The sequence below is a fragment of the Copadichromis virginalis genome, linkage group LG22 (genome assembly GCF_057382275.1).
Source record: "Copadichromis virginalis isolate Kocher_CV1m ecotype Utaka linkage group LG22, C_Virginalis_male_GT1.1, whole genome shotgun sequence".
In the NCBI taxonomy this organism is placed as follows: Eukaryota; Metazoa; Chordata; class Actinopteri; order Cichliformes; family Cichlidae; genus Copadichromis; species Copadichromis virginalis.
Genome location: NC_140638.1, coordinates 29,485,514 through 29,557,602, shown reverse-complemented (window position 1 = coordinate 29,557,602; position 72,089 = coordinate 29,485,514). Strand labels below are relative to the sequence as shown.

The following is a 72,089-nucleotide window of genomic DNA, read 5'->3' as shown; positions in this document are numbered from 1 at the left end:
TAGCCATTCATTTTACTTGAATCCTTGAATCTCTCCCTTCTTAATCTATTTTTAACCATGTTTACTTCATCTTCCTCCGCCTCATCCTTATATCGCCACAGGTGGTGGTGGCAGAAGCAGCCTTTTGTCACTGTGAGGCCTGTTCCCCTATCTTTTTTTTAAAGACTACTTGAAAATGCGTCCCACCTCAGCAGCGATGGTATGCTGTGAGAGACACTGCTTATGCAGTTCAACAGCCCAACCACATTTAAAAAGAGAATGTTTTTTGCCTTTGCCATCAGAACATCATGACAGTGTGACTACCTGACAGAAAATGGCAATGAATCCACATTTTTGCACAGATTTGGTCTTTTAAAGGCATGTGGTCCTAAACTTTTGATCAGCCGGTTTCAGTTGAAGCGTTGTTTTCAATAAATTGCATGCTCAAAGAAATGTTTTGTCTCACTCTCATTTCTTCTGGTTGCATCTTGAGACTCTACTTGGAACCTTGTAAAGATCCAACCATGCAAGATGTGATTTTTTTTTTTGCCATTTTTCAAGTGGTCTTAAACTTTTGATTGAGACTGTGGGAGCTCTTTGTAACATCTGTCGCCAAAAGAAGAGCTTTTTTTTTTTTTTTCTTTGTACTTGTTTTCATCTTGGGTTTGTGTGTATAACTGTAGTCATTAGCTTCATATTCTTAAATAGTAATTAAGAGACAGTGCATTTCAGGTCAAGTGAAAGTAGTATAACATGTCACTTAGTGGAGCAAACCCAATGAGAATCAATAAGAGAACTGATAAGGAATCAAATCATTAAGTGATTTGGATTATAGAATCTGAATGACTAAATATTTAGCAAATGTCATTTCTACTCAAAAGTTGAAAGTTCTAGCTATTAAGTCTAAACCTTGCAATAATAACCAATTTTCTTTTATTCATTTATACACGAAAACTTTCTTTAGTTGTTAAATGCACATGTTTTTTCAGTGACGTAAATAAACTTCTATTAAAAAAAAAAAAAAAAAAAAACCCTCTTGGACCTTATGGGAATGCATTTTGGAAATACTTGCACAAAGGCTGCTATATGACAAAAATGAATGAAAAGCAGGATAAAATGAAAGGTATATCACACTGCCTTCGATTTGAATGCTATTGCCTGAACTAGCGACTGATTTTGAACATTACAATTAAACCAATTGTTACGTTCTAAGTCTAGGCGTGTCTTGAACGCAACAAAACATTGGCCCACCACACTCCACCCAAAACAAGAACCCAAACAATAGTATCTTTTAAAATGCTAAGCAGCCATTTATTTGCTTCAGCAGTGAGCAGTGCCAAAAATAACAAACAAAACTCCCTAATGGTCCCTATGCTTTCCTACCTAAACTGAAAACCAAACAAAAGACAATTCCCTTACCTAACTCGCTACATGAAAAACAGGAGAAAACTTAATCAACAAAAATGACTTCTCACGCCTACTAGGCTGCTGCAGTGAACAATATATACAAGGTGAACAGAACGCGCAATATACTTTACAAATCTATTTACAGCTATTTACAAACACCACAATGATCACAACCCCTGACAAACTGAAACACAGGGCTTAAATACATAGAGGGAGCAATCAGGGAATGGACAACAGGAGGGAAACCCAGCTGGGGCAAATCGGAACTGACGAGACAAGGAAGCGTAAACTGAACACACTGAGATAAGACAGACCTTCAAAGTAAAACAGGAAACACATAACAGTCACGCCTAACACAAAATTGGATCGTAACACAATGTAAACTGAACCAACGAACAATTGTCTGAATTGTTTCTGTTTGGCAGGATGAACGGTGCCATTGCCAAAGTTGGTGCACATTCGCTGTAAAAATAAAAAAAAGCACACATGATAAGAAGTTGCAACACGTGTTTGCATACAAAAGATTTTCTGGAGGAGGACAGACATTTGTTTAGAACTCTTAAAGATGTCGAAGAAGCAAGCTCCTTTAAGCAATTGCTTTGGTTTTCCTCCACCTCCAAAGAAATGTCAGAAGGAGTCCGAACCACAAAAGAAGCGCGTATTCTCGGATGGTTGCAGGAGGTGAGCTGGCTTCAAACAAATGATGAACACACAGAGACTTGGTGCAGAATGTGTCGTGAAAATCCCACTCTAGCGGACAAAAACAGAGCCTTTTATATGGACGCAAACGCGCGTTGCAACTTCTTATCTGGTGCGCGTCTTTTATTTTGACAGCGAATGCGCACATGCGGACCACTTATGTGCACCCGTGTAAATAACATAATGTTCTGCCGGGTGTGTTGTTGGTTTTCCCTCGATTTCTGAGTCGACAAGCGCCTTTGTTACTGGGGCCAGTAATTTTAAGGAAGGCCCCCATTAGAACCCATGAGAAATGCAAGAAATGCATTATTGCTCAGTCTGCAATATCTTTCCCGGAACAAACACCAATTGCAAATAACATACTAAAAATAAACCTGAAAAATCTGTTTAGAACAGCGTACTATGTTGCAAAGAGTGAACTACCACTGGCAAAATTTAGCAGTCTTTGCAAACTTCAAAAAGCAAATGGCCTAGATCTTGGTTCCACTTGCCTCTTACCCATGACTAGGGATGGGTATCGTTTAGATTTTATCCGATACCGGTGCCAAATCGGTACTTTTGAAACGGTGGCGGTGTTCCAGATCTACTGGCGTTTAGATCTACTGGCGTTTAGATCAACTGGTGTTATTCGAACAGATGTGTGGCAGTCTTGCGTTTCAGGAGCTGCTACCGACAAACCAGCAAAAAAACGCCAAATGTGTCACCTGTGACACTTATGAGGTTATGTCAAACACACTCCGTCATTCTTGATGCTGTTGAACAACAAAATGTATAAAAATGTGGCGAGTTTACCTAGCGATATCCTCATGCGCGACGCAATCGCGAAAACAGCAAACAATTAACACCACGCCGATGTTGTTCACAGGACAGCAAGAGTAAACGATCGGGAAACTGTTGTCGTCGTTATCGTTCCCCTCACACGGTTTATTTCTCCGGTTTCAGCGTTTTTGCTTTACAACTAAAGCGAGCAGTTTACTTTGTGCACTAACATGGACTCGAGTCAACCAGCGCCACCTCTGGCCAAGTGCCACAGCCTACAGCCAGATCAACCTGTGACACACATCTGCAGCACGTTTGAATTCGTGTCATGCACATTTGTACCTTTCAATTGTGTCTGTTTGTGCGTCATGCAAATAAACCTTTGAAATGAATGAAATTACACTAATATTTCACTAGTGTTGTAACATCACATGTCATTAGCGTAGTCTGTCTGTGTCTTTTCTCTGCGAACAAACATTTTAGAGTTGGTTGTTATATACAGTCTGTATAAGTGTGGTTAATCTAATAAACTGACGGAGTGTGTTTGACATAACCTCACAAGTGTCACAGATGACACATTTGGCGTTTTTTTGCTGGTTTGTCGGTAGCAGCTCCTGAAACGCAAGACTGCCACACATCTGTTCGACCAACGCCAGTAGATCTAAACGCCAGTAGATCTGGAACAGCGGTGCTCAAACGGTGCTCAAAGAATGGAGAAGACAAAATTGGTCCAAAAACCTCTCATGTTCAGCTGTTTTTTTGTAAAAAGATAACAATGTTAGCCTTTTCTGCAGCTATGGGGCATATATGGTATCACTCTTGGCTGGAAGCAGTGCTTAAACAATGGAAAAAACACAAACTTTGTCCAAAAACCTCTCATGTTCAGCTGTTTCCCTCTTTTTCTTTGGTCAGTTTAGCCTTTCTGGCCAGGGTGAAGGGAGTATCTGCCATCAAACAGACAGCCGCATGTACCTATGATGATGTTTGCTAGTTCACCTTACCTGCATTAATGTAATAACGTGGTTAGCCTACTCAACGTAAATTACACGCGAACAACATTTAGCTACTCACGCAGAGAAGAACGGCTGCTGCTGCCATCATCATCCGTCATCATTTCTGCTACACTGGCAGGGCTAGGGGCCAGGACTGTATTCTTCGAGTTTCTGGGGGATGTTGCTCTGGGTCCGATAACTGGCAACCCACCCGCAGTAGATGTGCACGGTGTGAGGTCTCGCAGCAAGCTATCAAATACGGCGCATTTCTCGGCTTTTAAAAAAAAAAACGCTATGCGTCGCCAGGTGTTTCATTGGATTTGAGGTGTTACCTCCTTTGACAGTATCACAGTATCAGCTTAAAGCACTTGTTGCAGGCTGCGGAGTTTGCATACTTTGCTGTGAAGTACAGCCAGACTTTTGACCGCTTCGCATTGGGCATTTTTAATCTGTAGCTCTGCTCTAAAGGAACGTACGTGCCTGGACCCGCCTACTATCCTCGGAAACGTAAAATGATTGGCTAGAAGTGTATCACAGCTCAGAAAAAAAAAGCACCGAAATAAAGCACCGAAATAAAGCACCGAAATGTGCGCTGCTTTTCGGTCTGGTTACTACCGTTTATGTCAGAACCGGTGCCATCATGGCACCGGACACCGGTACCCATCCCTACCCGTGACTTCAGTGGAAATTTCAAATTCAGGATCTGACACAGACTGATTCATGTTCTACACAGTTCTTACAAGTTCATAGAAATTTCTGTTCAATTAGAACCAAGTATTTGAGTTGATGATTGTAATTTTTATACAATGTTGAAATTTGTGTTTCAACAATTTTTTGATTAATGTTTTGTTTCCGTTACAATATTATACTTTAATGTATAATATTGTAACGGAAACAAAACAGGAAACAAAACATCAATCAAAAAATTGCTCTCTTTTTTATTCGGGCTACTTAAATTTATTTTGGGCTACCAAAAACTGAAGAGTTCCTGCCCGAAGGGCTACCAGGGATTTTGAAATTTTGCGAGCCCTGCATGGTCATATGCTGTTGTTAAGAGATATATTCTAAAACACTTTACTTGTTGCATAGCAAGGGCAGCTCTGAGCTCTCGCACAAGAGTGACGGCTCAGGGACTCGCAGCTCTGAGACTGCCCTGGTCTTTATTTATACATCAGTGGGTGTTTGTTCCTTACATTGGAATGTGGAGGTGTATATGTATGTGTGTGTGTGTGCATGTGTGTGTCAGAGTGTGACCCCATAAACGACTTCCCTAAACCTGCTGGTCTGGAAAATCCAACAGTTCATCTATATGTAAAAAAGGCACTTAGACTAAAACTGACATAGCTACGTTTATCCTACCATAAAGAAAATAAAAGAAGGTACAACATTTCCCATGCTCCCAGGATGTGGTTGTGAATGCTAGAGCACTCTGGAATGCACACAAAGCCTTTGCAGACTATTAAGGATCGCACATCCTATCACTACCATATGTAAACTTATATTATTAAAAGATTATACTGACTACTAAGTACAATTTTCTATTGACAACTGTGTTCCCAGATCTTTTAACAGCAGACATAGTCTTTTTTCTTTATTTATTGTAAATTGACCAGGTTTGTTACCATGTTCAAAAGTCTGCGTACTAAAAACTGTTTGGTTTTTGGTTTTTATTAATAATTAATCATTTAATTCTAATTATCTTTTACAAATTTTGTTCAGAATTTTCTGTTCCTGACAGGACACGTAGGCTGCTTCTAAGGATTTGATGGGGTTTTTTTCTAATAAATATACTGTATATGGATATTTTTGTTTTCTATTTTCTTTTTTATGTGATGAGAATTTATTTTACCTCTCATCACAGCTTTCCCTGCTTCCCAGAGAAAAGATGCTGATGTTCCAGGAGTGTCATTATAGTCTAAATACTCTTTCTTAAAATATTTCATAAATTCTTCATCTTTAAGCGATGATTTATTATTCTTATGTTTTAGTATTAAAGATACAGGAGCATGGGTGTATCTCAGTGTCTGAAATGTTAATCAGCAGTGAACTGCTGACTAGGAAATAATCCAGAGGAGAGTAGGAGTGATGGACATGTGAGAAGAAAGTATATTCATTATGGTTGGGATAAGGAAGCGTCACAAAGACCAAAGTCATTTATGAACTGTTTAATTATATTTGTGGACCGCCAACTGCGCTTAGTTCCTGCTATATTGAGCCTGTCCATTTCTTCATTTAGTCCAGACCTTCCCAATGTGTGGGGCCTAGGGCGGGCGCAGAGCCATTGCAGGGGGAGCAAGGTATGAAAAGGGGAAAAAAAAAAAAACAATAAACCAATGCTTGGACACTGTTAGCACAGGGCGCCAACACAAATGCAAAGCAGGAGATGAAGCATAGCTGAATATGTTTCCAAACCAACTTCATTCTAAGACAAAGACTAGAAAACATGGTGAATGGTAAATGGCCTGTATTTGTATAGCGCTTTTACTAGTCCCCCCTAGGGACCCCAAAGCGCTTTACACACCCAGTCATCCACCCATTCACACACTGGTGGAGGCAAGCTACAGTTGTAGCCACAGCTGCCATGGGGCAGACTGACAGAAGCGAGGCTGCCATATCGCGCCATCGGCCCTTTTAGGCGGTAGGTGAAGTGTCTTGCCCAAGGACACAACGACCGAGACTGTCCGAGCTGGGGCTCGAACTGGCAACCTTCCAATTACGAACTCCCAACTCATGGCTCAAGAGTTGAGCCACGATCGCCCCACATGAAGCATGTCTTCCATTTGGCTTCACCTGCACAAGTGCCAAGGTAGGTCTCCCCTGCAGAATTGGTTTTCCCTTTGTCAGGAGCACGGGCTGGGCTCTTCAAATCACGGACAAACAGTATCCCACATTCTTGATTTTTAGTTCACAAACACTTGTTGTAATGACTAACTACTCCTGACATTTTGCAGATGTTAACTCTTTATGCAGTAAAGTTACAGTGGGATACAAATAATATCAGGCTGATCCTGCCACAATTTGTTCCCCCTGTTCAAATCACGGACAAACAGTATCCCACAGCTGTTTATGTTTTTAAACCCATTTTGCACAGAGAGGCATTTTAAAAAAAAATGTATTGGTAGCAATGTTGAATATTATTACACAGGAAAAAAACCACTATATGTAAAACAATGACACCGTGACGCCTCTGCTTTTCTAAATAGAGGGACAGTAACTGCATGTGTATATGTAAGCATGTAAAACCTGAAGATAGAGACAAAATACTGTTTATCTGCCATTCTGCAATTCATCTCATGTAAACAATAACATGGCACACAGTGTGATTTGAAAAAAGGCACATACCTTTGACGTTGGGTGACGAAGTCTGTATTCCTCGTCCACACGTAAACGCAAAAAAGGAGTTTTAAAAAATCTCAGTTTTCGGTGATTCGAAATGCCGTTTATGTGTGGACGGAACAGCGGCGTTTTCAAAAATACCCATGTATGTGCGGACGTTGCGTAAAAGAGTTAGTAGTTTATTTTCTTACTACTTGTAATTTATTGCAGATTACTTGTATTTGCTTAATTGTTTACTAAATGTTTGAGGTGTGAAATAAACCGCAACGGAGCAAAATATGGGTGTGTGTGGTTGGAGGATGTGTGCGCGTGCGCGCAGAGGGGGGGGGGGGGGGGTGAACATTTTTTCTTGTAAAACAAAGGGTGGCCCAGCAGAAAAAGTTTGGGAACCATTGATTTAGTCCAAGGCTGTCGCCCCCAAGAACAAGTGCGCAATCTCGGTGTTCAGAGAGTGCACTAAAAAATGTGAAAGAACGAGGGGTCATCAACATTTGGGCTATATATACTTACAATACATAGCTTTTGTATTAAGTATAGCTAATTTAATGATTAGAAATCTACCCTCTGGATCTATAACTGTGTTGAGTACTGTGCAATTAATATTTTTATGTATTAAAATTGCTACTTCCCATTGGCAAGAGTTATAGGAGGCAGTGAACACATTAGGAAACTCAGATGTTTTAAGTTCATATGTAGCAAACAACATCTGCCTGTAGTTTCTTAAGCTGGTTAAATGTCTTTAACATCTGATCTCTGGAGCCAGCGTCATGCACATTCCATGTAACCTTAGTGTTCCCATAGTTGTGTGTGTACAGCTAATGTTGCACGCTATGGGTGACTCTTGAATGGGTGAGGAAAATGGAACTCCATCACCCGTTTGTAAATAGAAGAAAAATGTGGCTGGATTCATTAGTTTAACATTTTGTAACTAAAAACATTCTTAACCAAATGTTTTTTCATCTGTTTTCATGCAGCACTTCCTCATTTCCACTTGTATGTTTGGCCTTTTGATAAACCTCCTCCCTCTAGTGTTACCTACACTGCCTCATGTGTGGTTGTGTCTTTAGACTGACACCGACAGACATTAGCTGATGGATGAATGACATGCAACTTAAAAATACACTTTTTTGGCATTGCTGGGTCCCTTTCTGGCCATTGCATGAACACTACTTCAAAGATGTAATTGTGAAGCATTGATTACCTGATCACACTCTTCCTCCTCCTGCCACCCCTTTTTTCCACATTAGACATGTGATCCTCAGGTGTCACAGGTGTTCGTAGGCTGTATCCCAATTCAGGGTCTGCAGCCTTGGAGGACGCGGCCTTCGTGGTCTACGTGGGACTAGTCCTTGAAGACCGAGAAGTGTGAGGCTTGTATAGGCTTGTGAAATGGGACGGTCTAGCCTCCGCCCGCCCTGGTTGCCTAGTGTCACGGGGTGGAAAGGGACAAGTCATCTAAGTTTTTCTACTATGCATGTTTTGCTGCGTTTTGCCTTTTTAATATTTTAATATTGTACACTGGTTTATTTTTATGAGTTTTACTGCATGTTTTAATGGTATTTATTTGGTGACTTGTCCTGGAAAGACTCCGCCCCTACCTGATAATAAACTGATCACACCTGCGAGAGATCCCAGGGAGGCCAATAAGAGGGCCTGACAGACCACAGGAAGAGTTTTTTAGTCGACCGAGAGGCTTGAGAGACGGCCAGGAGTAAGTGGTGCCAGGTGGCGACGCCTGCGAGCCGAAGGGGCTGGTGGAGCTGGGCGTTAGAGGAGATGACCAGCGACTGGGGACGCGCCACCACCAGCGACTAGGGACGCGCAGCGGGCAGTCAGACGGCAATAACGACAAGAGCCAGCTTGTGCACTGCGGGAGAGCAGAAGCAGTGAGACAGCTGGTGCCGATTGCAGTTTTAAAGAAGCGGCGGGCGGAGTTGAGAGCTCTGCCCACCCGGGGTAAGTCTTTGACTTATCCCTTTTTATAAAGTAAAACTGTCGAAAGGAATAGTGACTGCCGCTCCCTCCCTTTCTTCAGTGCACCAGGACGTGGAATGCGGGGAGGAAGGCGAGGACTCCGCTGGGTTTCCCTCTTTTACTACTACGCTGGATTTCTTAGTTTTTTGTGACTTTTATGCCGTGGTGGATCCCACTGGACTTTTAATGTTGTGTTTTATTGATTTTTATTGTGTTATTCCTTGGCCAAGGTTGTTTTAATTCATTTTACATTTTTAACTATTTAAGTATAATAAATTATATTTTTAATCTTACAGTTTAAATTGTGTGCTTTCCCTTGGCGGCTCCACTGCTCTGCCCGTTTTGAGGAAGGTTTCCTTCCTTTTAAAAATACAAAACATCTTGGAAATAAAATCAGCCTTTCCGCTCCGTTACACTAGCAACCATGACATCGACTGCTGGAAACGTTTCATACAGCATTGACAGAAATAAAAGAGAAAATCTTTTGCTCATTTTTTTTTTAATTTTTACATCAGCTTTATTTGATTTGATAACTATCTGTGGCTGAGACCACGGGACTGTAAAAACATTGTTGGGCTTCATTTCTGTGCTAAACAGTCATTTTAAGATTAGTTAGTAAATAATAATTAGCTTATGTTGTTCATGAGACTAAAGTCATCTCACTTTGGTAATGTAATATTACCAATATTAAATATTAAAGTTATTATTATATTAATCATTATTAGTTATTACAGGAGTGAACTTGAACCCTGTATCAAATACTGAGCTTCAGTAAAAATTCAAGTTCCAGTTATTTATATTATCACCTTAAATCTTCACTCAAAGACAAACATCTTTTAAAGTGTATATATAGATGTATTATATATAAGAGACAAATATTGTTTTTTTATTATGTTTGTATTACTATGTTTGGGCTGAAGAAGGAGTCCTATCGGGCTTGGTTAGCCTGTGGGACTCCGGAGGCAGCCGACAGGTATCGACAGGCCAAGCGGAATGCGGCTCGGGCAGTGGCTGAAGCAAAAACTCGGGTGTGGGAGGAGTTCGGAGAGGCCATGGAAAAAGACTTTTGGAATGCCTCGAAGAGATTCTGGCAAACCGTCAGGCGTCTCAGGAGGGGAAAGCAGTGCTCTACCTGCACTGTGTATAGTGCTGGCGGAGCGCTGCTGACATCGACTGAGAAAATTGTCAGGCGGTGGAAGGAATACTTCGAGGACCTCCTTAATCCCACTGACACGTCTTCCGAGGAGGAAGCAGAGTCTGGGGATGAGGGGAATGACCCGCCAATTTCCGGGGGCGAGGTCACTGAGGCAGTTAAACAACTCCTTGGTGGCAGAGCCCCTGGTGTTGATGAGGTCCGCCCCGAGTTCCTGAAGGCTCTGGACGTTGTAGGGCTGTCCTGGTTGAGACGCCTCTGCAATGTTGCGTGGAGATCAGGGGCAGTACCTGTGGACTGGCAGACCGGGGTGGTGGTCCCCATCTTTAAGAAGGGGGACCGGAGGGTGTGTTCCAACTACAGGGGGATCACACTCCTCAGCCTCCCTGGGAAAGTCTATGCCAGGGTGCTGGAAAGGAGAGTTCGTCCGCTAGTCGAACCTCGGATACAGGAGGAACAATGCGGTTTTCGTCCTGGTCGCGGAACACTGGACCAGCTCTTTATCCTCTCGAGGATACTTGAGGGTGCATGGGAGTTTGCCCAACCAGTCTACATGTGTTTTGTGGACTTGGAGAAGGCATTCGACCGTGTCCCTCGGGGTGTCCTGTGGGAGGTGTTGCGGGAGTATGGGGTGTCTGGCCCATTGCTACGGGCCATTCGATCCCTATACAACCGTTGCAAGAGCTTGGTTTGCATTGCCGGCAATAAGTCGGACTCGTTCCCGGTGGGTGATGGGCTCCGCCAGGGCTGCCCTTTGTCTCCGGTTCTGTTCGTAATTTTTATGGACAGGATTTCTAGGCGCAGCCAAGTGGCGGAGGGCTTTCGCTTTGGTGGCCTCAGAATCTCATCTCTGATTTTTGCGGATGATGTGGTTCTGTTGGCTTCATCAGGTGAGGGCCTCCAGCTCGCACTGGAACGGTTCGCAGCCGAGTGTGAAGCAGCGGGAATGAGGATCAGCACCACTGAGGCCATGGTTCTCAGCCGGAAAAGGGTGGAGTGCCCACTCGGGGTTTTGTTCGCGAGTGATGGGAGAAGGGAGCCGGAGATCGACAGACGGATTGGGGCTGCAGCTGCAGTAATACGGACGCTGCACCGGTCCGTCGTGGTGAAGAGGGAGCTGAGTGTAAAAGCGAAGCGGTCGATCTACGTCCCTACCCTCACCTATGGCCACGAGCTGTGGGTAGTGACCGAAAGAACGAGATCGCTGATACAAGCGGCAGAAATGAGCTTCCTCCGAAGGGTGGCTGGCCTCTCCCTTAGAGATAGGGTGAGAAGTTCGGCCATCCGGGAGGGGCTCAGAGTAGAGCAGCTGCTGCTCCACATCGAAAGGAGCCAGCTGAGGTGGTTCAGGCATCTGACAAGGATGCCCCCTGGGCGCCTCCTGGGTGAGGTGTTCCAGGCATGTCCCACCGGGAGGAGGCCCCGGGGCAGACCCAGGACACGCTGGAGAGATTATATCTCTCGGCTGGCCTGGGAACGCCTTTGTATTCCCCCAGATAAGCTGGAGGAGGTGGCTGGGGAGAGGGAGGTCTGGGCCTCTTTGCTTAGGCTGCTGCCCCCGCGACCCGGCCTCGGATAAAGCGGATGAGGATGGATGGAGAAAGAAAACAAAACAAAACCCTAGGAGTTGGTCACTAAACTGAAAAATAAGTCAAAAGGTAAAATCAACAAACAAACAAAAAAGAGCAAGCAGTCATCACACACACAGCTCACTAGCTGCAAACCAGCAAGGCTCTTTGCCCTTAGGTATTCCATGTTAATTGCTGAGTAGAGTCAGGTGAACAAAAAGTGTGATAATTGAGGCAGGAAAGATGCTGGGACACACCCTCACAAGGTCAAATTCACAGGAGGCCCTGCTACAGCCATAAACAAATGAAATGAATTTTTTTTGCAGTACTCAAAGTGGCTGTCGAGTGCTCTCCCAGTGTTATGTTTGAATGTGTTTTGTTGATTTGTTTTTGTTATTCTGACCACCTGTTATCCACATGAAGGATAAACCAAACTAGACCGGACCAGTTCTTACGCTGGCTCAGGGGGTTGGGAAGCGCATCTGTAACCGGAAGGTTGCTAGTTCAAGCCCTGGACTCTCTTTCCTGGGGCCTGTTCTTCGTACCTCGCTAAGTAAGTTAGCTGGATTAGATTGTTGACGATTTCGCGTGATCCTGGATCGTTCGGTTCCCCGAAACTCATCCGGGACTTGCTGTCATAGCAACAGAGCCGTAAGCGTAAACCTGCTCGGGAGCAGGTTTACTTTATGTAAACAGGATTAGATCGCGGCCACGCAGGTATGTCCGCTTCATTTATACGAAAGCAACAGCGATATTCCACCACTGTTTCACCATAAATAAATAACATCAATGTAACTAAAGATAATGCAGCACTTGATCCTTTTATTGATGTCACACAGATACATACAGGTCATTTCCTAAAAAAGGGAAATGTACTATTAACATTCTATTACATGTATGTGATTATTACAGATGTAATTCATATTTCAGAGTAGTAATTGCAAATCACTTCGTGTAATCAAGATGAGAGACCACGGCTATAAAAGCGAAGGTGGATTTGGGAAGTCTGTCGCAGCCATGTCCTGTCCGTTTACGCGAGAAACCCATTGCGGAAGGTGCAAGATTGATAAGGAGAGTCCTCAGAATCCAGCGTATATTGCGGGACAGACAGGATCCTTTAGCTCAGCGCGACAGTGTGCTCATTGAGAGATATCGATATTCCCGTGAGGGTATTATTTACTTAACCAACTTGTTGACGAGGGGGTGCAGGACCACCACCTGTCTTTTTTTTGCTCTGCCCTTTTCTTGGTTGCTGTTATGAACAAACAAATAGATTATTTCAGGGTCTCTTTCCAAGAGACGAAAAGCAATATAAGTGATAAATATTACCATTCTGTAGAATATTCTTATATTCCACTTTTACTTGTTCCCATGTTCTAGTGGGTCCTGTTGTGGCTCTAATGTGAAAGGGGATATAATATAACAATATAATATAATGTAATATAATATTGGATAATATAGTGTAATATAATAAATCTATGAATAAATAATAAAGTGACTGAATAGTGGTATTGTCATGCGCTTTGGGTGCCTTGAAAAGCGCTATATAAACCCACTCCATTATTATTGTTATTATTGAATTACTTACGAGTTTAATTTGTCAGCAACTTCCTGCCAGCCCTCTCTCCTTGCTTTTGCAGCCTTTGCAGTGTTCCCTTGCGTTTTAATTAAACTCTGAAACTCCTGAAATCCCTCAATCAAGAGTTCTTGCTCTGCTGCCGGAAAATACCGAGCGCGCCCCTTCGACATTTTCGCCGACCAATCAGCGGGTTGCCGATCAATGTTTCTACTATCGATGCGTAGCCCCTTTTACGACACCCAGTGATGTCACATTACTGCGTCCAGCTGTACTAATCGTCAACAACAGGTGTGTTCGGGGAACCGGATTAGCGAGCTCACGGTTAGCGCGATGGTTTGGTCTTGGATGTGTCATTTGATCTTGGATGTAGTGAGCGACGTACGAAGAACGGGCCCCTGGTCGTTGTGTCCTTGGGCAAGACAGTTTACCCTACCGCCTACTCAGTGGCAGTCCTAGCCTGTTTGGCGCCCTGGGCGAACACTCCCTCTGGAGTAGTGACGTATACTGAACACACTATATTAAATAATGTAAACAACTAATAATAATAATAATAATAATAAACTTTATTTATAAAGCACACTTAAAAACCAAGGGTATGCCAAGGTGCTTAACAAGTAAAATAGAGTATAGGAGGAGGATAATAGAAATAGGACCAAAGCAAGTACTAAATATGCAAGCAGATAACTGTCACTAATACATAGGAAGGCAACAGGTACAGAGCAAACAAGAATTTAAATGAGCATAGAAGTGCATGATATAAAATCATAAAAGAAATATTAACTAGAGGGAAAGGCAAGATTGAATAAGTGGGTTTTTAATCGTGATTTGAACAGTGCAATGGAATCAGATGCGCGGAGGTCGAGAGGAAGGGTATTCCACAGTACCGGGGCAGCCAGAGCAAACGCACGGTCACCCCGGGACTTCAGTCGAGATCTGGGTTGGGTCAGAAGTAGTTGAGTGGCAGATCTGAGTGTTCTAGCAGGAGTATGTGGTTTGAGAAGTTCACTAAGATAACTTGGCGCTAATTTATTAATAGTTTTGAAAGTAAGGAGTAATATTTTAAATTGAATACGGTACTTTATGGGCAGCCAATGCAGGCTAGCTAGGACAGGGGTAATATGGCAAAATTTCCTGGTACCAGTCAAAAGGCGGGCTGCTGCATTTTGGACTGTTTGCAGTTTAAGAAGAAGAGAAGAGGGAAGACCATAGTACAAGGAGTTACAATAATCCAACCTGGAGGTCACAAAAGCGTGAATAAGCTTCTCCAGGTCCTCATGCGGAATATAATGCCTAGCCTTAGAGATAAGGCGCAGTTGGTGGAAGCTAGATCTCACTACAGCAGACACTTGCTTATCAAGTTTGAGCGAGCTATCCAGCAGTACACCCAAGTTACTGACATAGTCACAAGAAAAACTAGCAAAGGAACCCAGGGCAGCACAGAGTTGGGCACGAGGGATTTTACTGTTGAACACCACAATCTCAGTCTTCTTATCATTTAAAACAAGGGAATTACTCAGGAACCATTCTTTGACCTCCCGCATGCATTCTTGAAAGTAGTGCAGGGACACAGCAAGGTCGTCAGTAAGTTCAAAATAGATCTGTATGTCATCGGCATAACAGTGGAAGGCGATATTGTATTTTTCAAAGATTGTGCCTAGAGGGAGCAAATACAATGAGAAGAGAATAGGGCCTAAAACTGATCCTTGAGGCACACCACAACAGACCGGAGCGGAGGAAGAGGAGAAGGTGCCTAAGTGAACTGATAAGGATCTATCAGCGAGGTATGATTTAAACCAGTCGAGGGCAGTGCCTCTAATACCCACAGTGTGCTCAAGTCTTAGTAATAAAATGTTATGGTCTACCATATCAAAGGCCGAAGAGAGGTCCAGTAAAACTAGGACCATAGAGCGTCCAGTATCAGTGATTACAAGAATATCATTAAGAACTCTAACCAACGCTGTTTCAGTGCTATGCAATGGCTTAAAGGCAGATTGAAATTTCTCAGCAATATTGTTCGTGTCCAAGTACGCCTGGAGTTGGGAGAGAACTAGTCTCTCCAGGATCTTGGACAAGAACGAAAGCTTAGAGATCGGTCTATAGTTTGAAAGGTCATAACAGTCAGAATTTCTTTTTTTAAGAATCGGGTGGACTACAGCATGCTTAAAGGACAAAAGAACACAGCCTGAGAGCAAGGAAAAGTTCATAAGAAATAGGATACTAGGTCCGATTACATCAAAACAGTCCTTAGCTAAACGAGATGGAAGAATGTCAAGCACAGTATTGGTGTTATTCATTTGAGCAACTAGCCGCTTAAGAGTCAAAAGTGACACAGGCTCAAACTGGTGGAAAGTTGAAATGCACTCAGGAATGGGGAGAGGATATAAAGCAGGGGGAAGGGAGGACTTAAGAGATGAGACCTTTTTTAAAAAGTGAGTTTGAAATCGCTCACAAAGACCCTGAGAATGAATTAAAGGCATATCCGGGGAAGGGTTAACCACAGAGTTAAAAATTTTAAATAAGGTACGGGGGTTATGGTCATTGTCCAGGATGATTTTGGACAAGAAGGACGCTTTGGCCGTTTTAGCAGCACTTTGGAATTTTAAGCGGCTAGTCCGTAGCATGTCATGGGAAACCTGAAGTTTATCTTTTTTCCACCTTCTCTCAGCGCGCCGACACATGCGACGTAAGGCGCGCGTAGTGTCATTAAGCCAACACTGAGAGTAGGTTCTAGGGCGCTTCATCTTGATGGGGGCAACAGTATCAAGGATTGAAGAAATCAGCGATAGGAAGGAATTAGCTAATAGGCTATTGTTTTTGTATCATTTATTGCATTTATGGAGGGAGTGGTGTATGCTGGCCAATGGCACAGCTAGCGACTGGGTGACTTTATTCACCCGCTTCGGCTGTTATCAATCCATCAGGCGTTATTAGCAGAAATCAATCCCATAGATATGGGCCATCTCCTGCTAGATTGTTCAGAAGGTTGTTATCATCCATCCAGATGGAGGATCACTAACAGGAGCATGGGAATACTCCAGAATCCACTCTGGCTGGAATCCGCTGGATACAGCAGTGTTTACAGGTAAGGCCATTTAAACGGACAGCATTTATAGAATGACTATTAAAAGTCAATAATGTTAATGTGGATATGTTAGTAATACACCGAGTGCTAATATAACAGCTTTAAGATGCATTTGTAGATATTATTACGTATTTTACCGTCCTTATGGTGCTAGCTTAAAGTTACGATGTAAAAGTTAGCTTATATTGTAGTAAAGCTGTTACTGTTTAAACGAAGTTAGCACAGAAATATTAGCTTCTGTCATGACTGATGAAGTTACTGGTTAATAAAGTTTCCAGTAAAGTGTTTAATCGCAGCCACAGACTGACAGCAAATATCTCGATTAGCTTCAACGCATCTCTAATAAATATATGCAAGTTTCAGTGCTTCGTTTAAACTGTATGATACTTATACTGACCCAGGGTCAGTGTAAAATACAATCCTAGCTGTGTGAACAAAGTCTGGCTCCTTTAATCCTGCATGACAAACCTCAGGATGCATGTTATTATTACTCTTTCCTGCTGGCACACCTGTCACACCTGAGAGTCAGCTAGAAGCTTTCTCATCACATAAAAAGAAAAAAGAAAACAAAAATATTCAGGAATTAGAAAAAAACATCAAATCACTAGAAGAAGCCTACACGTCCCACCAAGATCAGGAAACATTGAAGAAAATACGCAAAACAAAACTAGAATTAAATGAGATAATTGATTAAAAAAAACAAAATTCTTAGTACAAAGACTACGCCTACAAAATTATGAACATGGTAATAAATCCGGTCAATTTCTAGCAAATAAATAAAGAAAAAATGACTATATGTGCTGTTCAAGATTCATCTGGGAACACAATATATGATCCGATACAAATAAACAACATTTTCAGGGATTTCTATAAAATGTTGTATTCACCACAAATAAACCCATCTAAAAAAGAAATTGATCAGTTTTTGGACAACATAACTCTTCCAAAATTATTGGACACTCAAGCAATGGCACTGGATTCACCACTGACACCAGGTGAACTCCAGGAAGCCCTGATAAGTATGCCCAATAATAAGGCTCCAGGTCCAGATGGCTTTCCTGCAGAATTCTACAAAGAATTCTGGTCGATTCTAGCACCAGTTTTCTACAGAACGTTGTTGGAAATTAAAGAAAAGGGCAGACTTCCATCAAATATGAATTCTGCAAACATTAATCTCCTGCTAAAACCAGGCAAAGACCCTGTATATCCCTCAAGCTATCGTCCAATATCCCTTATAAATGTAGACCTTAAAATAATCTGCAAAGCTCTCTCAAAGAGACTGGAGAAAATAACCCCCCTCTTAATTCATCCTGACCAAACTGGTTTCATAAAAGGTAGGCACTCATCAACAAATACACGTAGACTACTTAATTTGATAGACTACTCATACAGTAAAAACCTTGAAACTACAATATTTTCTTTAGATGCAGAAAAACCATTTGACAGATTTAACTGGAAATTTCTATTTGCAACTTTACACAAATTTGGTTTTGGATCCTCCTTCATTAACTGGTTAAAAATATTATTTTGCAAGAATATCAGATTACTCAATTAACTGGTCAAAATCTACAGTCCTTCCGATTAATTGCTCCTTCCATAATTCCTCTTCTGCACCACTGCAATCGGGAAATATAAAATATTTAGGTATTAATGTTTCTCCCAAGCTTGCAGATCTAACTAAATTAAACCATGTCCCACTTTTAAAGAAGGTAGAAGGCAATCTGGCTAGATGGAAATGTCTACCCATATCACTCATGGGAAGGGTTGCCGCTATAAAAATGGTCTTACCAAAAATAAATTATTTATTCTCAATGATCCCAACTAAACCGCCACAAGATTGGTTCAGATCTCCAGATTCATGTATGTCCAAATTCCTTTGTGTGACCCGTGGTAGGTACCTATTTAAAATAGGACAGAGCCGTAGGCGCACAGTCAGTTTAAAAGAGTTTAATTTTTAATACAAAATAAAAGAAACAGTGTAACAGCAGCACCTAAAAACAATTAAAAACGTTACCTTATTAAAAACAATAAAACTGTACGATTGCCCGTGAGACAGGACAAGCGCTGCGGGGAACAGTTTAAAAACAAATCGACATAGCACACAGGTTAAAAATGGACGGCAACTCACACATGACCCCAAATGGGTAAAACACTATAGAAAAAAAGGCAAATCTTCAGCGCTGTCTTCACTCGGGCCCCCCGCTGTGCATGCAAAAGCGGGGAGGCAAAAAAAGGATTTGTTTTCCCTGCAGCGCCTTCACCGCCTGCGAATCAATATCTGTGGTGCCTACTGATACAGAAAAAAGTAAAACAAAAAAACAAAACCATCGACAGCCGCAGCAGTCAGTCCGTCGACTTACACCAGTTTAAAACAAATTGAAACACACTGATGTGTCGGGTCCTTTGCCCGCAGCCAGAAATCCACCTGGCAAAGCAGCAGCTCGGTACTCTGTGAATAAAAGGCAGGAGATCACTAGCTGGACAATAAAACACAGGAATATTCCTCCACTGAATTGGTTTTGTTACCTGTCCACAAGTTCGTGTCACACCCTAATAAATGTGGGTCAGTGGCGATGAAGTCCACTATACCGTTCTCACGGGAGCAATGTTTCCCACCTACAAGGGTGCAAATAACTGTAAACCTCTGCCAACAGCCAGAGCTCAAGTGGTATATTTTTGTGTAACCTACCGTTCTAACAGAAGTTTAGGGGAGGACGCGTATCAGACTTTCATAGTTAAGAAACACCAACTTGCCCAACTCGGACCAAGCACTCGCAGCTTCAGGTTTGCAAAGGAATACCCAATTGCCCACACCTGCGCTTATGAAAGGAGCGAAGACCAGCTCCGCCCACCAGGGGCGGTCCCAAGTCTCCAGGTCTCACCTGTCACATTCTCCCCCCTGGTTTTTGCATTGGCGACCCGACAATGAAACCTTAAAGCCACGGTCTATAAAAAGCTGTAACTGAATGTACACTAGGTGGCCTGGCTTCAGCTGATTGGGGCAGATGGTGTGGATTGGAATGGTGGCCAGCTGTTGAGCGTGTCGTTCTTCTAACTGTACCACTTTCAGCTAATGGAGTGGGGACACTACACTGTGGAGTCAGGGTACCAGGCTCAGTCCTTCTGGACTGCGGCCTCATTACTATAGCCAGGTCTTCTGGGAGTTGTTGGGAACAAGGTGCAGAATCAGTTTGTACACTTTGGGGGTCACCTCTTGGGGACTCCCTTCGTTGCCACACATAAAAGTCTCCCTCATCCTCAGACGGGGGTAACCGGTCAGGTGAACTTCTAGGGTTAGCAGTTTGCTGGAGCTCTGCCCTTATTTTCTCACAGATATCAGCAGGGATCGGCTTGATAAATTGTCTATTAACCTGTCTTTTCTGTTCTGGATCATTGAGTGGGGCCACTGTATACACAGGACCAGCATCAGCAGGGGCACGGACAATACAATACGGTGTAACGTCCCAAAAATCTTGAATTTTATTCCGTCCCCGAATGCTATGATCTCTCAAATACACTAACTGATGCAATGGCAAGGGGTCAGAAGCTGGGGCAGGTTGACGATCTGCACGCAGCGTCGCTGCTGCTTTGGTGCGGTTACTCACACCTTTATAAGCTACATCTAGACGTTTCTGATGCTCTTGGACCCAAGTGTGTACCGGGCCGTGGGTGGGTTCCTCCACTCTGCCTAACAGGAAGTCAACTGGGAGCTGGGGCTCTTGGCCAAACATAAGAAAATAGGGTGACTTACCCGTAGTTTGATGGATTGTGGTATTGTAAGAAAAGGTGAGCTGCTGTAAATACATGGGCCAATGACGCTTTTGCTCAGGAGGCAGGGTTCTCAACAGATCATGCAGAGTCCGATTAAAACGCTCACACTGGCCATTACCTTGTGGGTGGTAAGGAGTGGTGCGAGTCTTTTCCACACCATATAACTGGCATAGCTGCTGAACTAATGCTCCTTCAAAACTCCTCCCCTGATCGGAGTGAATCCTAGAGGGAACACCAAAGCGATAAAACCACTCATAAACCAAAACACTGGCCACAGTAGTTGCCTTTTGATCCTTAGTAGAAATGGCCTGAGTGAACTTTGAAAACACATCAGTAAGAATCAATACATTTTCACGGCCATCAACGGAGGGTTCAAGGCATGTGAAATCAATTGCCAGAATCTGATTGGGCCTCGCAGCCATGAGGTGACCCATGGTTGTTTTAGGTTTGGGATAAACTGCTTTAGCCTGCGCACAACGTTCACATTGCTGACAGTAATCCTGAACCTCCTTAGACATACCTGGCCAATAACACCTCTTGCGTATCAAGTCTGCAGTCCTGTCAGTTCCCTGATGACCATGGTCATTATGCAAGCCATGTAAAACCTCATTCTTGAGACTCTGAGGGACCACTAATTGGCACACTGGTTCCCCCCCATCTGGCTGAAAGATCTGCCGATAAAGGACGCCCTCCTTTTCTACCAGTTTCCTCCACTGGTGCAACATTTCCAGCACTGCTGCTGGCAAATCTCTTCTCTCCTGGCGAGTAGGGCCAGTTCCTCTGCGCCAAAACTTCAAAAAACCACTAATCGTGGGGTCCTCCCTCTGCAAAGTAGCAAGGTCTGCAAGTGAATGAGAGGGTAAAATCGAAATCATAGATTGGATTACTTGCTGGGGTGGTAAAACTGTTTGGACTAAAGAGTCTGGAAGGGAAGTACCAGGAAGCAGTGTTTCTAAAGACACAGTTTGATCGGATGGCTGACACTGTCGGGACAAAGCATCTGCATTGCCATTTGTACGACCCGGACGATACTTAATTGAAAAATCAAAAGAAGAGAGCTGAGCCGCCCAGCGCTGTTCCAAAGCTCCAAGCTTTGCTGTAGTCAGATGGCTCAAGGGGTTGTTGTCTGTATAGACAACACACCTGTTACCCAGCAAATATTCTCTGAATTTTTCAGTCATAGCCCATTTCAAGGCTAGGAATTCAAGTTTCATGGAGCTGTAATTGGACATGTTACGTTCCGTGGGCTTTAGCCCTCGACTAGCATAAGCTATAGGACGCACCTTGCCATCAGCTTGCTGTTGTGAAAGCACTGCCCCCAGACCCCAGTGGCTGGCATCAACCTCCAAGATAAAAGGTTGTGAAAAATTAGCATAAGCCAATACGGGGGAATGCACCAACCGAGCTTTCAACTCTTGAAAGCTATTTTCACACTGCTCGGTCCAAACTTCCTGCAATGCACGCTTGGAGGGGCGTTTGTGCTTAGTCCCAGCCAGTTCGGCCACCAGCTGGTGGAGCGGAGCAGCTAGGGATGCAAAACCTGGAACAAAGCGGCGATAATAACTAGCAAACCCTAAGAATGATCTCAATTCAGCAACAGAGCTAGGAGTTTGCCAATTAGACACCGCAGATATTTTGTCTGGGTCCGTGGCTACCCCGTCCTTGGAGATCACATGCCCAAGGTACTTTACGTCTGTCTGCAGAAAACAGCATTTTTCCAACTTGGCCTTCAAGTTTTGTACCCGCAAGGTCTCCAGTACTGCTCCTAGGCGCTGAATATGCTCGTCTACTGTGGTAGAGAAGACAATCACATCATCCAAGTACAACAGCAAAGACTGGTGATTCTGGGAACCAAACATTCGCTCCATCAATCTCTGAAAGGTGCTTGGTGCATTACAGAGACCAAACGGCATGCGGTTGAACTCAAATAACCCAAAAGGAGTACAGAAAGCAGTTTTCTTTTTGTCTGGCTCAGCAACAGGGACCTGATTGTAGCCACTAGCCAAGTCCAAGGTAGAGAACCAACATGCACCTGACAACACATCCAAGGACTCCTCAATTCGGGGCAAGGGAAAAGCATCCTTCCTAGTCCTTGAGTTCAGCAGACGGTAATCCACACAAAGCCTAATACTGGAGTCCTTCTTTCGTACTACCACGATTGGGGATGCAAAAGGGCTACAACTTTCTCTGATCACCTGACTCTCCAACAGGTGTTGAATATGGGCCTTAACGCTCTCATACTCTGAAGGTGGAATCCGTCGATACTGCTGGTGGACCGGAGTCTCATCTAAAAGTGGGATCTCGTGAGTCATTAAATTGGTACACCCTAAGTCACCATCATGAGAAGAAAAAACAGATTGGTAGTCACGCAAAAGGGCCCTTACCCTGTCCTGATCCTGTACAGTGAGGGCTGAGAGATCAATTGCATTAATTGCAGTTTTCAGAGGGTTGGATTCCACACTCTGGGTTGCCATGGTAACACATTTTTCCTCTCCCAAATCTTCCAAGAGCCTGGTCGAGCCATCCGATTGGCTGACAATTTCAACTTGGCACAAGGTGCCAAGCTGACTGCGAGGTGGCAAAATGGCCTCAGTTAATCCCACATTGGTAACTGGGATAAATGCAGTGCCACTGACCACCTGGACCAAAGCTGGAGAAGAAAGGAGACCATGAGGCAAACCGGCATCTAATGGTTCGAAAAGCGCTATTCCAGTGTGTGCTGAAGGGGCTTTCCGACATGTAGTTGGTACAAATTTCATTGTGCCTGCGGGGATGCAAATTTTTCTTCTACCCTTAACTCTCACTGGGCCACTAACCTGTGCTTCAGGCTGTAGCTGCGCTGTATGGCAACGCTGCAAAGCCTGCTGCCAAGGATCCTCCTGCACTAAAGGAAGGTCAAAAAGAGCAGAGCCATGTTCCAAAAACAGCTCCCTATAACACTCACGGATCACATTCATGCCGAGTACTCCACATGTTTCTGAGTTGGGGCTGGGCTCCAAAGGATCTCTAACAACTAACACACCACGCTGGGGTATTTGCCTCCCTAACACTTGGCAATCAAGCTCCAGGTAGCCAACATAGGGAATATCTAGCCCATTAGCTGCCTGTAACCGCAGCCAATGGCATGCCTTCAGTTTCTCTGGACCCCAGTTCTTAAAATGTTTGGCAAAAAAACTCTCCGTGATGGTAGTGACCATGGATCCAGTGTCTAATAAACAGGAGACATCTACCCCTCCCATATTAATGGTAACCTTTGGACAGGAGCCTACCAACTTGGGTGGGGGACCAGACATTTGAGCATTACAACTGTTGGAGCCAGTTATGTCCCCATCTGATATGTGGCTCAGCATAACAGAGGGTGCTAGTTTTCCGCCTGCATGGAAAACGTACCCTGCCCAGATGAGCTCCTGCTAGGGGCTGTAGATTCAAAGGCTACTACCCTCTCATTATCACAGTCTTTAGCAAAATGGCCAGGTTTCTGACACCGTCTGCAAATAACCTGCCTTCCTCTCTGCGTGAACCTAGACTTACTTGATGTATGGGCAACTCTCAACTCATGTGTAAGCTGATCAATCTGGGCCTGCTGCCATTTTAACATTTCCTTAACCTCTGCTAATTCTGACCCAATAGTATCCCTTGGCCCCTTTATTTGTCCTGTATGCTGAATGCTGTAGACTGCTGGGACAGAATAAGTCCTGAACCGGCCGGGTTCTACTCCTACTCTGCCTTCCCGCTCCCACCTGAGGCCTTCATCTCTTAAAGTATGGAGGTCACAATCTGGATGTTCGCGAACAATCCTTTTAAGTTCGCGGCTCAAATTTCCATCCCGGACACCCTCTACAAACTGATCAGAAAGCAGTCTAGCAGCCTCAGGAATTCGCCTCTCTGGACAACTTTGAATCATTTTGTCCATGAGAGAAAACAATGCATGGGAGAATTCCCTCAGTGACTCTCCTTCTTGCTGCCTTCTTGCATAAAAAGCTTCCTTAACAGCAATAAAGGACATGGGGCAACCATACTGGCTAAGGAGAATATCAAAAATGCAGTCTGGATCTTCTCTTACTTGCTGGGACCTATATTTTATTTCCTCACGAGCATCACCAATCAAATGATCATAGACATAATGGGCTCTATCAACAGGGGCCAGTCTACGAGTGCGCATCACAGATTTTATTTCCTCCACCCAACTTTGGACACTAATTTCCCCAGTTCCACTAAACAGGGGGCACGACCTCTCTCTAGGGATATAAACCAGCCTCTCTCGAGGAGAGCCCTCCATAGGGGTAGAGTCATGAGGTCTACAGGGGCTAGAAATGCCTGATTGGGACTCCATAATAAAAAAATAAAAACCCTCAACAGTAAGTGCCTACTGTGTTTAAATGCAGATTATACTTTGTTACCACCAGGATTTACCAGCTGCTGCTTTGCCTAAAAAATAAATAAATAAATACAAATATAAAACAGTTTAAAACACACACCCAAAAAAAGAATTTTACACAAACCAACTGACTAATCGCTGTGCACACCTAGAGGCTCATTCTGTTGACAACGCCAGTTTGTGACCCGTGGTAGGTACCTATTTAAAATAGGACAGAGCCGTAGGCGCACAGTCAGTTTAAAAGAGTTTAATTTTTAATACAAAATAAAACAGTGTAACAGCAGCACCTAAAAACAATTAAAAACGTTACCTTATTAAAAACGATAAAACTGTACGATTACCCGTGAGACAGGACAAGCGCTGCGGGGAACAGTTTAAAAACAAATCGACATAGCACACAGGTTAAAAATGGACGGCAACTCACACATGACCCCAAATGGGTAAAACACTATAGAAAAAAAGGCAAATCTTCAGCGCCGTCTTCACTCGGGCCCCCCGCTGTGCATGCAAAAGCGGGGAGGCAAAAAAAGGATTTGTTTTCCCTGCAGCGCCTTCACCGCCTGCGAATCAATATCTGTGGTGCCTACTGATACAGAAAAAAGTAAAACAAAAAAACAAAACCATCGACAGCCGCAGCAGTCAGTCCGTCGACTTACACCAGTTTAAAACAAATTAAAACACACTGATGTGTCGGGTCCTTTGCCCGCAGCCAGAAATCCACCTGGCAAAGCAGCAGCTCGGTACTCTGTGAATAAAAGGCAGGAGATCACTAGCTGGACAATAAAACACAGGAATATTCCTCCACTGAATTGGTTTTGTTACCTGTCCACAAGTTCGTGTCACACCCTAATAAATGTGGGTCAGTGGCGATGAAGTCCACTATACCGTTCTCACGGGAGCAATGTTTCCCACCTACAAGGGTGCAAATAACTGTAAACCTCTGCCAACAGCCAGAGCTCAAGTGGTACATTTTTGTGTAACCTACCGTTCTAACAGAAGTTTAGGGGAGGACGCGTATCAGACTTTCATAGTTAAGAAACACCAACTTGCCCAACTCGGACCAAGCACTCGCAGCTTCAGGTTTGCAAAGGAATACCCAATTGCCCACACCTGCGCTTATGAAAGGAGCGAAGACCAGCTCCGCCCACCAGGGGCGGTCCCAAGTCTCCAGGTCTCACCTGTCACATTTGGAAAAATAAACCCCCACGTATAAGCTTAAAAACACTACAAAAGACCAAGGATAAAGGAGGACTAGAACTGCCTTACTTTCAGCACTACTTCTTAGCCAACAGGCTTCAGTTTATCTCAGGATGGCTAAAACATACCCTCTTAGATGAACCTTGGCTAGATGTAGAACAAGCACTTTGCAATAATCTAGAGATTTCAGATCTACCATTTATCAGCTCAAACATCCAACGACATGAATGCTTCAAAAGCATCAGCATCAGCTCTTCTCTGACAGCATGGTGGGAGTTTCTAAAATTGACAGTCTTCATTAATCCCATGCAAACGTACACCTATCTGGAACAACCTTGACATATTACAAAACAATAATATGATAAACTTTTCAGATTGGAGTGGTAAAGGAATCAAATATTTAGAACATATATTAGAAGGAACAGAATTTGTTTTATTGGACAGACTAGTTACACAATATGGGTTCAATTTCTTACTCTTAAAACCCCCAAATTACTATCCAAAATATACAGAATGCTTTCTAAAACAGATGAATCAATATCACTTCCTATTGCAAAATGGGAAGCGGATTTATCAGTTAACTTAAACCAAAACTTCTGGTCTCAGATTTGCTTAAAAACCTTTCATCTAATTAGATATCCCAGTCTTCAATTAATTCAATACAAAATACTACATACAGTACACTATACAGGTCATCGGATGTTCAAGATGGGCTTTACATCTACCAACAACTGCTCACACTGTCAAACCAATTCACCGGACAATTATATCCATGCTCTTTGGTTCTGTCCACCAGTTCAGAAGTTTTGGCGTGAGATATGTGAAGACTTATCAAAGTGTCTGAAATGTGACATTCCAACTTCCCCTTTAGTGTGTTTGTTGGGCAGCTTAGATACTGTCACTACAGATAAGAATATAGCCCATATGGTTTTCACTGCCCTATGAATAGCCAAGAAAACAGTCCTCATGAACTGGAAAAATAAAAATAATCTTAATTCTAACCAATATAGAAATTATCTATTATATTACATTAGTGTTAATACAACCTCTGCTACCACATCAGATCAATTGCTCTGGGTTCCTTTGATTAGCTCCATCGCCTAGTGGGGGTGGGGGGTCATAGTTTGGTCCCACCTTCGCTGTTGTGATTGGTGTGGGGGTAGGGACAGGCTTAGGGCGTCTGGGGGTTTCCCGGAGGCATCTTCCTTGGGGGGCTCAACCCGGGGTAGCGGTCATGGCCTATTAAGGGCTCTGTTGGCTCTTAGGTGACGGTTTCCTCGTGGCTGCGTGCAGCGGGGCTAGGGGAGGGTCTGTGCTGACGGACATGGGTTACTGACCTGGTAGCCTGGCTGCCCCTGGGTGGGTCCGGGACAGGCCTGAGCTTCTGGGGGCGCTCCGTCTCTGGGCTGGGGCCCTAGCTGGGCCTCGGGGGCTTGGGTCCTGGTTGGTATGTTGCTGGGGTTGTGGGCGGGTGGGTGTATGGGTGTATTGGGGCCCGGCCCAGGCGCAGGGTGCCGCCAGTGCATCGAGCCACCTGGGGGGCTCTTCAACTGGTGGGGGAGGTTGTTACATCTTGCAGGAGCTCTCCTCTCTTCAGGAACTCACTCTGCAGGAGGGGAGATACAGGAGAGGTGGAGGAAGATCTCAGCCTGGGCGTCTATTGTCTTGTGTAGTCTGGAAGATGAGTGGATGACGGGGTGGGTGCAGTTTTCTATGTGGTGGGGTCAGGTGGGCTCTGTGGGGATGGGCGGTGCTGCTGTTCTGGATCCCGGTCCGGATGGGCCTGGGCCCCCTTTCCCTGGCGGGTTGCGGAGTACGTGGATGCCTACTGGGGTCAGCGGGGGAGCTGGCCCCAGGGAGGGGTCACTTGCCCCTCCCTTCCTTCCCTCCCCATCTCCAGCTGCCTCCCTCTTCCCGCTCTACCACAATCACCCACACATCAGGGCCTTGGGGTAAAGGTGTGTCACCAGGGTGCAGGGGAGGCATCCCCCCCCTCTGTCCCCTTCTGGCTGCCTGTGCCTCAATTTTATCTCACAACTTAGACATTCACATTACTCACACTCTCATAACACATACATATAGGATCTTGGGGGTGGGCACGCTACATGGACTCCAAAAGACCCTCAGGGTGTACACCGCACCCCTGGCCTCGTTGCCCACCTCTCAATTTTTAATACACGTAGACACTGAAGGCTATCAGGAGGGGCTATGCGCTTACCTGCTGCTCTCTGGCAGGTAGCTCCATGCTCTCCTGGGTTTTAAATGCACCTTAGAACACACATTCATCAACACTACATATGAGCAGGCGGAGGGAGGTTTGGAGTCTTCACACACCCGTTCTCTGCGACCTGCTGGAGCGGGGGGCCAGGAGGAGGAGTTGGCCGTCTGACTGGGGTCTGGAGTGTGGGGCCACAGGGAAAAGGGTAACACCACCTGGGTCTGGGTGCAGTTTCCCCCTCCAGGGGCAAGGGTACCTAAACCCGGTTCTTAGAGTACGCTTGGGGAGTGTGATTGTGTGTACAGTGTCTCTCTATGTCTGTCTCCACGTTGGTTGAGTGTTTTTGCATATGAGAGCATGAGGGTGGGAATGGATGTTTGTATCTGTGTGTGCCTGTATGCCTGTGTCTATATGTTAGGTTGGGTACCAGACGCCACCTCTCTGGGGACATCTCAGGCCCTCTAAGGTATGGAGGCCTATCTCCCCCCACCACTTCCCCTGCCAGTGGCAGACGCCCTCAGACATCGGTGCATTGGTGGTTCTTTGTGTCTGGGGATGGGCGCCAAGGTACACACCAGCTCAATCCTCGGTGGCTGCTTATCGGGGCCTGGAGCCTGGGGCTCGCTCGGGCCACTTCGAGGGTGGGGTGCCCTCGGCCTCTTGGCCTGGTCACACTGGCACAGCTGGCTGCCGACGGAGCTCACGGGCACATCACTGCAACCCCCCCCTGGCTTCTGCTCCGCGGCTGCTGAGTGACCCCTCATCTGGGACTCTCCTCAGCTCCTTCTGGGATAGTGGCGCAGCTGCCCCTCTGTTGGTCTTCCTTGGTCTCTTGTGTTCTGGGGGCCTCTGGATGTCTGGAGTCTTGATCTCCTCCATACCTGCTTCATGCCCTGGAGGATGGAGCTGTGGCTCCCCACACCCTCTAGCAGATCATTACATGAAGGAACCTGGTAAAAACAAGCACGTCCATGCTCACAGGTGCTCACACACACAAACTACACCCTTTTTGGCTCTTACCTCAAAGCACACTGTGCGCTGTTGATATTACGTGCTGCACAATAATGTTTAATATTTAGTATTTACTGTTATATTCCCATATATCATCGTGATGTTGTTTATTATATTAATCTCATTTTCTTCTGCTTGTTTTCTTTTCTCTTTCTCAACAGGTGATCCAGGTGATTGATATATGCATTTTTTTTTCTTCTTTTTCTTTCCTGCCCGTTCTGTTGGTTTTTGTCTTTTGCCCTTCTCCCCCGTCCCTCTTCTCAGCTGTTTCTCTTTCCCTCTTTCTTTCTCCCGCCGCAAAGGTTTAAAGAAACGCGTAAAATACGTTAGAAGTAGCCGCAATTACTTTGTAATAAATTAAAATAGGTTAGGATTCGCCGTAAGGATCGGAATTAGACTTAGGTTTTAGAGGTAGCCGTAATTACTTCGTAACAAATTGTAAAAGTGCGCAAATGTCTATGTGTGTATGTGTCTGGAAGTAAGTTGATTTTACAGCACAATACACTGCTGAACTACTTCTGTTTTTTGTTTTCTTTGCTGAGGCTCACGTACTGGTGACAAAGGAGAATGGTTGAGTTTCATCTCATAAAACGCTTCACTTTTAGAGTGAAGTCGAAGGCCGTATCAGTAAACCACTCTGAAGTCAAGTGTGCCAGTGACGGGCCAGCAAAATGTTTGAAAATGGAGAATTAACAAGCAAAATTAACATCTGATAATAATCCAAAAGAAAGGGAGAGGAATGCATAGTGCACACCAAACAGTAATTTTAGCACTGCATGCTGGGAGTGTGGAAAAAAGGGACACCTTGCACGTGACTGTAAGACACAGAGACACACACCAAACAGTGACTTTAGCACTACATGCTGGAAGTGTGGAAAAGAAGGACATTTTGCACGTGACTGTAAGACACAGAGAACACCCGACACAGAATGCTGCAACCACTGTGGCTGCCACCACCCAGACAGATGGGAGAGACAGAAAGAAAAAAAGAAGTAAAAGCATTAAAAAACAATGGAAGAGTATAGACTTTTCCAAGCATGGGAAATCAAAACTGAAGGGAGAACTGAAAAATTAGAGATCAAAGTAGAAACCGGATTGTATTATCAGCCGACTGAAGTTTAAAAAGGGTTGGAAACAGACCCGACTGAATACATATAAATACAAAAGGAGAAAAAGTAAAATAATAAATAAACAAAAGGCTAAATTATATGGAGCGCCAGGACTGCCATAATGAATTAATTAAATACACCATTAAATAATTAATTAAATGTGGCAATAATTAATTAAAATTGGAATTAATTAATTAAATAAATATTTATGACACATGTAATTAATTATTGACACATTTAATTAATTAATTATTGACACATTTAATTAATTATTTATGTTTTTCACATTTTACTTAATTATTGACACGTTTAATCAATTATTTAATGATATATTTATTTATTTCATTTTGGCAGTCCTGGCACCTGGCTCTCATCTTGAAATAATTTTATCTGTCAGCCTCACCCATCAAACTCAGGGGGCGGGGTTAACGCTGCCCATGCATCTTCTCTAACATTTGATTGGTTGCCGTGCAAAGTAAGTCAAAACAGGTCGATCCTAGATAATCGATTGCTTGTGTAGACTTGGGGCAGCCAGGTATCCCAGAATGCAGATCAAATCACAGGCAGCAATAGTGGTGGTGTAGTTTTAAAATACCCCGTTTTTCTGTCACCAGCTACACTTTTAACAGTGTTTTAGCCGCGAATGTCGCGCCGTATGTCTGGTCAGGTTGTCAACATAGAACATGCTTGCAAAAGTGCTCAGATGTTTTCAGAGATTTCACTAGCTCTGCTAACAGTCAGCATGCAGAGTGCACCGAGGGGGTTACGTTAACCGGTTTGTTTACATATTCCACTCTCCGTGTTCCACATGTTGCATTCGCAGATTCTCATTTTCACCGAACGATCGTCTCTTTCCGCCTGGTCTTGTGTCTCTGTGCTTCTGTAACATAAAGAACGAGCTGACATTTTTCTCACGAAACCAGCGATCAGCTCAACAGACCCTCAGTTTACCTGCATGCATCCTCCTCCTCATCTGTCAGCTGTTTAACACCTGCTGCTAATTCAAGAAACACGCCTACGTTACCTGGTGATAGTCACAGTTTAACTGGGCAGCCAGTGCTCGATATAAAGCAATGTCAGCGCATTTTTCTGCACAAGATAAATATAGTGTTTTCCCCGAGCGCAGAGCTGCTGGAGCTTGTTTCCTTACAGAGCACTTTATAGGCGAACCAGCTTCATCAGCGGCTGATGTCCAATCACCGGCACACAGCTTTGAAACCTCGCCTTAGTTTTAGCTCTACTTTCTTTTATGAAAAGAAAGTAGAAAATGCTGTCGCCCAATTCTTTGTGCCGGACCATGCGACCATTGATTAAAACAATAGACAAAGTTGTGCAGATCTATAAATGTTAACTATAACTGTGTTTTCCATTCCATGCCATAACTTCCTGATATAGTTATAGCTCTTAACAGTTTTCTAAACTCACAGCTGAATTTTGAGCATTACACCGCTGGAACAAAACTACTTATTACTGAGTTGCTGCCTTGCATAAAAACACAGAATGCTTGATAAGCTCAAGATTATGATCTCTATAAAAGTGTGATTAACTTTCTTTATAATCAGTGTTCATTAGTAAAGTCCTTTAATGTATTGCAGTCTTAGGATTAATTTTTACTTAGGAGTTATACAGCAGCTAAATATAATAAATACAATTCATGAAATGTTATATGCTATTGGACAGACTTACTTAAGTCAAACTCTAATGAATACATAGTCTATTCACAACTGACAGTCACAAATTGACACGGTGCCTCTCACTAAACCCAGTAGCTTTTAAATGTCTAAAGAAGGCTTTTGGCTCCTGCAGACTTCAGTAAATCTGACCCTTAATGGTCCTTATTGTTTATAATTGCAACCTTTGTATTGAATGTATATGTTTCATAGGCTTTTCTTCGTTAAATGTCCTGCATAAAACAACAGAGCATGGTGTGAAAAGTTAGATGGGTGTTTTGCAGTCCATCTTCTACTCAATGAAAATGTCACTGAGGTCAAGAAAAATAGGTTAGGAATAGGAGATAAGAAGAACTTTTGGCGCTCACCCAACTTCCCACCACTGGCCAATAGGAAGCCAAAAACTTCTCTTATCTTTTTTGAAGTAAATGCACAATAAAATACTTTAAATCAGCACCACGGTGGCTAAAGGAAGCCACTATCTATTTTTGGTCGCATGGCTTTGTTCACGACCTTCCAAGCACATAACTGTCAAGAGTGAGTGACTGGGAAAAACCATAACAATACCCGACAACGCCCAAAGTAAAAGTTTAGGTGCAGGTGGCTTGTGAAACGGCTTGCACATTTGTAGCAACGGTGGTTCGGCTAAAGCAGGTTAATAGTAAAACCAACTGTATATGAGATTTGCCAGTTCAATGAGTAAAATCAGCTGACTTTGTGGCCTGCCTGAATTAATGGTAGCTTAAAGTTATTACTGGATTTCTTTGATATCAATATGCCTGTCTGTTAAGGTAAAACTAAAATACTCACCAAATCCTTGTTAGCTTTCTTTTTTGAGTTGGGAATACAATAACGTTAATTCAAAGCACAGCGTTATTTGCTGAATGGTAGTGATGGCCCGCTTGTATGGGGTTACAACGATGCAACCTTAAAAGTAAACTGAAACAAATATTGAAACTAAAAAATAAAGTCCCACCGATCGTCGCACAAGCTGCTCCATCTGGCGATCAGGCAGCTGGTCCTTCTCTCTCATGCCTGGCTTCTATGTGCTCCTTCCTGGAGTCTGGGCCTCGCGCCGTATGGGTGCTGAGCCAAATTTTTTAACAAGTCCTTTCAGCAGGTGACTGCTATTACTCATTGTCTAACCAGTCCGTGTAGAAAACATCTTGGGTGGGATTTGCTTGTCATGCCAGTAATGTTGGAAACTTTATTCCACCTTTCACTACCCCAAGCTCTCTTGCAAAGTCCAAACAGTCGGTTTTGTGCCGTCTAGGATTGTCCAGTGTCATGACAGACAACCAATTGGATCCTCTGCCTCAGTACTGGTGTAATTGGGGTCTTCCACTTGACTTTTTTGTTCCATAACCCCCGGGATCATTTAAAAAATTCCAAATGACTCGAATTTCCCAGAGGAATCCACCCGTGGGATTAATAAAGTTTTATCTTATCTTATCTTATGGTGTCCTGTATAAGGGCATGATCCATGGGGACGCTGCAGGGACACGCTGGAGCTGCATCAGCAATTGTGCCTCACCTGCTTAAGAAGAATTAACTGGGTTCTGAATTGTCGTTGTTGTTGTTATGTCCAGGACACCGCCGAAAATCTGTGTCCATTGGTGTTAGTAAAGATGACAACCGAGAATAAAGGAAAATGCTGAAAAGTGTTGAAACGTGGTCGAGTCCATCATGCATAGTCGACAGTGGTGCCAAAACTCAGGATTGGGGCATGGCGGAAACACGAGTGAGCCAGCAAGAGGAGGCGCTGGCCCAAATAGTAGCCAAGCTTGCGACCATTTGCTACCATAGTTTAAGCATTGCTTTCAATAAATTGCATTCTCAAAAAAGTGTTTTGTCCCTCTCCCATTTCTTCTTGTTGCATGTTGAAGCTCTACTTGGAACCTTGTTAAGATCCAACCATGCAAAATATGATTTATTTATTTTTACCATTTTTCATGTAGTCTTACACTTTTGATCTGGACTGTATCAAAGTACTTCAGCTTCCTACCATCGCCACACCATGTTTTCTGCAGATATTTATACATGCAAAGGTTGGACATAGCCACCACGATATAATCCATTCATTATTATAAATCTGATTGTGAAGTGTTGTAGAACATCTCCAAACCTTCTGTTTGGATGGAAGCATCCAGTATGAGTGTAGAATATATTCAATAACTTTTTTTGCAACAAACATATATACTTCGTTTCTTGATAATGAACAGGTTACAGGAGTTTAATGTGAATGGCATGAATTCATGATTGATACTAAATGGCACTGTACCCATTCATCAAGTCTTCAACATCTAATCAGGTAATGGAGTGAAAAGTGACAAACTGAAAGCAGCATTGCATTTTGTATTCATTTTATTTTGGAGACAAAATGTAGACATGCTACATAGAAGAAATATTCACCAGCAATTTTTTTCAAGTCCAAGTCAAGTCTCAAGAGTCTAATGGATGAAACTGATATTCTATTGACCAATTAGTCTCTCTAACACTTGTAAAATGTTATGAATTATCTTATATGACCTTTGCTTTATTGATGTACAACAGCATTTAAAATGATAAGTGCATACTCACTCAGGGTTGTTGCAATAAACAGAATTTGGGGTCTAATCCTACCTGCCTCACACAGCAATTCATGACAAGGTCTCAAGACTCAAATCCCAAAACTTTGGTTTGGTTTTTGTTTTGGTCAGGTCTAACTTGCGATTGCAAGTCGCCATCTCTGCTACATAGTGCTTAATAATTGTCATAGATTAACACAGAGGTTCCCAAAGTGTGGGGCCTAGATGTTAGCTCTTTATACAGTAAAGTTACAGTGGGATACAAATAATATCAGTCTGAACCACAATTTGTTCCCCCAGTTCAAATCACGGACAAACAGTATCCCACAGCTGTTTATGTTCTTGAACCCATTTTGCACAGAGAGGCATTTTTTGAAAAATGTATTGATGGCAATGCTGAATATTGTTACACAGGGAAAAAAAAAACCCAACTACACATGAAATAATTACACCATGACGCCTCTGCCTTTCTAAATGGAGGGACAGTAACTCCATTTAGAAAGGGTGTGTATATGTAAGCGTATAAAAACTCAAAATAGTTAGATTAACAGTAACAGTATTTTGTCTATATCTGCCAATAAAAGTTTGGGAAGCACTGGATTAACAGATGATTCTATTAATAGATGATTCTATTAACAGATGTTTATCTCCTGAGGTCTGAGTCTTCATTACTAACAATCCCAAACCGTGCATGTCAGTTTCAGTAATTGTGTTTTTTGCTGTTTGGTTTTGCTGGTCACTGATTTTTTTTTTAGAACTAAATTTATTTATTCTTACGGAGTTATGGTTATCACTGACGATGACTTGAAAATGATGAGGAGACAAATGAAAAACTAAAGGAAATTACCATCCTTTAAAAAAAACTATTTTCTTCCTCATGTGTAATTTAACAAGCATTTTATATTCTTCTTCTCCTGGGTGGCCTCCTGTTTTTAACCGTTTGTTTTTAAGGATTTCAAAGTAATGGTTCCAGTTTCCCTCGCTGTCTGCTCCAAACCCAAAGACATTAACCTAAAGAAACAAAGTTTTTACAGTCATTAAGTCTTTAGTATTGAATTTAAATAAATGTTGCCACAAATTGCACTCCTAGCCCTTTCATGCATGAATTATGAAAACTTCAGTCATGGAAAAAAAAAACTTTCCAGAGTTTTTTTTATTCCTCTTTAGGCATACAAAACCCCCAATGTAATTGAAATTTTGGCCATGAATACGCTGCAATTATAAGTGCAATGTATTAGTTGAGTCTCCTTGACTCCAACATTGGTCCTGTCTTTACTTGGTATTAGATCAGTTTGAAAGTTTGGCATTTGTATACAGTGCTATCTGAGAGTTGCATAAAATTATTTTTGGCTGCCTATTTGACACAAATGGGTAGCTCTGTACGTTTGAATGGGAATAACTTATGTTGGATGCCCTTTCAGACACAACCCCAAACAACAATATGTTTCTCCAGTTGGAATCAAACCAGCAACTTTTCACTTGCCAGTCCAAAGTGTTAAAAACTACACAATCAAAGGTGCACTTAAAGTACTAACCATAAATATACTTTCATAATTTACATTACATGAATATATTAGTTTGTGAAATTGCTTCTTAATCGGTTTTTCTTCAAGTATGTCTACAATGAGTGTCGGTCAGACGCATAATGTAGAAGTAGATTGTGTAAGGTGAACATACCTCATCACACATTAATAAGCTGAGAACCACAGCAAGGAAGCCAGTGGATGGATAAGCAGCCTTCTTTCTCAGCCAGACATCATGAACATATTTCATGAAAGCTGGATGAAGGATCGACACCTGTTATAAATCAGGCAAATCTTTAAATCTGAGTTTTATTAATTGTTCTTTTATGAAGTATATGCACAATATACTAATATACAAAATACTTTAAATAAGCACTACTGTGGCTAAAAGAAGCCACTATTAGTGGCATGGCTTTGTTCAGTGACATGCATGACCTTCCGAGCACATAATTTTCAAGTATGAGCAACTGTGGAAAACAATAACATACCGGATGCAGAACAGAGTAAACAACAAATACTGCAACAAAGTAAAGGCTGAGGGTGGGAAGAGCCATTGTAAGGGGGGGGGGGCATTACTGGAAAATGTGATGAAGCATATCTTGCCTTTGGCTTCACCTACTCCAAAGGCATTGGGAGCACCCGCTGGGCTGTCCAAATCGGCGACAAACAGTATCCAACATTCTTGATTTTTAGTGGGAGCATACATAATTCTTATTTTAAAAAATTACATTTATTCAAAATGACGACGTTGATGTCGGGATTGGTTTGTGAGAGTGTGTGACGCCTCTGTCTTTCTAAATGGGGGACAGTGTCTATGTAAGCATGCATGCCTGAATTAATGGTAGCGTAAAGTTATTATTGGACTTCCTGGGCATCAACATTTGCCAGTTTTGTTAAGGTAAACCTAAAATACTCACCAAATCTTTGTTAGTTATCTTGTTAGAGTTTGGAGCACCGTTTTCCCTGTTGAAAAGAAAATATATTGTTGAATTTGTTAAAAAAATTGTTTAACAAACAAATGCTAATAATTACCTAAGACTTAAGAATCACAATAAGATGTTCAGTTGTTCATAAAACAATTTATTTAACTTTCTTCCATGTAAAAAAAAAAGAGTTGCTGCTAGCTATGTGAAAAACCAGAATATATCATAGGAATATATTTTAATATCAAACAGCTCTTGGGGAGTGGGGTGTCTCAAAATTGTGTTTTAATATTTCCTGTTTATTAGCCCACTAGAAAGTGGATATGCAGCTAAAAGTAATAGTATTACTGCTTCAGCTGTAAGTTAAATTACTCCCAATGGTCCCAACGGCAACTAGAGAGCAGATTTAATGGGGAGATGCGGTGCCTGTTTTAGGGAAACATGGTTTGAAGCTAACATTCTGTCAAAGGCTTGACCACACATACAATGGGACAATGCAAGATGTTCAATTCATGACCCTCAGGAAATCAAGGCATTTTTGTATGCAGAAAAAATGAAGTAGATTGTGAGAAAATGAATCAAAGCTGAGCCTGGTAGAAGAATCGATGAAGAACACGTTTGTGTTTCCACTCTTTTTTTCTTTTCTTTTTTTCTTTTTTTGCCTGTCCCGTTTGGTTCTTTTGCCATCAGAATTATTGTCTAAAGGCGAGGAAAGATGCCCAACGGATTTACTTTACCAAATTGACCATCCCAGCCTTGCCGTAATGGTCTATTTGATTCACCTTTTATTGTTTATTTTATTTATTTTTTTATTTTCACTTGCTAGATACGGGACAGACTTGAATGAGGAAAAGAAAAGGGAGAAAGGAAGAGGGGGGAAAAACAGCGGAGAAGAGGGACGGGGATAAAGGGCAAAAAAACAAAAACCAACTAAATAAGCAGACAAAAAAAATACATATATCAATCACCTGGATCACTTGTTGAGAAAGAAAAAAGAAAACAAGCAGAAGAAAACGAGAGCAATACAATAAACAACATCACGATGATATATGGGAATATAACAGTAAATACTAAATATTAAACATTATTGTGCAGCACATAATATCGACAGCGCACAGTGTGCTTTGAGGTAAGAGCCAAAAAGGGTGTAGTTTGTGTGTGTGAGCACCCGTGTGTACACCTGTGAGCATGGACGCGCTTGTTTTTAAAAGGTTCCTTCATGTAATGATCTGCTAGAGGGTGTGGGTGTTTCCGCTCTTTAAAGCAAGTTTCCCCATGAAACAGTTGTGGGAACACCCCAGGAAAGACACAGAACCACATATAGTTTCTTTTTTGTGGGTTCAGTTACCCATACATTAGGCTGGGAAATGAGATATAGGCCTGATATTGATATCTCCTAATAGCTGCAGCATTGCTCATAAACTTGAGTCATCTGTGTTGGAGTAAACAAAGGATTTGTGTAGGAGATTATTTCACTGTGTCCAGTGTGTTTACCACCTTCAAATGCCTTCGCCAGTGTACATTTGTTTTCAAGCCTACAAATTACAGTGGCACTTTGATCTGGATCCACTGACACCGTAAAATCCCCACCAGGGCAATATTGTTGTTTAAAGCACTTAAAAGTCTGATCATCAGCATTAGGTGGATAGATACTACCCCAAATAATCTTTTTCCCCTTTATGTCAGCCAACAAAACAATGACATTTTTTTAACATTTAGTTAAGTTATTTGAAGCATTTAGGATTTATAACATTCTATACATTTTACAGCTAAATGTATGGTGGCCCTGAGAGCCCAAACGGACTGGAAGTTAAGGAAACACCAGCAATAAAAACACTGCAAAAGCATACAGAACACAACGGAAATAGGAAAAACAAAACAGAAATAGGAAAAAAGAAATCACAAATAGGAAAAACAAAAACAGAAATAGGAAAAAACATGATTCATGTAATACTTATGATGGATTATTAGGCTAATAGTTAGGGTAACACACTTGCCTTTCATCTTTTCTTTCCTCACAAAACCGATAGATCCTCCACTTCTTTTAAGTATCTCCCAGTGCAATACTTAGCATATTTTGGTTATTGCAAATTGTCTCCCCAGAAACACTTCCCTGGTGCTTTTGGAAATCTGTTTTTTCCTATTTCTTTTTTTGTTTTTTCTATTTCCGTTGTGTTTTGTTTGCTTTTGCAGCGTTTTTCTCATTGCTGGTGTTTTCTTAAGTTGCAGTCCATTTGGCCTGTCGGGGCCACTGTGTAAATGAGTTTAAGGGCCAGGAAAGAAAATTAAAATATGTCATTTGAATGCTAAACAAAATATACACCATTGATCTGAACCCTTTAAGGTTTAACTAAATTTTGAACCTTGTTTAATTTGCTTGTTCAAACAGATGAACCTGGATTGCACCTTTACTTATAGTTAGCTAAGAATGTATTGCAAAGCTATTAAAATCTGAAATTTCATAATGCCATTCCAGTACAGTAGCAGTACAGTTTCTAGCAACATAAGTTTTAAAAGAAATTGAAATATAATTAAAGTGAAGACAGAAGCCATGTTTGGCCTACCCTGGAATTAATGACTTCAGAAGCCACAAAAAGTCAGGTGTTTTGAATGGAAAAAACAAAAGATGAGTTTTGTTGTCCAATCTAGTAGAACTTTCTGGATACATGACACGATGAGTTGTTTTAGTTCCAACATCTCTTTCAAAACCTTTGGTCATCCCACGGTTGACTCTAAATAGTACAGAAGGATATATAAGTTTACATATTTAGCATTTTAGAAACATTGTAATTTACATCACATTATATGCATAACAAAACATAACAAAACTTAGATTTTTTTTGTGACATGAATCTAGGCTTTTCAGGTTTTGTCAGTGAACAGTGCTGTTGAAATTAGCTTTTGTGTTTTCTTTTTGTGTAATGATGGTTATAATGTGTGGGAATTATATCATTTTATATCATTTTATATCATGTTGATTCCGGTCGCCGGTTGATGGCGCGATATGGCAGCCTCGCTTCTGTCAGTCTGCCCCAGGGCAGCTGTGGCTACAACTGTAGCTTGCTTCCACCAGTGTATGAATGTGAGAGTGAATGAATAGTGGTATTGTAAAGCGCTTTGGGTGCCTTGAAAAGCGCTATATAAATCCAATCCATTATTATTATTATTATTTATTCCATTTATTAAACATACAGTTTCAATCATGTTATTAACACACATTGCATTTGTGCTCATGATAGAGTTAAGCATACAGTCTAATGAAGGTTAAAAATGTCGTTCAGCGTTATGTCTGAACTGATATATTGATGAAATGACTTGAATGCTGTGAATGAATGCCTAACATGCTTACATACACATAGACATGAAGTATAATTTCTAGGGTAAAAGTGAAAGACATCTTGCTTTGTCTCTGCTTGGCAACTAGTGATCCAAGGTCTACAGGAAGCATCTGGAGGAGCCGGACAACCATATAGGGAAAAATGCTGTTAAACATGGAAAGTTGTAGAACTGTCGTTAATGGTAACCTATACATGTGATGTTTTGTCTAACGCGAGAAGGGGTGTTTACCCTGACATAATAAAACCATGCTGAAAGTATGTTTTGACGGAAGATCTAGGTTGACAATATCGAGCTGTGTATCTTTCCACACATGTGTTTAATAAAATCATTGTTTTGACGCACTTGGACCAGTAGTGGTTTGTCTCACACCTCAATCACGAATCGGGACAAATGCCATTAAATTATTCTTACCTTATCACAATATCATGGAAATCAATCAGGGGTCCATACTGGGATCCTCTCAAATTTCCAGAATTCCCCACCACTGCACAACTCTTGCAGCGATCAGGGCGAGGTTCTTCAACATCTGCAATGGGTGTTATTGTCTGAAACACACGTTCTAGTGTTTTATTGTAGACAGTGAAGTTTTGTTTTTCCCTCTGTAAGGGCTGAGAAAAAAGAATAAAGTTTGCAACCTCAGATCACATCTCTTGTTCAAAACACATTTCGTCTTTAACATTATCCCTGCTAATGACAAAATATCTGCATTGTCTTGGAGCAACTGTGCGCAATAGTGTAATTCCCTTAGGGATTAATATTGTTCTGATTCAGTTTCAGTTTGATTCAATTTCAGTTATTTGATAGATAGCACTAGCATCTATTTCTAAGTGTCTCCAAGGATCAAACGTATGCACATTTGTGTTATTAATTATTGAGATATGTCTGTGAAGGTTCTCAATCATCCAGGTCATCGTAGCCTAAGGAGCTTGGGGGGGAAAAGCGTCTTCGATTTCTTTGAGTTGCTTGAAAACATTTCACTTCTCATCCGAGAAGCTTCTTCATTTCTAGGGTTAAATGGTGGAGAGTCCCAGATTTAAGACTCGTGGGAGTGTCCCTCAAGAGGGACATGGACCCCCTACTGGTCCTCTACCTAATCACATGAGCCAAGGTGTGAAAATGGGTGTAGGTCACAATCAGCCAAGGTTTCGGGTGAGCTCATTGTGAAACCTGACCCCACCCTATCATGTGATTTCCTGAGTGGGCATTAAGGTGTCTGGGAAGGGATCTCAAAACTGGATTATAGATGGTAGACAGTTGGTGTCGTGAGCCACCGCCTCTGTTCAAAGATGGTCGCTCATAGTAGACATAGTTTTCCTGTGTGGTTTTCCCGAGTCTCCCTGCATCTCCCCTTTAAATGGCCTGTATTTGTATAGCGCTTTACTAGTCCCTAAGGACCCCAAAGCGCTTTACACATCCAGTCATCCACCCATTCACACACACATTCACACACTTTAGGTATCACCTTTAGGTCTGTTGTTATTAGTTGTCTCCAGTTTAGGTTATCCTCAGGTTCTGTTTCATGCCCACTGTATTTCTGTTTATTTCACTTCCCTAATGAAACTCCCTTGCATCTGAAAGCTGTCTGCATCTTGGGTCCCTCATTAAAATCCACATGGCTTTCCCCATGAGCCGTGACAGTACGAACCAGCCACCGTGGACCCCGCTGCATTTAATCCATCCGAGGAGCTCCAGAGGAACGTCATCTACTCCGTAGAGCGGCTAATCAATCTGTTCCTGCAGCACAAGGGGAAAGCTATAGCTAATCGGCTACAGCAATTAGTTCCCGGTCTCCCCTGATTGCTCAGCTCACTTAATCCGCTCGCACAGTATTTTATTCTGAACGAGCTTCACCTTCGCTCCCTGGGCACTACTACTCAACCAGCCACTACCGCTTCGCTGCTCGGCCCGTCGGTCCAGCCTTCAAATGGGAAGTGGTGCTCACCACAGTCGGACCCCGGGATTTTAGAGCAGCCGGCTTTGGTGAGTAAAAAGGACAATTTTTCTGTTTCAGACTTTGGGACTATTTATTCGGGGGCTGTGTTTTGTGTGAAGGAGGACAATAATAACTGTGGATTTCCTGGTTTCCCTGCAGCTGAGATTACTGAGACTGCCTTTTGGGGGCTACATTAAATTCTAATGACTGTTTTTGCTCTGCTCCCTTCGAGCCTGGAGCTATACTAACTAGCACTGCTAATGTAAAGACTGACAATTCTGAGAACTGTTCATCCCCTGCTCAAGGTGTAGCTCAGTCAACAGCCTTCAGTTCAGGCAGCTGACCTACAGCCTACAGTTCAATCAGCTGCTCAGCTTCCCTCAGCTCAGTCTCTAGTGTCCCCAGTAGCTCAGCCACCCATTCGGGCACCAGTCTTGCCAATTCATTCCATGCAGTGAGAAAATTTCATATTAACCTGTGCTGTTTCTCATGAACTGGCTACGTTTGAGACAGTTACTCTCTCCAGGGCCTCCCCAGAGGCTAGCCCTCTGCCCTTAGCTGATTCTAGATCCCTGGAGGCTAAGAAGCCAATTGAGAACTGCACCTTGTTAGCGCTGCCTTTCGTGGCACTTCGAGGGTCCAAGGGACCCATCCAGCCTTCGTTCATCTCCACTGGAGGGTCCGAGGGGCCACTTAAGCCTTCACCTGTCTTTGCTGGAGGGTCCGAGGGACAGCTCTGCTGGAGGCAGAAGGCTGAGTAAGGGCGCCCTCCGTTTGTGAGGTGCGCCTCCTTTTGCGGCACAGGGAGGACAGGGATGAGTTGAACTGGCCTTGGGATATCAACCTGTCACCCAGAGTAACCTCACACTGTGCGAAAATGGTATTTAAAGGATAATTGATAACAACAACCAGGGCATCCGGGGCCAGATCAGAGCCATCACTGTTCATTATTTTCAATCTTAAACTCAGTTGTGTGTCAATTAAATCCAGGTAATGCAAGCAATTTCCAGGCATGGACTCTTCAGTTATGGCTGAAACATGGAGCATCTCCATGTAACATTTCTTCTCAATTGAAAACTAGGTGAGGGGGGCTGTGAAGAGATCCTTTTAACACGTTTTTACACACAGACACGCACGCGCGCACACACACACACACACACACACACACACACACATAGATGCACACATACACACATGCACACACACACACACGCACGGGTCCCCAAAAACAGTTGTCTAAAAAGGATGTAATTTTTTTGTCAAAAAAGTAAACCTTTTGGCTTTAAAATCCAAACATCCTATTCATCATCCTATTACATCACCATACTTCCACCATACCAATGAAGTATGGTGATTATTTATATGATTATTTATATTGTTTTTTATATAATTTTATGATATTCATAAAAACTATGACTGCTGTAAACCTTTATTACTTCCTTTATTACTTCTTCTGTCATACAGCATTTGACGACAGGTCATAAATCACTGGTTTGATACAAAGTACCTATTATCCCTCCAATTGGATACTTCCAATAAGGTTAAAATCTGGGACTCTCCACCAGTTGCTCTTAGAACTGAAGAAGCTTCTCAGATGAGTGGTGAAACTTCTTTTTTTTCTTTTATCATTTTAAAGATATCTATATAAGTAATTGTATTTTACAATTCTTCAGCCAGTTAGAAATACGGGTTGCAAGGATAAAGAGTTGAGTAAACATAAAATAAAAAAAGATAAGCATAAAACAAGGTTTTTTAAACTTATCTAATCCGTAGCTAAACTACGGAGGAATATTTGTGTTGGTTTTTTTTGGTGGAGGTAGCACACACTTGAATATACTGCTCTTGCTATACCAGTAAACACAGGTGTCATAAAATAAACAAGGGATGGGCAGTTAAAATAACTTTAACATGGCCACAGTGGGACAAAGGTTTATTGTAATATGTTTTCATTATTTACCTTCCACCAGTTGAAATCTTCCTCCGAGGGTTTATGTTTCTGTGACATAAAAGGTTTAGGAGATTCACTAATGATGTAATTAAACCAAGGATCACTGTCTGTTAGACATTTGTGACAGGCACAAAGTCTTGACTCCTGATGACAGAAGGTATATCCAGATAAATTCCATAAAAGGATGGAGACCAAAACAATTGCTGTGATATTCAGTAGTGGGGAAATGTACACTCTGAATTTTCCCCTTTTGAAATACATCTTGATGGAGTTCCAATCTGTGAACAAATACAATGTGAGTGAATGTGAAAATTAGCACTAAGCCTTTAAGAAAAAAGTAACAGAAATGATAACTCTTTAATTAAAATTATTTATAGTTTGCAACATATTAAGAGCACTGCACTGGAAGGCAGAAAAATCAGATAAACACAGAAGGTTTAATGTCCTCTTGTATTTATGGTATTTGCACAGATAGCATTTACCAGCATAAACCAGCTGCTACATTATGAGCACATCACGTTGAATCAAATACCATGACAGCCAACGGAAAGGAAAACACAGAACTTAAAATACTTTCACAGTCTGTCGGTTGGTGTATTTGCATGAATTACTTATGCCATTGTTGTATTATCTCTATTGCTGATGAATAACCTAAAATATCATGTCTAATATATATATATATATAACACCCAGCACGCCCCTGCGGGCGGTTTATCCTTCAAGCTCGGGTCCTCTACCAGAGGCCTGGGAGCTTGAGGGTCCTGCGCAGTATCTTAGCTGTTCCTAGGACTGCGCTCTTCTGGACAGAGATCTCCGATGTTATTCCCGGGATCTGCTGGAGCCGCTCGCCTAGCTTGGGAGTCACCGTACCTAGTGCTCCGATTATCACTGGGACCACCGTCACCTTCACCCTCCACATCTTCTCGAGCTCTTCTCTGAGCCCCTGATATTTCTCGAGCTTCTCATGTTCCTTCTTCCTGATGTTGCTGTCATTCGGAACCGCTACATCGATCACTACGGCCGTCTTCTCATGTTTGTCTACCACCACCACGTCCGGTTGGTGGCCACCACCATTTTGTCCGTCTGTATCTGGAAGTCCCGCAGGATCTTAGGGATCTTAGCTCGGTCATTCTCCATCACCCTTGGGGGCATCTCCCATTTTGACCCCAGGATTTCCAGGTTATACTCAGCACACACACACACACACACACACACACACACACACACACACACATATATATATATATATATATATATATATATATATATATATATATATATATATATATATATATATATATATGTATATATGTCGCGGGGTCCTCTCCTAAACTTCTCCCGAACAAATGCAGGCGTAGTCAGAAAGCATTCAGTGTGGATAATTTATTCTGCCGGCCTCCCAGGTGCACAAAAGATTATTTACAAAGAAAATAGGAAACTAACTTAAGTCAACACAAAACAAACATCTATATACAAAACACAGTCTGCATGTTACCCTCTCTGTAACATCTCACTGGAAAAGAACCCAGGTAGGCCCTGACCGCCTTCTTTTATACCCCATAGCCCCTCCCACTAGGCGTAATAGTCAAACCAAACAATCTTTCCCCCCTCAGCTTATTTCCCGCTGTATTCCTACAATACATATATGTATATACAGACATTTATGGCCAATTCCAGGCAGCCTACAGTGTTTCACAATAATAAAAAACAAACCAAAAAATAATGCAGTTCACGTGACCTTTCAAGCGCACGCGAACCCACTATTTAAACCCCGGAACACCATACCATCGGCTTGCATAACCCCCGTATAATCGGCGATCACAGCGAGTCTCCGCGACCGGCTTTATTAAAGGTAAGTGGGAAAATATGTTGGCCACCCTCTGCGCTGCTCAAAATATACCTCTCACCCTTTTTCGTTTATCTGCCCGGTCGACGAAAAGACGCGCAGCCACGGTAATTGTAGAAACTAATGGTGGTGGTGCGTGTATGCGCCCAGATCAGCTGTCTGCGGCCCGGGACGGTGTAACTCCGTCACATCATCCCCTTCCACCCGGAGGTTGGCGTTGTGCGGCAACCTGGAGAGATAATCTGCCACTACATTGAGCTTGCCTGGTCTGTGACGGATGATGAATCTGAAAGGCTCCAGTGAAAGGTACCAGCGTGTCAGTCGGCTGTTATGGTCCTTCATGGAATGGATCCAGGTGAGCGCTCGATGATCAGTTTCCAGCTCAAACTCTCTTCCAAGTAAATAATACCTGAGTTTCTCCAGTGCCCACTTAATAGCCAAGGCCTCCTTCTCCACCGTTGAGTAGTTGGTCTCCCGTGGCAGCAGCTTGCGGCTTAGGTATAGGACCGCATGCTCATCTCCAGGGTCCCCTTGGGCCAGCACTGCTCCCAGGCCGCTTTTGGAGGCATCCACCTGGACCAGAAATCTCTTCCTGAAGTCTGGGCTCCTGAGAACTGGGGTCGTACACAGGCAGGTTTTCAGCCCTTTGAAGGCTTGTTCACATTCCGCTGTCCATATGACAGGATTCCGTTGGTCCTTGCTGGTCAACGCAGTAAGAGGGGCCGCAATAGTTGCAAACTGGGGCACAAATCTTCGGTACCAGCCAACCAGCCCCAGGAAAGACCGGACTTCCTTTTTGGTGCGAGGCCGAGGGCAGTTCTGGATAGCTTCCACTTTATCCAACTGCGGGCGCACCTCACCTCTGCCCACTTGGTAGCCAAGGTAGCGGGTCTCCTGCCGTGCCCACTCACATTTAGAGGGGTTGAGGGTCAACCCTGCCTTATGGATTCTTCCCAGGACTTCGGACAGGTGCTGCAGATGCTCCTCCCAGGTGTTGCTGAAGATCACTACATCATCCAGGTAGGCGGCACTATAGGGGTCACACCCCTGTAGTAATTTGTCCATCAGCCTTTGAAAGGTGGCCGGTGCCCCATGTAGGCCAAATGGCATCACCGTGAACTGGAACAGGCCGGCAGGTGTCCTGAAGGCGGTGTACGGTCGAGAAGACTCCTCCAGTGGCACTTGCCAGTAACCTTTGTACAGATCCAAGGTGGTGATGTACCTGGCCGCTCCGATCTTCTCCAGCAAGTCCTCGATTCGAGGCATGGGGTAGGCATCAGTTCCTTCAATACAGACTCGGGGAGCAGTAAATCCCACTTCCCCATATTGCCTAAGAGTTTTACAGCTGTCCAGAACCGCTGATCTCTGAAGTGACGCTGAGGTGAAGACGCCTCTTCAAGAAACTTTTTGGGGTACAGGGGAACAAAGACATCTTCATCTACACAGCTTCTCAGCCTGCGAACCAGAGCCTCTGTGAATGCCTTGACTGGCTTGCTATGCTCTCCTTCAAAGATAGAATAGTCCTCCTTCAGACTGTGGCACACATCAGTCAGACAGACAGACTGTTGGTGGGACATGGGATCCCACACCAGCTCCACATAAGCAGTCATTTTGGGTACGACGGTCCTTTCTATGACGCTGGACAGCGTCTGTCTGTCTGTGTGCTCCAGCTCTTCGTGGCCATGTCCATGACAAAAGGTCTCCACTGCTGTGAACCATGGGAGGTTTTCAAAGTCTCCACTGGTATCTTTTAAAGGCTTCCATGCCAGCAGCTGATGCCTGATGATGGGGTTCAGCAACTTGGGCAGACACAGAGAGATATAAGCATTGTGGTAGGACTCCGAGTAGCATTCCCTCCATTCTTCAAAGCGAGACAGAATCTTTTTAACACTGCAGAAGTCTTCTTGGACATCAGAAAAGTCTGCCTTAGACCTCAACAGTATGTCAGCTATGTTGTTCTGCAGCTGCTCCTGCTCTTCTGCTGAAGGTTATGTGTCTTCAGCCATATCAAAGTCTTCCTCAGTTTTAACACCGACGCTTACCTCACACTGAGTTTCTGATCCATTGGCTGAACTTGCACTCTGCTCTGCTGTGTTATAGCCAAGCTGCTGCAGGTGGTCTGCCTGCTCCTTAATCTTCTCTCGTCTCTGAGCCAACAGCGCCTCCATCTGGTCAGACAGCAGAGTGTGCAACTGCAGCTCCAGAGAGTTGATCTCAACAACCTTCTCCTGCAAACACTCCACCATGTTGTGGGCATAAGTCGTCATGGTCCTGTAAAACTTAAGCTGCTTCTCTGAGGAGCTTTCCTCCAGATTCTCCAACGAGGTTTTAGCACCCTCAACATCGCCCTCCATCCTTCTGAGCTCTGCCTGGCGTGCTCTGTACACCTCCTTCAACGACTCAAGTTTTCCAGCGATCCTTCTCTTGACCGTTGAGACAGTGACAGGAGGAAGCATCTTTGGAACTTTGACTCCTGCAGATTTCTTCTTCTGTCTTCCTCTATCTCGCCTGCTTATGCTACTGCTGCTATAGCTGCTGGAGTCACTGCTAGATGGGCTCTGCTCCCCTGGTCGTCTTTTGACTCCCTTCCCAATTTGTGTCTCTTCCCAGAGTTCCTGCTCCTCCCCATCAGTCCCTGACCGACTGCCATCACTTTCTCCAAGTTTCTCAGTAATTCTTTCCCTGATGCTCCTCATCCGTGGGGCAAACTCGATTCTCCTCTCGTGATCATCCAGCTCATTATCATCATCATCGACTCTGTCATCTTCATCTTCCCTGCTGTAGTGATCTAGTGTGCTGCCAGCTGAACTCTGGCCATCTCTACTGAGGGGAATGAATTCTTTCTGGGTTCGATTGGCACGACGCCGTCTCTTGGCTGCCTCGATCTCTCTAGCATTGGGGATATTTACGGGCGTATAGAAGAACTGCTAGAGTCTGAGGCTGAGCTGGCTGAAGGAGATCCCACTCCACGTTCATCGCTATCACTGTCATCATTGCTCCCATTATCCTTGTATTCATCATCATCATCTTCGTCGTCATCTTCCACAGAATATCGTGACGTCTGACTGCTATAATCTTGCCTGGGTGAAGCAGATGATGAGACAGCACCACCAGCCCCTGTGCTGACGATGGTCTTGGCAGGCGGAGCCTCCTTCTTCCTAATTTGGAACAGAACTGCTTTCTCAGATGACTTCTTCAATTTAAACGTAGACTCCTCAGCTTCCTTATCATCGGAGAAACTCAAAACAGAGGTTTCTTTCTTTTTGGTCCCCTCCTGGTCTTTCTTTCTCTCTTCTCTTTCTTCTGTCGTATGCTGCTCTGGTCTTTGGAAAAGAGAGTTTATTACAGAGAAATGGCTCTTTCCAAAATAAAAGCTATACTATACGTTTTTTCTGGGCTATATTCTCAGCAGCATATTAAACATATCAGGTCCCCATAAGGAGAATCATGTACTAACGGCTGTCTAAATGACTCGGCTAAAGTTTGTAGCATGCGTGCTTGTTGTTTTTGTGTGCTTCCACTTGTCTTTGCACTAGGATAATGTTGGAGTAAATGTGCAGTCATATTCGTTGTGTTCCCACTAGTGCTGTCAGCGTTAATCTCGTTGAAATGACGTTAACACCACAACACGGCAAATCTCCGTTAACGAGCTACCGTGGATCGCCCCGTGCATGGGGCTGGACGGCCAACACGTTAACGAGCTAACTGCGCTAACACACTAGTTCCCACCCATGTAATTGAGCATTGCATGGCACATCCAACATACTGTTTTACTTTAGTCCATGACGCGCTTACCTCCAGGGTCATACGTCACATGAAAACCAAAATAATTCCAAACGCCACATCTGAATGAGGGTGGGGTGGTTCAATTTGCCATGTTGCAAGGAGAGCTTAACTTCTGTCTTGCTAGCTTGCCCTGCGCTCACTGAATCTGCGATCGACTACTCCGCCTAGGCTGCACTGTCGAGTGCAGATCCACTGAGCGCTCAACACAGACAGCATCGTCAGAAGGAAAGTCGATAAAATAAATTGCTAATTTTGTATTGTTCGATACATATGCGTAGCGAACCGAAAGCACTGTATCGAACGGTTCAGTATCGATACGAGTACCATTGCACCCATAATATATATATATATATGTATACATATTTAAATATACACACACAAACACACACATATAGTGAGAGAAAAATACATTTGGGAAACTTAATGACTGGAGGTTCAATACAGATTAGTGTGAGATGAGACAGAGTGTAAATTATAATGTGTCTTACCAGCAAAAAGATGAAATTACAAAAGCAGGAATATGAGTCAAGAAGAACCAGTATGATACATCTATCAAGCTATCTATGTAGCTATCAACAAAAGAGGAACTTTTCAAAAGGAGAGGGAGGGAGGGGTTATGGACTATGTGCAAACAAGAGCCCCCGAGAGCAGCCATTTGGCTTTTCTACCTTTTATTGGGGTTGTGTCTGACTTGTGAATTGCCACACAACTGTTGCACACAATTTAAATGTTTTATGTAAACCCACAAAACATACACACACAAATATACATACATACATACATACGTATAAATATATAATCTATTAGCCTGTTACTCAGCAGTAATTAGCTGAAATTTGTGTCCACGCTTTGCACCATAACAGTTTATGAATACTTCTTACTAGAGGATCTTTCTCATTAGCTGAAAATAATTCCACCCTCATATATGGTCATATCTCTAAAAAACTCTAACTAAAAAAAACCCTATAGAACATTGTGGGTTAAAAATATGCAACAAAACACTGAAAATTCAATGAGGCTAAAAGAACGCATATGACCAAGTCAAAAAGTAAGAGAAGTTATATAAATAAAGCTACCACTTTCTGCCAAAACAGCTAAAAGTAAGTAGAGAATGTTATAAACGAACCATAGTCTTTAATCTAGAGCATAACAGATAAATATTCAATTACACTACTCGTAAAAAAGAAAAGAAAGACAAAGTTAGTACAAAAATAGAGATCCTTTGTCGCACCTCAGCCGCTGTCTTAAGTTGAAGTTTTCGAGATGAAAATATTTGTAGTATTACGTAATACTTTTGCATAAAGTACACATTATGATATTTGCTGTTGGCTGATGCTGATCACTAGTGTGATAACTGTGTGAGTTATCTCAGGCTTGCAGAATATACATGACATTTAATGTTAATTTTATAGATATCCGAGGAGCATTTTATTGATATTTGTATATATATTTGACCATTTCAGCCCTTTGGTACTCCTTCCATTATAGCAGTTAGAGTAAATCATTTAAAGTGCCATTGAATTGGCCTTGGATGTGTACATTCCCTCTAAAGAAATTTCAGATTTTTAATTTTAAACTTGAAAGAGTTTATACATTTTGCAATAGGGTATTATTTTTGTCAATTCTATCTTGTTTGCTTGTTGAGTCACTGGATATAAGCTGCTTAGGTGAGGTCTTTATTTTTACAATCATCATCAATCTAATGGCAGCAGCTGTGCTTTGAGGAAAAGAATGTTGACAGAGAAGGTGTGGATGCAACATGTCAGCACATGAACTGTCAGTGGTACAGATAAAAGGTGTGGTATCAGTTTAGTGGTAAAAAGTTATATATTTTTACATCACTTTGTGACCAGATGGACTGAAAACCAAGCTAAAAAACTACATGTATTGAGTTTCATTTGAATCTACTGTAAAAAAAAAAAAAAAGAAAAGAAAAAAAAACTGTATAGATTTAACATTGTCTATGAATGAGTGTTTAATGTTACATTTTAGAGCATGTCCAGTGGTGTCTTCTGCCAGTAGAGAAAGTAATGCCACTAGGTTGGTTGGTTGGTTGCTGGTTATAGACATTCATTTATGTAAGCTTATTAGTGACATAGCTGATAACTCAGCGGAAAACAAAGAAATAAAAATAAAAAGCAGTTTATGGTGGTTAATTCGGTACTGACCCTGGCTGCAGCAATGGGTTTTATGTGACAAACCCAATGAGATGGTGTACTATTTCACACTAGGTGGTTCTTCACTGTTAGCTAGCTGAAGTGAAACAGAAAAATCCATCTGGAGGTCGCCAGTTCACTAATTCATTACAAAGACTTCTCGGAGGTCAGCTGCGTGGAAGACGGCAGCGACGTGGGCAGAACAAATCCAGAGGCCGGCCAGGCGGAAGGCCGCGGAAGCGACACCTTTCAGGAGGCTGTTCAGGAGTTGTCCATGACGGCGATGAAGTCCCACCAGCGGCCTGGAAGGTGGCCGGTGATGTTGAGGTGCTGACCGTGGAAAAGGCAGCAGCATGGCAACCGCAGGGCCAGGCGAGGCTGAAGCTGCAGGCGAGGATGATACTGCAGGCGATGGCATGGAAGCCACAGGTGGTGGCACTGCGGGCGACGGCGTGGAAGCCACAGGTGACGGTGATGGCCAGACAGGCTCCTTGGACCCCCAACCGGAAGCAGGAGGCTGGAGCAGATCTTCGGACCCTCCAGCGAAGACTTAAGGCTGGAGCAGTTCCTCGGACACCCAAGCGAGAAGAGTCACAGAACCAGCAGACACCTGGGCCTCTGGCACACATGAGAGAGACAGCAGCTGCGCAGAGCACTGACCCTGCTCAGGCAGCGACAGCCAGGTGCAGTCCTCAGCTGGTTTGAATCAAGTCCTGCTTTCACCTCCTGAGTCACACGATGTTTACCAGAACTTTCTTGAAACTGACTGAAAGTTCATTGTCCATTGCCTGCTTAAACTGTTCTTGCCCTTGACTTTGATACTGAACTACAAAGTTGCTTTATTTCTATTGGCCCCTGTGTGCTGATTCAGTACATTCCTGGAGTAAACAACCCAGAAAGGTCTCGTCTTTATCTTAACAGTCTCCTGCAGCATTGGTATCCAGTCTTAGGTTGTTGCTATGTGAGAGACTAGAGACTTTCTGACCAGAATTCCTAACCCTGCAGTAGAAGCCTTAGAAATAGCAGTGTTAGACTCCATGAGGCAAATGTACAGGGAGTGCAGAATTATTAGGCAAGTTGTATTTTTGAGGAATAATTTTATTATTGAAACTCATTAATATCAAAGCTGAATGTTTTTGGAAGTAGTTTTTAGTTTGTTTTTAGTTTTAGTTATTTTAGGGGGATATCTGTGTGTGCAGGTGACTATTACTGTGCATAATTATTAGGCAACTTAACAAAAAACAAATATATACCCATTTCAATTATTTATTTTCACCAGTGAAACCAATATAACATCTCCACATTCACAAATATACATTTCTGACATTCAAAAACAAAACAAAAACAAATCAGCGACCAATATAGCCACCTTTCTTTGCAAGGACACTCAAAAGCCTGCCATCCATGGATTCTGTCAGTGTTTTGATCTGTTCACCATCAACATTGCGTGCAGCAGCAACCACAGCCTCCCAGACACTGTTCAGAGAGGTGTACTGTTTTCCCTCCTTGTAAATCTCACATTTGATGATGGACCACAGGTTCTCAATGGGGTACAGATCAGGTGAACAAGGAGGCCATGTCATTAGTTTTTCTTCTTTTATACCCTTTCTTGCCAGCCACGCTGTGGAGTACTTGGACGCGTGTGATGGAGCATTGTCCTGCATGAAAATCATGTTTTTCTTGAAGGATGCAGACTTCTTCCTGTACCACTGCTTGAAGAAGGTGTCTTCCAGAAACTGGCAGTAGGACTGGGAGTTGAGCTTGACTCCATCCTCAACCCGAAAAGGCCCCACAAGCTCATCTTTGATGATACCAGCCCAAACCAGTACTCCACCTCCACCTTGCTGGCGTCTGAGTCGGACTGGAGCTCTCTGCCCTTTACCAATCCAGCCACGGGCCCATCCATCTGGCCCATCAAGACTCACTCTCATTTCATCAGTCCATAAAACCTTAGAAAAATCAGTCTTCAGATATTTCTTGGCCCAGTCTTGACGTTTCAGCTTGTGTGTCTTGTTCAGTGGTGGTCGTCTTTCAGCCTTTCTTACCTTGGCCATGTCTCTGAGTATTGCACACCTTGTGCTTTTGGGCACTCCAGTGATGTTGCAGCTCTGAAATATGGCCAAACTGGTGGCAAGTGGCATCTTGACAGCTGCACGCTTGACTTTTCTCAGTTCATGGGCAGTTATTTTGCGCCTTGGTTTTTCCACACGCTTCTTGCGACCCTGTTGACTATTTTGAATGAAACGCTTGATTGTTCGATGATCACGCTTCAGAAGCTTTGCAATTTTGAGACTGCTGCATCCCTCTGCAAGATATCTCACTATTTTTGACGTTTCTGTGCCTGTCAAGTCCTTCTTTTGACCCATTTTGCCAAAAGAAAGGACGTTGCCTAATAATTATGCACATCTGATATAGGGTGTTGATGTCATTAGACCACACCCCTTCTCATTACAGAGTTGCACATCACCTAATATGCTTAATTGGCAGTAGGCTTTCGAGCCTATACAGCTTGGAGTAAGACAACATGCATGAAGAGGATGATGTGGACAAAATACTCATTTGCCTAATAATTCTGTACTCCCTGTATGATGTGGCATAGATTCTGATGATGCTGCAAATGCCCTCATTGGAGCAAAAGACTCTACGGCTGATCTATTGCACTAATTTATAAACAAATCAAACCCAGTTTGCAGCACAAACTTTTATTTTTTCAACTCACAGTGATTAGGCCTTCAGTGAAACTTGTGGTATTTATTCTAACCATGTGTGTCTTGTGTGTTTTTTGTTCTCATCCAGCAGTCCTCATCCCTCATCACTTGTCTTTATGGATGTCTCTGTGTCATGGTCCTGGGTCGTGCGACCCAGTGTTTTGTGTTTTAGCCTATTTTGATGTTTATTCTTTGTTTAGGGTCACTAAGGCAGTCCAGCCATTTGTACATATTACCCGTGTATTAAGTCTCCCTTGCCCTTCGTGTGTTTATGTCTGCGTGTCTTATATTGTCAAGTCCATGCTGTCGGTTATGTCATCTCCCCTGTACTACGTCTCCCCGGTTCATGTGTCTTGTCTAATCTCCATGTTTCCTGTTTTACTTTGAAAGTCTGTATTCACGGTCAGTGTATTCAGTTTCACTCCTTCTGTCCTGTCGTTAAGTTCATGTGTGTCAGCTGTGTTCCCATGTGTGGCCACTTCCCCTGATCATCCCTCATGTGTATTTAGTCTCTGTGTTTCATACAGTCTGTCTCGCGTCGTCTGTGTTACCACCTCCTGTGTTCTGTACCTCCAGCCATAGTCTTTCCTTAGTTTTGTCCAGTTTAGGTTTTCTGTTGAGCACTACACGTATGCTGCCCTCATTCTGTTTTTGTTCTTTTCATCAGCCATAATAAAAGGCTCGTTTTGTTGGAATCCACTCCTGCATCCTCGTTTGTGTTCGCACCTGGGTCCACCACACACCTTTCCGCACGGTCTGCCTCCGCAGACCGTGACACTCTGTGCCTTGAGTCTGTGACATTGTGTTATTTTTTTCCCTTACATGCTTTATAAATGGAATGTATTATTTAATTTGGGCCACCTCCTCTAGCTTCTCTAATTGGCATGTTAGTTCTCTCTTGTAAAATTCATATTTTTACGTTTCAAGGAATTTTAGGGTATTATTTGTGCTATTTCCACTATGTTACTTGTTAAGCCATTAGATATAAATCGCTTAGATAAGTCAATGTTTTTCAAATCACCAGCTGTTGAGGCATCAGCTTAGTTGAAAGGAATATTGACAGAGAAGGTGTGGATGCATTTTAAAGTTGCCAACGCATTAACTGTCCAAGCTACAGAGGAAAGGACTCGTAATAATGTGTTAAATTAGTTCTAGATTTGTACTTTATTTTGTGACCAGTATGACTCATGGCTAATGTTAGGTTGAAATTATTAAATGTTGCCATTATTGTACTTAAATTTGTAAGCCTTGCCTTAAACTGTATGCTCAGAGACATTCTTTTATTTCTATTGTCCTCCCTAGCTTGTTGAATGGTGAGGGGGGCTATTGGATGAAACCACATTGTTGTTAATATTGGGGTCGATATTTAATTGTTGTGACGTATGTTTGAAGTTGGTGGGATATGTGTGTTTGTTACGTCAGCCAAGAAAAAGAGTTTAGGTTAGGATATTTGGTTAAGGGATGGATTTATCCCTGTATTGATTAGCAGAGTTGGAGTCAGGCATCAGATAATAAACTGGCGGTTAGAGTCCACAGTGATGCTTTTAAAATGATTTAAATTACTTAGGACGGGAAGGACGATTCCTAGGAGCGTCGTTGCTCAGCGTGTGGCAGTGACTGGTGATCGTGGACGCATGGTCATCCCTGGCGGCATTCAGTTAGCCCGGTTGGTAACCGCAGAACTTCGGGCACACGTTAAAAACCAAGTGGTCATTGACCACTTCCTTACCGCGCTTTTTGACCGACAGGGGCGGGGCCTCGGGCGTGACCATTTCAACGTGGCTGACAGGTGAGCCTTAAGTAAAGCTTTAAGGTGTAAGTTTATATGCCGATAAATGGGACTTCCTGTCGAGCTGCGGGAAGCGCTTATAAATTAAAATAGGGCTTAGAAGTCAGACCGCTGTCTCGGACAAATGACAGCTGTAATTGACCAGCAAGGTGGACGAACCTGGGCTTAGAGGCTTTTAAAATAGTCGAAAAGTTAGGTGTGCCGGTACTAAGGTTTTGAAGATGAAGTGAAGATGTGATATGGTAATGGAAATAATTTATCTTGGCAGTCAGTGTTATATATAAATGTGTGAATGTATAAGTGAAGTGTAAAATTGTTATTTGGATGAATGATTAAAGATGCACATTGTTTTGAGGTTTGAGAATCTGTGATTCAACCAAGTGACCAAGGTTTTTTCCTTTAAAACAGGAGCAAAGTAAGGAAAGCACATATATTTTGGTTAAGTCTGATAAAGTAAAATTAAAATGTACCGTTACATTAAGAGGAGCAAAATGAAATCAAAATATGCTGTACGAAGAACATGACTGATAACTGTTCTGTCTTAAGTTTTGTTATAACACAGGTATTACAAATGGGAAATGTGGGTTTTAAAAAAAATGAAGTTAGTGTTAACACACAGGTGTTGTTTCTAGGCAGCTCTGAATGGAGCCAGGGGTTTAAAAGACTTAACATGATGATTAAACTGATTTTATTCCTAAACACAGGTTTGGAAGCCCGGAGCAAATTTACCCGAGGGGAGAATTGCTGAGGGTTTTAGAGAAATAATTTGACTAAGCTTTTTCTATTAATTTTATAAGAGGTGGTGAAGTATTTTCAGTATTTTCTGTTTCAGTAGCTGGTCTTTAGTGACACACGAAGTGTGTCAAGAAGGGGTGATTTTGGGTTTAATTTGAAATAAGGGGCTTTGTGATCATGTTATGATTTTCTGGGTGTTTGATAATTTAGCTCTAATAAAACTTACTCATAAGTAATTGCTTCTATGCTTAAACTTAATTGATTGAAAATGCTTGTTTTGTTTTCTCTTTGATTTTTTTTAGTAGAATAAGTAAACGGTCAATGTAAAAACAAAATGCTTCTAGACACAGATAACATGAAGGTTCACTTGTAGGTCAGAGTTAAGACACATTTCGCTTGGAAACTTTTGCACTTGCATACCAACAGTTTTTTTAATGCACGCTTACAGACACAGACATGACGTAGATTAGTTTCTGGGGTAGAGGTGAAAAACAGTTTGCTTTGTCTTTGTTTAAAGTAGTAAGTTGAGTACAGGACGTACTTGAGATGATCAGATAAGAGAAGAAGAGAGGTTTTTTTTGTTTTTGGAGTGTCAAGGGTTGTTAATAGTGTAGCTTACCCAAATGAATAAAATTGCAGATTATATATGTATAAATGATAGACCCAAGAACATGATAGGTTGAACCAAGTATGAAGAATTAAGAGAACAATTGATGAACATAATAGGTTATGGAGGCATAGCAGAGAGAGGCGTTTTCCTTTTCTTTCCATTACAGGAGAAGGAGCAGGTTGGCGAGAATCCTGGAAGCACCGGACCGAACGGGACCACAAAAGAAGCACAGAGCACGAATGTTCAAGGAAATTTGTTGTTTAGGATATTAAAGGCTTGTTAAGGCTAAATGTGGCCATAAAAATAATGAAGAGCAATATGGGCCCTTTAGGGGATAAAGTTAATTATAGATGATTGGATTGGAGCAGTGAGGGAAGGCAGAAGTGGGGTTAAATTGTGACTCTGGGGTCAAAAGGGGATGGTAGGAAGAGAAGCAATGATAGCTCACAGCCCAGCGTAAACGCGAGGTGCTGTATAAGGGCTTGATTTATTTGTTTGATTTATTTGTTGTGGATACAAGTAATTATGCTATAGTAATAAGGGAACATTGAAAGTGTACAACTCGTTGAGGGGACGGAGGACCTAAAGGGTTGGGCAATTGAAAGGTTTCATTTTTGATATGATTTCTTTTGTTATATTTTAGCTATTATTCTCACATGGAAGTAAACTTAATGGGAATAATTAGGGTTTACGTCGGCTTTTAAAAAAGACGAAAAGGGGAAACTGTTGGGGTTTGAATATATAATCTGAATGCGTATTTGCTGATTATGTTGTTTTAGATACGAGAGGCCTAACTCTGAGTACAGTCTGTGCCAAAAGGGACTGACAGGAAATTAAATGCTTTTGCAGGCAGAAAGTGAAACTAAGCAGAGTGTTTGATCGAAACTTAAAGTGTATGTGACGTCGAGAAGTACATAAATAACCTGGCTTCCTGTTTTCTGCTTGAGACTGGCTGATTTGAGCAGGCGTTTTTCTGTGTGTGCTCACTGCTCAGTCGCCATTTTTAAAGTAAAAGACCACTATGAGCTGTGTCTTTTTTGGCTGTAAAGAATACAAAAGAACTGGGATTTAATAACACTCACTCACGTGCACTCACACATACACACAGGTACGCACATACAGTCACTCACGTGCACTCACATAGACATATGGGTACGTGCTCATACAAGCACTCCATGGGGGTTTTATGATGGGGTCGCTTCTATAAAGCTGACTGTAACAAACAAAAGAGTGGAAGATTTGCAGAGGGACACCGGCCTTGCATGTCTCCACTTCTAGAAGATGCATGCTTAAATGAAGATGAATAAAGATGAATAAAGGTTTTGTGAAAATGACTACTGAGTTCTGGTGCCATCTCTGGATGCCCGAGGAATAAAAAGAACCAGGGTAAAACTGATTTCGTAACATTTGCTTTCTTCACAGGAATAACATCTGAACTAGAGGGCCTGCTGAGGTGCAGACCCAACAGCTAGTTACAAAGTTTTTCAGTTTAAGACTATTTTTCATGCATAATAATAGCTATTAACTACTGACTAAAGCGTACAATATGCATATTTCAGTGTGTGAGTGATTCAGCGGTTTAGTAGACAGTCAACAGTGACTCCAGAAACATAAGTCTCATAAATATAAAGAGGACTCTAAATAAGTGACCGTACCCTATTATTAAAATTAAAAGTTGTAATTATTTGTTTCGTGGGGTCCTCTCCTGAAAAAATGCAGGCATCGTCAGGAAACGTTCAGTGTGTGTACTTTATTTTGCTGGCCTCCCAGATGTATTATTTACAAAGAAAATAAACAACTAACTTATTCATCACTAAACAAAAATCTATGTACAGAACGCAAGAGAATGCTAAACAATCAATCAGAAAGACACAATTCAGCCACACTATAATGCTAACATGTTTTTTAAATGTATATATTTAACAACATCTGAATAAGGTTTTTTTAAGAGGTTTTATAAAGCTTGTCATGAGTAATTAATAGTGTTAAATGTAATATATTTTCTCTTACCTTCAAAAGTAAAGGAAGTAGCAAGTAGGCAGAGAGTCTGTGAACGATAGAGCAAGTTGAATTGAATGGCTACTATTCAAATGCCCTGATGGTGTTAGTGAGGTTTATTTTTGGTTCTAGGAAAGCTGAATTGTTTGGCTTGTTGTCAGAATTGAGAAAAGAGGAAAAACCTGTCTGTTAACTGTGCAACAACCAGTGTAGTATTACCTGGGAGGGTTTATTTATGATCTGTTTAACCCATGAAAACCATACATGGAAGGAAATCATGTATCCATGTCAGATTATTTTTGATATGAGCTTATGAATGTAGTACCATAAATAATGATAAGAAGAAGAAGAAGAATATCACATTGTCATGTCCTTAATAGCACATAATATCCTTTTTTGCATTTTCCTGTGGAAAAACAACAATCTCATGCTTACGAATCTCATGAAAATAACACAGAATAGACATTATGAATAAATACAGTCACAATGGTCAAATGTGACTACCTGCTCTTTCACACACACACAGGTGTACAAACAGGTACTCACAGACACACACTATCTTGGTTGGCTGCTGCCTTTAAGCATCTCATGCGTTGTTGGCTTTGTGTGCCACTCAATAAGATTCAATATTTATTATTTACTGTTACCTATGCTTATGTTGGTTGTTGCTGTAGTTTCCCTTCTCTGCTGTTTTCCTGTTTTGCAAAGCAAATAGAGAAGCAGATTTTCAGTGTCTTTTCTCTCTATCCCTCTTTTCCTCGATTTTTCTTTCCCTCTCCTTCTGTTAACTCGCTTCCCAACTTCTCTTTAGTCATATTGTTTCTCTTTTCTGTCCTCGAGTTCTGTCCTTTCTGATTGTAATAACTTCAAATAAAAATAAATTATAAAGAGCAAATAAACTATGACAATCAAGTGGACCAATATAGCAAAAGGTCCACTTGAAAATAATATAAAACTAAAGTAAAACAAAATAAATGAAGACAAAATAAACAGCTGTAGAAAAAAGCAAATAAAACATTAATGCCTTGACAAACTGCTAAAATACACCACATGCAAATACAAACCAGTTCTACACAAGTCTGCACCAGTTCCAGTAAAGACAAGCTTATGCTTGCCACAGTAAAGTAGCAGTGCAAATCCTATTCAAAGCAAAACAAGCAAGCAGAGCATGGCTATTAAAGGTTTCACTGTGAAGCAAGATTCATAAAAAAAGTTCTGTGTCACAGAGGTGGCTGCCTTTTTTACAAGGGAGAAGCATTAGGGTAGCCACAACAAGCTTTTATATGGTCTGTAGTTGATCATGGTACTGCATGTTAGTGCAGTTCATAATGAAGTCATGAACCAATAATTTTTGATTACACAGGACTCATAAACAAAGGTTAAACTATAAAACAAAATTACTGCAGAATTTAAGGAAGGTATAAAAACAAAGAAACAAAATCAACAAACCTTCAAAGAGGGAAAATGTGAAGGAGGACATGACAAAAGGCAGAGGGAAACTGAAAACTTAAATATAAATAATGGATAATGAGAGGATATAAAACTTGAACCAAAGTACAAGAGAAAAAAACAGAAAAAGTCAGATAGGAAAAGAAACTCAAACTTGACCCTGTAGACTGTGACAGTAATAATGTTTTGCTTTTTTATTTTTTTGAAGAACATGAGTAACAAACAATAACTAAATCAACATTGCAAGGCAGGACATGTGATCACTGCACGTTCCTGTGTTTTTGTTATTCATGTTGTGGGTTCAAGGTGATTCTTTTTAATCATGTTTTTGTGTGCTATATCCACACCTGTAATCACACCTCTCGACATGGCTCTACTTTTTTCCCTTAAACCTCCACCCAAGTTCTTAGAACTCTCATTGTACTACGCCCTTCCTATAGGAGGAACGTTTTTAGAAAGTCCCAGAACAGTATGTCAAGTCTTATTATGGGTGTGTGAACATGTTGTTGCAATGAGCATGATTTGTAAGTAAATCCAGGCTAAGAGTGCCAGTTTAGTTCATGGTGTGAATAGGCAATAAGGCAGAAATGCAGTGTCCCTGGTCCTAGTCCCACTCTGCACCTTGTCCCTAATCCAAGGTAATGCAATTCCTTTTGAGTTATAACATTGACAAGATTCTCAGAAAAACAATAACTGTGATCTTGACCTTGAGGTGAAGCTGAATATTTTTGCTTTGAGATCAACGTCAGCGTAATTTGAACTTGTCTGGGCCGGACCTTATGCTGCCAGAACCACGACAAAGACTCCGGTAAGGTGGGGGGGTTGTGCTTAATCTGGACCAAAAGCTGGCCTTTTACTGCTCCTCAAATTGATTACACAGAACATCCTATGAATTGTGTCTAAACTGATCATATCTCTGCTTTGTTTGATATGTAAGAAAGATTTTGTCAATGAAATGTCTCACGGTGACATCAGCATGACGCATGAGGATGAGACAAAAGTTTCCAGTTCAAGACGTTTCTGCACCACACCTGACAACATGTCTTTGTGTCATTATGTTCTTAACTTTCCTCCTGTTCCAGTAAAGCAGAAATGCTGACTTGAGACTTGCAAATGCGGAGGTGTCAGATGTGGTATTGTAAAGTGATTCATTTAGACTTTAGATAGCTCACGGAAAGACACATGACGCAGACAGAGCAGACATGGAATAAAACGTAAAGAGAGGAACGACACAGGAGACAGTGATGAGACAGAGACAAGAAAAAAACACCAACTAGGGAGGAAAACAAAACAGAGATGGAGACCGAGAGAGAATCAGTAACAGAGGAGGAGGACGATTTCACGCGAGAAATGATTACTTAATGATTTGGCTATCCTTTCTTTAGGGGTACATTGTCCGTTGTCTTCACATTATACAACATTACGAGGTAGCTTAAGGCAACTCATGAGCAGACAAAGGAGAAACATCAGTTCAAATAGATACAGTGCATAGTTACTTTTGTACTTTGCATTAATGCAGATCCATTTCTGCAGCTTCTCTACTGTTTGCCGAATAAAGAGCAGACAACTGAGCTGAGACAGACTCCATGATCAGCCACTGCTCTTATTAAAGCCCATGTTACACTACTGGAGATTCAGACTGACTATAATCAACGTGATTGCAGACAATAAAATTATGGACACCTTAGGCACACAGTTCTGGCACTGAAGTCCCCAGCTCTATGGTGTACAACCTTTATGTTTACAAATGACAGCCAATCAGAAGAAAGTTATCTTAAATGGAGGGGGAAAGGAGCTGAAAGGGCTTGTTTCAGAGTGTTGAAGAAACAAGAGACTGCACTGGGGTCGAATAAGAGATAAAAAATAGGATTATTTATAACTATGAATCACACAAAACTACTTTAGAAGGGGCCAAGAATAAAAATACAGAGCTGAAAAGGAGCACAATAATTCCCTTTTCACTCATGCTAAAAATCGGTCAGAGATTATCCATGGCACTTGAGTATCTACAGAGATCTTGTGTTAAAGAACTCCTTTATTAATTTCCATGCATTGGCCAACTTCAGAGGTTTCTATCACCCTTAACCTAAACATTAATCATACAATTAGAGTAAAGCCAGACTATTAGAAGACCCAGAATGGATAGCTGCCTAACACAGTGCGGACAGCAGACAGCACAATCACAAATCATGCTGAGCTGAGGAGACAGGGGTCAGGAAAGTTTCTCATTCAGGCTGCAGAAGAGTGATGAAAGGATTTTAAAGAAGTAGAAATGGCTCTAATTAGCCTAGACTACAGCTAAGATTAATGCACACCAGAGAAATCCTTTCCCTTTGATAAAGTTATGAGAAGTTATGCTTAAAAGCATGGAAATCTGTTGTTAAAGTCAGTCAACCTGCAATTCTTGTATAGCACTTCCCTACTCTCCCAGAACACTCACAGCGCTTTATACAGCATGTCTCATTTACCCAATCACACGAGCCCTTCTTATGCAGAATTGCTTTCTATCTACCATTCACACACCGATGGATACATCAGAGAGCAAGTGTATCGGCAGATATATGTCCTGTCGGATAATATCTGCATGTTAACAAATATTTATCTGGTGTGTTATTTTGACTCAGTGTTCAAAAGAAAAATAATTTTTTAGAAACATGAAATTTTTGCTTCCTTGAAAGAAACAAATCAATCTTCTAATTTGAATATTTGTTTTCTAGAGATGAAACACACTATAAACCCTTGCTGTTCTTCAAAGTAGATCAAACATGTATCCAATAAAACAGAACAAAGTATGTATGTATTGCTAACTGGGTAAATGCCTACACATAAGCTCGTAACACTTGGAGGTTTGAGCCAATCTCAATTCTCATTTGTGGATGAACAGAGTCCAGTGGCACAGGGTCAAGCCTGGGGCCGGCCAGTAAACCTGTCTGTTCACTTTGATGAGTGCAGCAGGTGCAGAGCACCAAACAACTGGTGTATGGCATCACATGCTCCCCCCACCACCCCTCACAGAGGCACACATGCTATAAAAACAAAACTGTGGAGAAATGATGCCGGCCGATGCCGGAACAACACACTGGCCCAGCACATACTCATCAGATCAGCTGCACTTGCATACCACCATGCAGCTATAATCTGGGGCTTGGAATGCTAATACCCATGTGGTTACTTGAGACATAAGTGCAAAACTAACAAGAAGCAGACTCGGCTATGAAGAAAATGTAAGCTAGACACCATCTGAAGACTGTTCAGTTTTGTGTTTTGGAGGTAAAGTTTGCCTCCATTCATGGGCATATGACAGAAAAGGAGGGACAATGAAGGATGTCTTCCAATCATAAAGAGAACATTTAAACTATAGGACTGTTGTTAAAGTCAGTGAACCTGCAAACACAAGAGGAAAAAATAAGAGAGGAAAAAAAAAAGAAAAAAAAAAAAGAAAACACCAACTAGAAATAAACTTAAAGGCAAAAAGAACTAAACTCAAGACTAAACAGTAAAACCTGAACTTAAACATCTTAGAAAATGCAGCAAAGGAATCATATTAGTAGTAGTAGTAGAAGTAGTAGGGTCTACCTCACAATATGAAGCACTTTGAAGTGACTGTTTATGTGACTTGGCACTGTATAGATAAAATTAAACTGAATGTAAAACTGAACTGACTGCAAAATAAACATGGCCCTAAAGGGCATCGATTCACTATTCTTTTTAGTGAGCTCCGATTCCCGTACACAAGTGTCATTACTGAGATCCTACTGAATAAAGTCTGCATTTGGTCTGGTCCTATAAAGAATGATTGTGAGGACGTTCACCTTTCATAAGAACATGCGTGAGCAGTGTTAGATTATAATATTATTTTATGCCATGTTATATCCGTAACTAAAGATTGTGAATTATTATGTAGTTTTAGTTTGCATTATTCTCCTGAATTAGAAGAAGCTGATAACTATTGCATTCGTTAAACTGATTTGCATTACATTAGACTGCTGATTTATTGTGGATGAATGATATTGTTTTATGATGTTATAAGAAATACTGTTTGCAGAAAGTCATCGCCTTATTTGTCTGATTAGAAGAGAACAGAATATACTGGAGTTTTCTGCCCCATCTCAGCAGGAGCAGATAAACGGGGAGCCAAGGTCATAGCTTAGGCGCCGTGTGAGAGAAAAGCATGTGAATGTTTAGGCTTTTATGATAAGGTGGGGGCACCAGAGGCTATAAGAGTTTGAACAATGCTCCACCATTTTGAGATCTGAGGCTGTCTGCATACGGTGTCCATCTCCCACGCGTGTGTTCATTAAAATCATCGTTTGACTTAACCCGGCCGGACCAGTGTTGTTATTATGGTTTTTTCTCTTGTCTCCATCCCCAATATTTTGAACCATAACAGCAGGAGAAGAAAGCCATCATCACAGACGCTTCATCACCAGAATTCATGGAAACAGCTGAAACTGTTGCTTTTCATTGGGGTGTTTCTCTTGTTTTTTGTTTACTGTTTATATCTGCTAAAATAATAACTGGCAGAAGAAATGTAAAGGCTGGATATGACATGCAAGTAGATTTTTCCCTTGGTGCATTGCACGAGAGGTTTTACATCTGATTGCCTCAAGGCCTTATGATATCCTCCACAGATTTATGATCACCTCTTTCATTGAAACTTAAGTGTTTTTACACCTGTGGTGTTCCCAGTCAAATGTGACCACCATAATGACACCCATGGGTATCCAGACTATATTCATCCATCAGACAGAAAACATCCCCATACACCTCCCCAACTCACTCACTCACTCACTCACACATTTCAGACTGAACAATGTCTTTTGCGAGTACACATCTTTTTCCCCACGCTTATATGCTGATCCTCCTACTTCTATTGTTCATGAGTACTAGGGTTTTGGTTTCTGATTTATTGTTCTTCTGGGTTGTGATTTGTAGCTCTTAGGTTTAATTCTGCCCTCGTGTTATTCTCTTATTCCCTAGTCAGTCATGTCTCGAGACCCTCCGGTCCCTGTACTGTGTTAGTATTGTCTCTGAGTTCAGTCTGTGGATTTCCTGTTTTACTTTGAAGGTCTTGTCTCATGTTAGTGTATTCTGCTTTACGTCCTTGTCTTGTCTAGCCCAATGAGTCCCAGGTGTGTGCCCACCTGTTCCTCATTTCCTCATGTGCCCCCCAGTGTATTTTAGTCCCTGTCAGTTAGTTCTTCTTGTTACGTTGTTTCTTGTGCATTTGGGTTCTAGCTTTCCAATCTAGGTTTCTGTTTGGCTTGCTTCAAGTTCATGTTTTGCCTCTATGAGTCCTGTGTTTGGGTCCAATCCTGCCTGCCTATACATGACATCAAGTTCCTGATGAAACAATGTATCATATCTTCACACAGACTAGACAGGTGTCTGTTATGTGAACCCATCTCTTTCCCACGCTTTTATGCCTATCCCCCCACGTGAATCACACCATCCAGAGTAATCAATGTATCATCTTCACACAGACCATATACAGTGGGGCAAAAAAGTATTTAGTCAGCTACCGATTGTGCAAGTTCCCCCACCTAAAATGATGACAGAGGTCAGTAATTTGCACCAGAGGTACACTTCAACTGTGAGAGACAGAATGTGAAAAAAAAATCCATGAATTCACATGGTAGGATTTGTAAAGAATTTATTCGTAAATTAGGGTGGAAAATAAGCATTTGGTCACCTCAAACAAGGAAAATCTCTGGCTCTCACAGACCTGTAACGTCTTCTGTAAGAAGCTTTTCTGTCCCCCACCCGTTACCTGTATGAATGGCACCTGTTTGAACCCATCATCTGTATAAAAGACACCTGTCCACAGCCTCAAACAGTCAGACTCCAAACTCCGCCATGGCCAAGACCAAAGAGCTTTCGAAGGACACCAGGAAAAGTATTGTAGACCTGCACTAGACTGGGAAGAGTGAATCTACAATAGGCAAGCAGCTTGGTGTGAAAAAATCAACTGTGGGAGCAATCATCAGAAAATGGAAGACATACAAGACCACTGATAATCTCCCTCGATCTGGGGCTCCACGCAAGATCTCATCCCGTGCGGTCAAAATGATCATGAGAACGGTGAGCAAAGATCCCAGAACCACACGGGGGGACCTGGTGAATGACCTGCAGAGATGGGACCAAAGTAACAAAGGTCACCATCAGTAACACACTACAACGGCAGGGAATCAAATCCCGCAGTGCCAGACGTGTTCCGCTGCTGAAGCCAGTGCATGTCCAGGCCCGTCTGAAGTTTGCCAGAGAGCACATGGATGATACAGCAGAGGATTGGGAGAATGTCATGTGGTCAGATGAAACCAAAGTAGAACTTTTTGGTATAAACTCAACTCGTCGTGTTTGGAGGAAGAAGAATACTGAGTTGCATCCCAAGAACACCATACCTACTGTGAAGCATGGGGGTGGAAACATCATGCTATGGGGCTGTTTTTCTGCCAAGAGGACAGGACGACTGATCCGTGTTAAGGACAGAATGAATGGGGCCATGTATCGTGAGATTTTGAGCCAAAACCTCCTTCCATCAGTGAGAACTTTGAAGATGAAATGAGGCTGGGTCTTCCAACATGACAATGATCCAAAACACACCGCCCGGGCAACAAAGGAGTGGCTCCGTAAGAAGCATTTGAAAGTCCTGGAGTGGCCTAGCCAGTCTCCAGACCTCAACCCCATAGAAAATCTGTGGCGGGAGTTGAAAGTCCGTGTTGCTCGGCGACAGCCCCAAAACATCACTGCTCTCGAGAAGATCTGCATGGAGGAATGGGCCAAAATACCAGCTACTGTGTGTGCAAACCTAGTAAAGACCTATAGTAAACGTTTGACCTCTGTTATTGCCAACAAAGGTTATGTTACAAAGTATTGAGTTGTATTTTTCTTATTGACCAAATACTTATTTTCCACCCTGATTTACGAATAAATTACGAATAGGTTCTGGTCCGGGTTTTGAAAAAAAAAAAGTGTTACTTCAGTTGTTTGTGCACTAGAGTATCCTGTAGTGTGGAACAGAAAGTATAAAACATTCACCATAAAACTATTCCAATGTATTACTGTTGAAAACCAGTCAAGTGATACCAATAGATTACATATATTTGTACTATAATTTGACTTAAAAAATCCCCATCACTAAAGATATTGTTTTATACCTACACTATTCTAGCTTGATAGCATAAAGCAGACCCGCCCACTAGGGCAGAGCCATGGCAGGGATGAAAAGGGGGGGAAAAAAACAAAAACGCTTGGACACTGTTAGCACGTGGAGCCTACAGAAACGCAAAGCAGGAGATGAAGCATAGCTGAATATGTTTCCAAACCAACTTCATTCTAAGCCAAAGACTAGAAAATATGGTGAAGCATATCTGCCCTTTAGCTTCACCTGCACAAGTGCCAAGGTAGGTCTCCCTGCAGAATTGGTTTTCCCTTAGTCGGGAGCAGCGCTGGGCTGTTTAAATCACAGACAAACAGTATCCCACATTCGTGATTTTTAGTTCACAAACACGTCTTGTAATGATTAACTACTCCATACATTTTGCAGATGTTAGCTCTTTATACAGTAAAGTTACAGTGGGATACAAATAATATCAGGCTGTTCGTGCCACGATTTGTTCCCCCGGTTAAAATCACGGACAAACAGTATCCCACAGCTGTTTATGTTTTTAAACCTATTTTGCACAGAGAGGCATTTTTTGAAAAATGTATTGATAGCAATGTTGAATATTATTACACAGGAAAAAAACAACTACATGTAAAATAATCACACCATGATCCGTGATACCTCTGCCTTTCTAAATGGAGGGACAGTAACTGCGTGTAAAACCTGACGATAGTCAGATTAACAGTATTTTGTCTCTATCTGCCATTCTGCAATTCATCTCATGTAAACAATATCGTGGCGCACAGCATGACGTGAAAAAAGGCACATACCTTTGACGTTGCGTGATGAACTCTGTATTCCTCGTCCACACGTAAACGCAAAAAAGGAGTTTTAAAAAAATCTCAGTTTTCGGTGATTCCAAACGCCGTTTCCGTGTGGACGAAACAGCTGTGTTTTCAAAAATACCTGTGTAGGTGTGCACGTAGCATAAAAGAGTTAGTAGTTTATTTTCTTACTACCTGTAATTTATTGCAGATTACTTGTATTTGCTTAATTGTTTACTAAATGTTTGAGGTGTGAAATAAACCGCAATGGAGCAAAATATGGGTTTTTGTGTGGTTGGAGGATGTGTGCGTGCGTGGGTGCGCAACATTTTTCTTGTAAAACAAAGGGGGGCGCAGCAAAAAAAGTTTGAGAACCACTGGCATAAAGCATGATAGTGTAGTATCACATCATAGTCACAGTGACATGCTAGTGGTGTAGTAGAATGTTATGTAGGAAGTTCTGTATGAAAGCAAGATGCCCAAGGGCTTAGCATGGTTTTCTGTTGCGTTTGAGTGTGCGTGCTTACAGCAACACCTCAGAGGAGAGAACTTTTTAAATTAGTTAACTGACTTGCAACTTCACTTGTATCACTAGTGATCATTTTGGTGTCATATTTTGACTACAGTAAGAGATTATTTAAAAGTTTAGGTTCTTCTTTTCAGTGTATTAGCAACTCTTAAAAAAATGAAAATGCAAAGCCTGTTGATGTGATGTTCCACCCTGATCTTCATCGTAGAAATACTACCTCACCAGGCTTTCACTATGCCAACAGGTTGTCAAGGTTCTGGCTGAAAACACCTCCATGCATTGAGGTTCTGTGCTACAGAGCTGGTTGAGGTGTTTACAGATGTTTTTAATTTGTCCCTCACCCAGTCAGCTGTACCTACATGCTTCAGGTCCACCGCCGTAGTGCACCTCCCAAAGAAAAACAACATAACTGGTTTGAATGACTACTACTCCATCGCGCTCACTCCAACTGTAATTAAGTGTTTTAAGAGCATAGTCATAGTCGTTTTGAGAGGATAGTCATGTCCCATGTCAAAAAAGCCATCCCGGACACATTAGATCCTCGAATGCTGATTATAGACCGTTCAGCATTCAAGAAGCACCTTGAGGCGACCTTTGTTGTGATTTGAGGCTATATAAATAAAACTGAATTGAATTGAAACTTGAAAAGAACTTTTTCCACGATTAGGAAAGCTGCTTGCGCTTTCTTCTGCAGTGCCCAAGCGTGATAATTACAAATACCAACTGTGTAATTTTCCCAGTCTTTCCAGTTTGAACATGTTTTCTTTTGTTTTTGTCTTGCTTTGTTACACCTACTCATTTCCGCATTTCAGCTGCAGCATGAAATGCTGTTTCATTCAATGTGTTATTATTCTGAGTCAGTGCTTCTCATTACTTTTAACCTTTTGACGTCATTAAACATACCATTCAACAGATCAAAAATATGTAATTCTTGTAGAAGAAGTAAGCACAGAGGTAAGAGGTAAAAAGGGGTGAATCCATTTAAGGTCTTTCAACAAAGCAGCACAGGAAATAATGTAACTGTAGTTTTAAAAAATGTATAAACCAGTTCTTCTCTGGATGAAACCTGCATGCTCAACAAGCCCTAACACAGTCCTGATCAGTTTTAGATTTGTTTTGTTTTTTACAGTAGTTTTCACTCCCAAAATGTACTTCTGCATGTCAGCCTCTCAAACATTTTTAGATGTGTTCCTTTGATAGTAGAAACTCCCTCATCAAGCTGACTGATTTCGAACCATTAATTTGCATTGCTGCAAGTAGAATATAAAGTCATTATTGAACACAGTGTTCTAGTTTGCCAAATGTAATAACACGAGTGACTATATTACAAATACCCATTTTCTGGTCTTTCCGGTTTTTTGTTTTTTGTTTTGTTGTTCTCTCTCTCTCTCTCTCTCTCTCTCTCTCTCTCTCTCTCTCTCTCTCTTTTCCATGTGCATGTTCTCACAAAGACTGCTGAACCCTGCCCTTAACTACAATCTTTCGGTGTGTGATCTTGAATCAATATGTGTCCTTGTTTAAACCGAGGAATTCTGAGATGATGGCTGTCAACACACAGCCAAAAAAGGTGTGCTACTACTTTGTGGGGGATGAAGCACACAGGTGAATCATGCAAGGACATTTGTTTGCAGCTAAACTCCATGCCAGCTACAGAGCTAACTTGGCAGGGCATTTTTAAGGAGATTGTACAGTTGTAAATGTACCCATGGATATTGACCCTATAATATTATCTTCTAGGTTACTTGGGGGATTCTGTTGGTGTCCTGTAGTGTGATGAGAATATTAGGTAATACATTATAACACAGCTGTAACTAAGTGTATTTTCAATGTCATTTATATCAAATTTACATTGTAATTGTATTTAAAAGTATATTCACTAGAAAAAGTGGTTGACAAGTCAGGTTTTTACAGGGAAAAAAGAAATACTACCTCACCAGGCCTTCACTATACCTACAGGTTGTCAAAGTACAACAGTGGTGTAAAAGAGCTGCAAACCAAGTATGATACATTCTTGGTCCATCAAATATAGCTGAACAGCACAACAGCAACTGTGCTTTATTTGTGGTTAACTTCCGCCACCTACAGTTTTTTATGAGCATTGCATGTGCATTTGGAGCAATGTAAATGTATTTACATCAAAGAACGTAACTCAGAACTGCAGTAATGCAAAAGCCTTTGTGGACTGGACAGAAGAGAGGCAAATGGGATACCTGAGGGGGCGTTGAACCATATAAGAGAGTGAGTATTAGTGATCAACAATACAGTATCGCACCAATTAAGTTTGCTCTTTAGCTAGACTTTAAGTCTAGCTGTAACAGGTCTAAAATTAAGATTTAGACTCACTTTCTATCTTCAGCCTTTGGATGTCAATATCTGTTGATCTGTTGTCACTATGTTTGAAATCTGCCAATATTTTCATTATAGCTTGCACTATTTGAA

The 72,089-nt window shown here is 42.1% G+C and overlaps 1 protein-coding gene and 1 pseudogene across 7 annotated transcripts; both read right to left on the bottom strand.

Annotated features, from left to right (window-relative positions):
* Positions 1-34,223: 34,223 nt before the first annotated feature.
* On the bottom strand, positions 34,224-59,891 carry LOC146683616 (CMP-N-acetylneuraminate-beta-galactosamide-alpha-2,3-sialyltransferase 1-like). Of its 7 annotated transcripts, none has more exons than XM_085445129.1 (7): positions 59,756-59,889; positions 44,125-44,393; positions 40,646-40,842; positions 39,460-39,627; positions 36,890-36,935; positions 36,127-36,246; positions 34,224-35,460 (listed from the first exon to the last, which is right to left on the bottom strand). In XM_085445129.1, exons 2-7 carry the CDS (start codon positions 44,374-44,376, stop codon positions 35,293-35,295), a joined length of 951 nt encoding a protein of 316 aa, XP_085301255.1. In that variant the 5' UTR covers positions 44,377-44,393; positions 59,756-59,889; the 3' UTR covers positions 34,224-35,292. The 7 variants fall into 7 exon arrangements, with proteins under 7 accessions (XP_085301255.1, XP_085301257.1, XP_085301259.1 ...); XM_085445131.1 differs by having other exon boundaries at positions 40,646-40,779; positions 59,756-59,884; XM_085445133.1 differs by having other exon boundaries at positions 44,125-44,163; positions 59,756-59,821.
* LOC146683617 (intron Large complex component GCFC2-like) lies at positions 45,436-52,258 on the bottom strand (annotated as a pseudogene).
* Positions 59,892-72,089: the final 12,198 nt, after the last annotated feature.

Coding starts and splice junctions, on each gene's coding strand:
- LOC146683616 (XM_085445129.1), bottom strand. CDS start 44,376: ATGTATTTCAAAAGGGGAAAATTCAGAGTGTACATTTCCCCACTACTG. Junction 40,843..44,124: donor AAGATTTCAACTGGTGGAAG/GTAAATAATGAA, acceptor CTTTTTTCTCAG/CCCTTACAGAGGGAAAAACA. Junction 36,247..36,889: donor AGATAACTAACAAAGATTTG/GTGAGTATTTTA, acceptor GATTTATAACAG/GTGTCGATCCTTCATCCAGC.